Below are 72,089 nucleotides of genomic sequence, written 5' to 3' on the forward strand. Positions count from 1 at the left end.
CTTCTCTTGGCCCAAGAAGGGTTTATTCATAGTGGGACTATGATCTATTGTTCATTAAAGGAATCAGTGGTACTTAAGAAGTTAGATGTAACTACAGAGGCAAAACGATAAATTGGCCCAGTTGTACTCACGAGCGATTTGTGAAGGGTCATCGTATTTTGATTGGTTATATCCAATGGACATAGAAATACATATGTAGTGCGAAGAGTGCAGTTTTCGGTCTTTAGTAGAGTGTCCGGCAGTTAACGGATGGTGGATATCGTGATTAAAGGGTTTAGTCAGTTATTCACGTACCCTTTGAGCTTCAAGCTATAGGTCCATAAGGTCCCCTTGGTAGTTCAATGAATTCAAGTTGAGAATCAAATTTTGGGTAAGTTTGAAATGTTCAAATTAACAAGAGGGAATTTAATTATATATGATATAATTGATATGATGTATTTGATATATTATTATTTGATTGGAGAAATTAATATAAATATAATTTATATTAAATGCCATAAAATAGAAAAAGAACTATGGTTTATATGTTGCATATGATGCAATATTAAAACTATAGGTTATAAATATAATATGATAAGTTATTTATTGTATTTATTTATATTTATTAATTATATAATAATTAATATTTCTTTTTCTAAATAACTACCTTAATGGGTGGTTTTAGACGGTTTTATGGTTAACTGTGAGATAAAAGAAATATGATTTCAAAATTCTCAAGACAACGAAACAAGTAATCAGATTACTAATCAGAGACTAAACGATAGAGGATCGAGTTCACTATACGTTAGTACTCATTTCTACACGATCGAGTGTCGAGTCTATGAGATAGATTTCCTTCTTCTACACGATAGTGTTGCCTAATACTCGATCGTCTACTTCCTCCTTTCCTCTATCCAAAATCATACAGAGCCCACAACTCCTGGATTCTCACACTGATAATACCAAGGTAATCTGGTGGTGGTGTCAAGTTCTATTCAAGAATCGAGTTTTACTCACTGGGTGATCGAGGAATTTCCAGTTGCTCATTGCTTCGTGCTGTTCGACGCATTGGTGTTTGATTGAGGAAAATACGTGAAGAAAGAGTTCTTCAAAGATATTTTCACTCGAGCCTTTGTATTTATTTTAAGAAGCATGTTGTAATTTATCTTTAATGTATAATCGTTTCTGTGTGACTGTGAATGTATGTGTTCTTTCACAATGGAGTTTGGAACGATCCGCTTCCACTCACTGGTCCTCTATATTTAGAGTTCCTTCATTTTTTTTTATTATAAGAATTTGATACAAAGATTATTGACAAAAAGGGAACTGAGAATAAGATGGTTGACCACTTATCCTGTCTAGAAAATTCAGAAGTTGATCGCATGCAGCCTGACATCAACGCATGCTTTCCTGACGAAGTCGTGTTGAAAATTGATGACTTATGCCATGGTATGCTGACATTGTAAATTTTTTTAGCACGTAAACAATTCCCTGAGGATTACAACATGCAATAAAAGAAGAAACTGATGCACGAATGTAAGTTCTACTATTGAGATGAACCTCATCTATACAAATGTGGTCTTGATCATATCTTCAGGCAATGCGTCCCTGAAACCGCATACCAATACATACTTTCTCAATGCCATGTGTCACATTTTGGTGGTCATTTTGGTGGAGATAGAACAGCAGCAAAAGTCCTTCAATGTGGGTATGACTGGCCCACCGTGTTTAGAGATGTTAAAGATTTTGTAGTACGATGTGACAGCTGCCAACAAACAGGTAATATTTCAAGGAGAAATGAGATACCTCTAACAACGATTTTAGAAGTTGAATTATTTGATGTTTTGGCATAGATTTCATGGGCCCATTTCCTCCATCATGCGGCCATAACTACATCCTAGTAGTTGTTGACTATGTATAAATGGGTTGAGGTTAATTTTTGTGCTAAGAACTAAGTATTGGCATGACCAATGCATCTGTAAGAAAACTTTATTTGTTGGTCAAAAAGTTCTCCTGTTTAACTCACGATTGCATTTATTTCCAGGTAAATTACAATCACATTGGTATGGCCCATTCAAAATCAAAGAAATCTTTCCACATGGCACTGTGGAGTTAACCAATGACGATGGAACTAATGTATATAAAGTAAATAAGCAACACATTAAACCCTATTATGGAGGCGAGGTTGATCGTAATAAAGTCTCCATTGATCTTGGAATGCTCGAGCGAAGAACATGTCGGTGGTCCCTGTGGTGAAATGATGACATCTTAACAGGGATGCATCCTAACTTTTTGTCTTTATTGCTTTCTTATTTTTCCCCTCTTTTTGGATATTGCTTGAAGTTTTGTGGTGATTATTGATTTCAATATAAATTGTATGGAATTTGGATTCTCAAAAAATCAAAAGAGTGTTGGATTGTGTTGAGTTGTATGTCCTAAAACTCGTAGTTTATAAATAGTAAATATATATGAAGTTTATTCAGACAAATGTTGTTAAATGAAAATGAATTTATTGTCTAATAACTCTAAATCCAATAAACTACGAACCCTTGGCTATTGTAATGAATACTTGGACTTTATGTGGAGACATAAACTGGATCCAATTCGAGTAAAATAGCCTAAACAGTCTATAGTACTTGGATTAGGTTGGGTACTTATTTCTGGAGATACTATTTAATATGACCCATTTTATGATTGTTACAAATGTTATAAAGTGTCATAAATGACGTGATCAATTCGTTTATGTAGAGACATGTGAGCGAGAGTGTTCTACATGATGAGATTATATAAGACTGACCACAAAATGATCACTGTTAAATATTAACACCGTTTACCATTAACACTGAATAATTTTACGTCTTGATGACCTAGATAATTTGATCTAAATCCTAAGCTATCTATAAACTCCTGTTTATTCAGGATTGTCCTTTGATCTGCATAAGTGAGGGTAAGCTGAGCAGTGTTGCTCAATATGCCTCCCATTTCAGGGATAAGACCAAGTAGATAGTCGGGGATATAGAATTTGCAAGATGGAATTCACTCCTACCCATTTTAAAGATAGTAGAAAGGTTGTTCCCTTAAGGGCCGATCCCAGGTCTTGAACAAGGGGCCCCATCCTCTCGCTGGCCTGAGAGGGAATGGATTTAGTGATTAAGATCCTAAATCAATTGTTCATTAGAGGGATAGTGGTACTTAAGGAGAAAAGATGTAACTCAGGGGTAAAATGGTAATTGACCTAGCTGAGGTTACGAATAACCTGTGAATGATCAACTTATCAATGACAGTTATATCAAATGGACACAAAATATATCTACAGTGAGGGGAGTACAACTACAGGCTATAGTAGACAATCCTATTAGTTAACGAATGTTGATTAACTAGGTTAAAGAGTTTGATCGGCTTGTCTCAGATCGTTGGAACTCATTATCTGTAGGTCCATTAGGTTTCCTTGCTAGCTCACTACGGACAAAATTGAAGAATTAGGTGAAGTGAGAATTTGAAATGTTCGAATTCGGCCTTTAGGAAAAATTGTATTTTATAGAATATATAATTTAGAATTAAATAATTAATTATTTTTGGAGAGTATATTTTATGTTAAATAAAATATTAGCATGAAATTATTTTAAAATTTGATTAATGTGATTAATCAAAATTAGTGTTAAAGTCAATCATTAAAAATTTCTTAATTAAATAATTTCTAAAATATGAAAAATATATTTCATATTTTATAAAAAAAATGATTTATTATAATTTTTTAACAAAAAATTAGTTAGTGAAAAAAATCCAATTGTTGGATTTTTTCACTAAGTGGATTATGAAGTGGCTCATGCTAAGCTTGACACATATTTTTTGATGCTAATGGAGTTTGAGGTGGAGACCATGCAAGAAGAATTTTTGCATGTGTTTTGGTTTATAAATAGTTTTGTTTTTCCAAATAATAAAGGCTAATGCTTCCTTGAATTATTAAGCCACAAAATCTCTTTCTCTCCAAATTAATTAGTGAAATTTTTTATCTTTCACTAAAAAATTCGGTCCTACAACCATGTTCTTCAACCGAAGAATAGCGAGGATTTTCTATTGGTAGTTTCGATTGCTTACGGAGAGGAAGATTCTTGTGGAAACTACAAAGGTTGTATTTCTAACCCTTTTGCATGCTTAATCATATATATATAACTAGAGCGTTTTTGATCAATTGCTTCTGCTGTGCATGTTGTTTTCATTCCATCAATTGGTATCATAGCATGCTTACAACGTTCTATTGCATTTGGTGGGTGTCTTTCATATGATGAATGCTTTGTGGGCTAAAGTGGATACTTTACAGATTTGGCATTAGTTTTCTCTTTATTTTGTTTTGGAAATTGTAATTACTCACATGTATATGAGCTTTAATGTATTGCAAAGGGTTTGTAATTCTTATGGCGTCATTAGAGTCCAATTAGGCCTTCGATTGTTCAAAAGAAGTGGTAGAACTCAAGCTGACCGAGAGAATTGGTGAAAAAAAAGTCTCATAGACTCGGAAACAACCTTCCAGACCCGAGAACCCAACCCTCAGCACATTCGACCCGGTTCTTTAAGCTCCCATGTGTGCCCTTCGTTCGACCTATCCATGTTCAACTCGATTCGGTGAGTCCCGTGCGTACGCCTGCTTACCGCGTCTGACTCGTCAAGGGCACTCGACCCGCTTCACGACCCGAGTCCCAACCCGTGCATCTGATTGCTCCAGCCCGGTGACTTGACTCGCATGCATTGACCGATTTGGTTTGATTTGGTTAAGCCGGTTTGACCGATTGAACCTGGTCTTTTGGAGTTTTGAAGGTGGTTCAAGTGTTTTTTGGTCGGTTCAAGTTGGTTCAAAAGGTTTGAGGCCGGTTCGAGGGAGTTGCTTGCTTAATTATGTAATAATCTAGTTATTTGTTTGTTTTAATGCCAAAATCGGTCCACTTTAGTGTTGTTTAAGTATTATGCATTTGATGTATGATATTATTTTTAATATGTGTGCATAAAGTATGCCATATAGTTTTAAAAGATCCCACCATAGGATAAGCATGTGGCATGCATTTATTATATGTTATAAGTGTTATAATTTATATAGTATGCATGCTTAGATTTTCGTAATTTAATATAAGTGTTATATTAAAGCATGAATTTTTTTAAGGAAGCATGTTATAGATGAATGTTGTAACGACCAAAATTCAGGAGGGTACATGAATGACCGGTATCACATCCGAATGAGAGGGATCCTGAGGAGATGAAAGTATGGTTAAGAAAAGCTTAAAAAAATTGAAAGTTACTACTTATACCAACAAGGTGCACCTTCTTTTTCGGTGGCTCAATCATAGGAACTCCAAAGTTAAGTGTGGGCTTGTGGCGTTACAAATGTTCTAGGGGTTTATAATTGTTATAAAATAACCTAGATGTCCTACAGCTTCTTCCATTAGGTCACACCGTGAGATTTTTATGTTACGTCTGCTGTCGTTTTTAGGCGGCACTAGCTAGTCTTAACGTAGGATTCAAAACACTGTGAACTCCAAAAATGGATAGAGTTACTTAGGTCCGTTTTCAAACAATTGTTTCTCTTTCAAGGGCTTGTTTGGTTCCGATCTATGTAATAACTTGAGAAAGTTCAGTGATCTAATTTTTTCTAGAGACTCGAGACCAGTGTTCAACATTATGATATTTTTTCACACTAAGTCCTTTTTTGCTATAACTTGAGAAAGTTCATACTTCAAATATGCAATAGTAGATATAAGTATGTGATTGTCAGCCATCAAGGATTCAATTATTTCTTTCTGCATATCAAGGACTTTCTGATCATCTTGTCATTTGATAAAAAGTGCTTGATAAAAAGGAACCGTAGACCCATGATTGGTAGTATCATGAACATTTTCTGCATACACATCATATTAGAAATCTAACATGTCGCGCTGTCAGATGAGATGTTACTAACAAGTGTTTTGACATCTTCCTCTCAGTCACTACTGTTTGCAGATTCATCATAAGGAAGAGTTAAAACACAGTTTTTCCCTTGCTTCTTCAAAAAAATTAGGACATTATGCTTGAAAGTGTCCATAGCCGTCATTCTGCTTGAAAGTGTCCATACATCACACTCTATGCATTTGAAGTGAAGGGAATCGAATTCCCACGGAAGCATGAGATCTCTTTACAATTTTGAAAAACGATTTTGTGAGAAATAAAACATCAGTGAACTCATGGAAATGTTCAAAAGGATAAACACACAAAAATGATCTAAGCATACTTCTAATGAAGAAGGGAAGAAATGAACTCACCCTTGTGGATTATTTTCCTTCTTTACGTTTTCCCTTCCAAATGTCACGAACAATCTCGAGCTTCTCAATGAACATGAACACCACCTCTAAGGCTAACTTGTTATTCTCTTGAATGAAAAATGATTGGAAGTGTGGGCTCTAAAATCTTTTGATGGAGGAGTTTTAGAAATAAATTTTCTTTAAAGAAGAGAGATTAGAGAGAAAGGGTGGAGGCTAGGTTATTTTTCACCAAAACAAAACCCTTTACCATAAAACGTTTATAATGGTATATTTCCAAGCTTTTCCACTTTACTCCTTTTAGCTAATTAATTAATTAACTATTACTTAGCTAATTAATTAATTAACCACATACAAATTAAATAACTATATATTAAATCAAATTTAATATAAAGTTAATTAATTAATTAACATACAAATATCACATATTTATAAGCATATATCTCTTTCTGAATCCAGTTCATATAGATATAATATTTTAATCTCATTCAAATACATCTCTCTTATAATATAGTTTGGATTATAGATCATATCTATCAGAAGTCACTATAGTTTATATTAATCATATTAATACAAAATTCTTTTAATTAATTTAAACAATCCAAATCATTTCTTTTTACTATCCTTAGAGAGCTAACAAGTGAACCTTATGGATCTACAGATTAAAAGCTCTAATGATATGAGATTAATTTAATTAAAGTCTTTTAATTAAATCAATCAATATTCATTAACTATCGATTGCTTCAGTAAAGATCGATAGCTACACTCTTCGCATTGTAGATGTATTTATATGTCCATGGATATAACTAATTAATAGTGAGTCGACCCTTCACAAATTGCTCATAACTACAACTAGGTCATTTTACCCTTGTAGTTATATCTAACTCTTTAAGTACCACTAGTTTCTCTAATGAACAATCAATTTATAGTCTAACTATAAACTAACACCTCTCGGGCTAGTGAGAGATTGAGGCCTCATTATTCAAGACCCAAAATCAGCTGTTAAGGAAAAAAATTTATCTACTTTCTCAATGCTCGAGAAGAAGTGAATTTCTTCTTGTGTAGGTGTGTTTCTAGCTCTCTAATTGGACAAATCCCCAAAATGGTAAGCTTGTTGAGTCGACTAACATGGCCACTCTCAACCATACAAATCAAAAAATTGCCCTCATAGATAGGAGTTTACAACTCACTTAGGAATAAGGTCAAGTCACCTATGGTCATCCTAGTAAAATATTAGTTTCTTTAAGTAACGGTGTTATAAAGAGACACCAATCATTTTGGGGTTCGGTCTTGTATAAACTCTTTATACAGAATACCTCCACTCACATGTCTCCACATGAATAATGTGGCTCATATTGTCTGTAACATTTACATTTACAACTCATATAACAATTACAAAGTGGGTCGTATCCGCAATGTTACCAGGATAAGACACCCAACCTTATCCATTTACTACAGACCTTTTAGGTAATAACTTGAACATGAACATCTTGTATGTCTACCACATACTGTTCAAGTGACATCACATAACCTTGGATCTTAGTTTATTGGATTGAATTAATGCAGTCTAAATGTCAAATGAAATACCTCTTATTTTATTAAATAAATAATTTATTCTTTCAAATACAAACTACAAGATATACGAGATTTAAGACACTAAATCCAACATTAATGACTTTTCTTTTTGAAAATTTAAGGCCCTTGACTTGTCAACGTCCTTCCTACTGCTGTGAATTCCGACTTGCTCAAGAGGAAGAAAATCATCAAATTTATAATTTTTAGAATTAAAATTGCCAGACTTCTTTTCAAATCGTTTAAGAATACGATTAACTTATTTTGAAAGCAATGAAATAGATTCAACAAGGGAATCCTCAGACTCTTTGTCAGGACTATTATGCTCATCATGAACTGAAGATTGTAAAGCAATTCTCTTATTCTTCTTCTCGGGCTTTCCATACATGGACATCTCAAAAGTTAGCAAAGAGCCAAATAGTTCATCTACTTTCAAGGATGTTATGTCTTGAGCCTCCTCGATGGTAGTGGCTTTCATATCAAACTTCTTAGGTAGAGACCTAAGCACTTCTTGACAAATCTTTCTTCTGAAATTTTCTCTCCTAAAGCAAATGACTCATTAACAATATCTAGTAATTGAACATTGAATTCATCAATTGATTCATCATCTTTTGAGATTCTCAAACTTTGAAGTCAATAGCTACAACCTTGACATTTTAACTTTTGAGGTTCCTTCATGACCACTGTAATTCAGTTTTCAAGATTTCCTTCCCATCGTCAGTTTTGATGGTTGAATGAGACCATCCAGTAACCACGACCTTCCAAGTTTTGCTATCAATCGACTTCATAAAGGTAGTCATTCGAGCTTTCTAGTATAAATAGTTTGTATCATCCTATAGAAGGATGAGTGGTGGAGCCACCTTCCTTGATTTCATTCATGATCGAAACACTTGAGATAAATGTGACCCACTCTGATACCAATTGAAAAAGCGTTAGGTTGACTCGTCATTCACATTACGAATGTTAAACAAAAAACACAGACAACAACTATAACAACAAGATATCAACAAGTAAGAAGATAAAGACATACAGAAGTTGGTGACCCTATTAAGTAAAATCTACCTACACCTGGGGGAAAGTGTGCCCAGAAAAGATAATCCAATAATATTAATAAGTTAATCAGTTTAAAACATAGTACTTATTTGTAATACACAACTATTACAGTGACTCACGTAGAGCTCAACTCACTGATCACCTAGGCTTCTCCTAGATGTGAGATTCACTATAAAATACACTTAGGCTCCCCTATGTTTGACAATAGTAGTGTTGAACACTTCGACTTCCGATAGTGTGCGAGACTCTTCTCAATGTTGTTATATTTCCTTCAAATCAGCGAACTCCCTTCACTGATGAATCTTAGGATCCACTTAATATGGAGAATTCTTCTCCATAACAATGACTTAGGCTCTCCCTAGGATCATGAGAATCCTTTCTCGACAATGATGGCTTAGGCTCCCTCTAAGATCATGATTATCTTCAACATATTGCACTCAATATTGCACATCAGAATATAGTGAGCAAAGAGCAAAAACACAATATTGCATAGTTTGGCCACATAAAATATCTTGCTCAAATTATAAAAGCGGCAACCCTAAATGATCAACAAACTTCACCTCTAATAATTGAATCCAAGAAAGGAAACAAATCCCCATTTGAAAAAGATAAGGCACGTCTCAATAAAGGAAAATATTGAAACAAAATAAATCAGCCGGAATCTTTTCGATAAAGAAAAAATATTTCACAGGAAACAAAATCTGTTGTCTGAAACAGATGTTAAGACTTTATTTGAGACAATTGTAGAAATCAATGACTTAGAAAAATCTAAAGCCAACCAAACAAATCTTCAACTACGACTATAAAATAATTCTCTTCCACTCGTTCTCTACACCAATTTGAGTGCCATCATCTTTTTCATGACTTTTTATGGGTATGTACATGTACATATACATATACATGTGTAAATGTAGATTGTAGATCATTATACCATGAAATCATGTAGTTGAAATCAAACTGAGCATAGCTCAATTGGCATCCGAGTTAGCTAGAAATCACAAAGTTTGTGGTTCAAACCCTCCTAAACCCATTTATACTAAAAAAAAGTGACAAATATCAATTTATACGAAAGCATGCGGTTGGAAGTAATCTATTTTATGATAATCATATAATATTATGTCCTATTTTGTGTTGAACTATCACTTTTTTTAACTTTAGATCATTTAATTGTTTTAAATGGTAAAACTGCCAAAATGACATTGATAGACCCTGAACTTACATTTCATACTCGATATATTATTATTATTATTATTATTATTATTATTATTATTTTGAATTCTTTCATAGTCAATCTTACTATGATTATTTTTTTTATCTTAAATTAAAACAACCTATAAAATTCATAATCTCAATTTTCAATGGAGTTTTCATTTTATTTAAATTTAAGATGATTACAGATTGGTTCTCTTTTTCTAATACCAAATGCAAATAATACTATCATTATCATCTTCTTTTTTTTTTTTTTTTTTTGGGAGATACTTTGATTTCAATTGGTGTTATATAATTTCTTCTAGAAAAATGGTATTATATAATTTATCTATATTAAACAAATAATTTTTATTGACAATAAAGTTTAATATTTTTAAATATGTTTTATTCAAATAAATTTCATCACTAAAAGCATTATAATAATTTTTTTTCTTATGTTGGTACTAAATAATTAAGAACCTTTCTTTTCTAATAAAAAACTAAAAGGTGAATTATTTCTATCATCGTTATCATAGCCAATACTTTTATCAAATATTGCTTCTTTTTTTTTATCATATATTAAATCTGAAATCTTAAGACCAAATCAAAACCAAATTAGAAATTCAAGTGTTGAAAATATAGTATAAAAAATAAATAAAAGTAATTTTGTCAAAGTGAACTTGACTCGATAGTACACATGCACTGACGGGTCGAAAATTCAATTCTCCTGTCGCGGTATTCAAAATAATAATAAAAAAATAATAGAATTAATATGATGCAAAAAAAATGTCAACTAGTACAATATAAATACATAAAGTAAGATTGGGAGAACGGAGGGAGGCTATGATTTGTCGTAGTTGTGGAGGCAGCCTCTTAACGCTAATAAAGGAAAGGAAAGGAAATGTGCAATCTAAAAGCACAATCAGCATCTTCATTATTTTAAGCCCTTTACACCCAAGGGCTTAGTCTCACAGGCAAGATTCCAAATCTATCACATAATAATATATATATATATATAGATAAAAACGGAATTTTCAGAAGCTGAAGCAACTTCATTTGCATGAAAGAAAACATATATATCAGTTAATCCATACAAGTTAGAGGAAGAGCCAAGACATACACGTACGCAAACACCCTACACCCCACAGGGCCCTGCAACCAAACATGGCTTTTGAACTTTCATTCCTCCCAATCCCATCTTTTCTTTTCTGCCCTATTTGATTCTGAAAAAAGTATTTTTGGAGGCCATTTTAGTAATTTACCTCTTTTAAAGCTTTTGATCTGATCCAACGGCATATGGTTTTGCATCTTTATGCAAACATTGCTTTTGCTTTTTCTTTTTCTTTAATATATATATGTAATATGGTTTTATTTGTGTTGCTCTCTTTTTCTAAAGTTAAAGATGAATCCCATGTATACAATACCCCAGGCCAGGCAGAGAGAACAAAAGAGATGGCCTTGGGTTTGGATGCTGCTGCTAATGCGCAACATTGCGGCTCCTATAAAATTCAATTCCTCGAAACATACTAGAATATAGAGATTGTGAGCAATTTGAAGTCCCATGGGTGCAGCAGCTTGGCATATGAAGTTGTTCACACTTAAACTTGTGCTGGTCCTCCTTCCTTGTGTGCTCTCCCACTCAGTGTCCCTCAAGGCACAAGCTTCTGTTCTGGTTTCCATCAAACAGAATTTCGATGAAGCCAGTGCCATTTCGACACTCCTGGACTGGAACGTTTCAAATTACTCAAGCCTCTGCCGTTGGACTGGAATTCAATGCGATGGCATTGGCATGAAGAGAACAGTAGTGTCGCTGGATATTTCCAATTCCAACATCTCCGGGAGCTTCCCCCCTCTAATTCACAAGCTAATCAACCTTCGCTTTCTCAACATTTCCAATAATCAGTTCAGGGGACAACTCGACTGGGAGTATTCTCAGTTGAAACTGTTGCAGGTATTTGATGCTTATAACAACAATTTCAATGGCTCCCTCCCCACACGCCTCCCTCAACTTCCCAGTCTAAAGCACTTAAATCTTGGCGGGAATTACTTCACCGGTCGAATCCCACCAAGCTATGGTGATATGGGGGAGCTCACTTATCTTTCCCTTGCCGGCAATGACTTGGGCGGTCCCATTCCCCCTCAGCTCGGTAATCTTACCAATCTCCACCACCTTTATTTGGGATACTTCAACCAGTTTGAGGGTGGGATACCGTCTCAACTCGGACAACTAGTCAATTTGAATCATCTCGACCTTGCGAGTTGTGGTTTACAAGGTCCAATCCCACACGGGTTGGGGAATCTCAACAACTTGGACACTCTGTTCTTGCAGACAAATCAGCTGACCGGTTCAGTTCCTCCCCAGTTGGGCAACTTGAGCGCCTTGATTTCCCTTGACCTCTCCAACAACCAGTTAACAGGAGAGATCCCCCTTGAATTTGCAAACCTCCGCCAGCTTTCGCTCCTCAACTTGTTTATGAACAAGTTCCACGGGGAGATCCCTGATGTTGTAGCCCATCTTCCGGGGTTGGAGGTTTTGAAGCTGTGGCAAAATAACTTCACAGGAGCCATTCCGTCAAAGCTGGGTGAGAATGGGAGACTCACGGAGGTGGACTTGTCGAGCAACAAGCTCACTGGGCTGGTCCCGGAGCGTCTGTGCTTGGGAGGAAGGCTGAAGATCTTAATTTTACTCAACAATTTTCTGTTTGGGGGTGTGCCAGGTGATCTAGGGCGATGCCAGACGCTAGTAAGAGTTCGGATGGGTCAGAATTATTTGACGGGAACAATCCCAGAGGGGCTGCTTTACTCGCCACAACTCTCCCTCATGGAATTGCAGAACAACTACCTGAGCGGACCCCTTCCACAAGACATGCGCCAACTCCCTTCCAAACTCGGCCGCCTGAACCTCTCCAACAATCGCTTTTGTGGATCCCTTCCCATTTCCATCGGCAACTTCACAAACCTCCAGATTCTGCTTTTGAGTGGAAACCGTTTCTCTGGGAACATTCCTCCTGAAATTGGCAAACTGCGAAATCTTCTCAAGCTAGACATGAGCAGAAACAACTTATCCGGTTCAATCCCTCCTGAGTTGAGTAGTTGTGTGTCCCTCACTTACCTGGATTTGAGCCTCAATCACCTAACTTCCCCAATCCCAGTTCAAATCTCACAAATTCGCATCTTAAATTATCTAAACTTGTCTTGGAACCATCTTACCCACAGCCTTCCCAAGGAAATTGGGTCCATAAAGAGCTTGACCTGTGCCGACTTCTCCTACAATAACTTGTCCGGTCCCATACCCGAAACTGGGCAGTTTCTACTCTTCAATTCCACATCCTTCGTGGGCAACCCTCAACTGTGTGGATTCTCGTTGAATCCCTGCAACGACTCGGCATCCAAGTCTCAAACCCCAACAAGCGCCAATTCGAACAAAGGTGCTGGGAAATATAAGCTTGTGTTCGCGTTGGGGCTATTGATGTGTTCAGTAATATTTGCAGCTCTGGCAATTGTTCAGACAAGGAAAGCGAAAAAGAAATCAAGTTCGTGGAAGCTAGCAGCATTCCAGAAGCTGGAATTTGGATGCAAGGACATCACAGAGTGCGTAAAAGAAAACAACATAATTGGAAAAGGAGGAGCTGGTATTGTGTACAAAGGAATCATGCCAAGCGGGGAACAAGTAGCCATAAAAAAGCTGTTGGCCATAACCAAGGGCTCCTCCCATGACAACGGCCTGTCCGCGGAGATACGGACGCTGGGCAAAATCCGGCATAGGAACATCGTGAGATTGCTTGCATTTTGCTCCAATAAGCAGACGAATCTGCTGGTATACGAGTACATGCCTAATGGAAGTTTAGGAGAAGTTCTCCACGGGAAGAGGGGGGGTTCTCTAAAATGGGGAACCAGGCTGAAGATAGCCATAGAAGCCGCCAAAGGGCTTTGCTATTTGCACCATGACTGCTCCCCGCTCATAATTCACAGGGACGTCAAGTCCAACAACATTTTGCTCGACTCAGATTTCGAGGCTCATGTAGCTGACTTCGGTTTGGCCAAGTTCTTGCAAGACAATGGAACATCGGAGTGCATGTCTGCAATAGCCGGCTCCTACGGCTATATTGCTCCAGGTATGTATCAGTATCAGTATCAGTATCAGTATGTGCGATGTATTGTGTATGTTTCATTGATGTTTGTTTGTTTCTGTAATAGAATTCTCACTCGTTCATCCATTTGTACTTGCCTATGACCTTACTTTACAAGTTACAAGTTCAAAGAATGCAATATGCTAAAATGCCGGTTTGAATCGGGAGTGGTTCGGTTGCTGCAATTATATCCCACTGAATTCTCTTTTAATTCCACTGTCGGTCCCCGAACCCACCAGAATTTCCCACTATAAAACAAACGAAGGAGAGAAAAGCCGATAGGAATTTGCCTTTTCCTTTTCCCGAGTAATTAAAGAGAAGAATGGTGAGGATTCCAATTCCAACAAGGGTAGAAGGAATCCACTAACGCAAAGGAAAATTGCCCTTTACCTTTTTCTTTCTTGTGCCCTACCATATATTAACTCGAGACATGAGCTTTCGCATGTCTTGAAATCGTAACCCTACTTCTCCATTTCCGACCCTCACCTATCACACGTCACCTTTTTCACTACAACTACAATACAAAAAATTACACTACATCCTTTCTTTTTACCTTCTATCTAATTATTACAAATTCTTCTTCGTGAAGTTACAAACTAACAGAATTTTTTGCGACAGAATATGCATACACATTAAAAGTGGACGAAAAAACTGATGTTTATAGTTTTGGAGTGGTGCTACTGGAGCTGATAACAGGGCGGAAGCCAGTGGGCAATTTCGGAGAAGATGGCTTGGACATTGTCCAGTGGGCTAGGATTCAAACCAATTCCACCAAAGAAGGTGTTGTTAAGATATTGGATCAAAGGTTAAGTAACATACCAATTAATGAAGCGAAGCATATTTTCTTTGTTGCTATGTTATGCGTTCAAGAACACAGCGTGGAGCGGCCAACAATGAGAGAAGTGGTTCAAATGCTTGCACAAGCCCAACAATCTAATACCTTTCACATGCATTGACCTTACCCACACAATAGCCAATGTTGGATTGAAGTTTTAATTCTATTCTACTTGAGGTGCCAACTTACTCATAGTTCATCGGTGAGGCAACAGATGAAAGAGCATCCATAATCTACTTTATTCTAAATAGGTATTGTCGTTGTATGATATTAAGTGGAGTTTTGTTCAAAGATGATGTATTGATGAAAGTTCTTCATTTTCTTCTTTTCTTTTTTATATTTCATTTTCAGTTATATGTTAAAATGATGGTGATTGTCGGAGTTGTTGACACAAAGCTTTCTTCCACTACCTAACAAGGCATGTTGTCTCAATGTATCAAACAACATCGTCATGACAATAATACAAAACACGTCCAAGAACTACCTAACAAGTAAAACACAAAGAAGAATTATGGACTTGAATACAACCAATCAATATGATTTAGACAAAAAAAAAAAAAAAAAAAAAAAAAAAGCTAACTACTAAAACTTAGCAATAAGTAAACTCTCATGGTCATAACTTTACAATTCAACCATACTTCAGGAACCTGTATAATAGGGTTCCATTAAAATCAGTCATTTTTAAAGGGAATTTGAAAATTGGTTTTTACTAAAATTGTGATATGGTTTGGTTTAAAATTTTAAAGAAAATCGAATTTTTCGGTTTCAGTTTGGTTTAGGATTTGAAAACCAAATATAAAATCAAATTCAACTGTTTATATATATATATATATACATATATGTTATATTATAAAAACCGAACCGTTTTTATATATATTATATAAATATTTAAAAAAACATATATTACATATCTACATTTATACTATATTAAAAAGTTAAGATAATTAAAAAATATTTTTGGAGAATTATTTTTCATTTTTAATTAATAATTAATTACGAAAATATCAATTTCTTCAAGACCATGTAACCCTTGTGTTTTGTATTAATTACAAGTATACTAATTTTATTTAACCATCGAATCTCTTTTCTTCTTAATAATTAATTATTTCTTTACTTTATGCTTTAAATTTAAATAAAAATTAGAGAAAAATACAACTTTAGTTGATGACATACTAATATCAAATAGTGGCAACTTACTTTTACGTTTTTTTTTAAGGCAAGTAAGTTACTTTTACCTATTTAATGATTAATGATGACATTTCTTTTTTTTTTTTTTTTTACTTTCATAATATTTTTAATGATTTTACATCTAATTAAAATTAATAACAGGACCTGAAAGAGAAATTGTCGAAAATGAAAAAATAGGAAAACTATTTACATCCTATAGCCAAAAAAAAATGGTCAACGGAAATAGCTTCAGTTTTTTAAAAAATTCTAAAACTACCCCTTCATATTTAAAGGAAAAATGATGAATAATGGTCAACGAAGTGTTATATTTAAGTTCTTGTTCTTCTTCAAATGATGAAGTTATAGGAGATATTTTTTTATGGTGATTTGAAGGAAAAAAATGTATGTAAAAGTAAAGAAGTATTTTCAAAGTGTTTTTACATAAATGCAGAGAAGAATAATTTTCAATTTAGGATTACAAGATCAAATTCAAAGTCTATTGAGTTCAAATGTTTGCAAGAAGGCTGCAAATGGTATGTTAGGACATCTCGGTGTAAGAATAGTGAATTGTGGATATTTAAGAAGTACATTTCTGAGCATGACCGTCCATTGAACACAACTCATAGTTGTTATTGGCAAGTTTCTTCGTCAGTAATTGGCAATTGCTTGATAGATAATTTTAAGTTTACGTATACAGATCAATCCATTCCTAGAGACATTATCCATAAGGCTCGTACAAAAGTTGAAGTTAATATAAGTTATCAAAAAGCTTGGAGGGTAAAAGAACACATAGTAAAGATATTAAAAGGAGATGCACTTGAATCATAAACCTTGATTCCATGATTTTTTAAATAGTTGAATGAAATGAATCTAGGTATGATCCATTTTCCTTAGTAATTTTTTATCTCTTTCCATTGTAGATAGAAAATGATAGACAACTATCACTGTTTATCAGTGATAGCTATCTATCACAGCCTATCTTAGATAGACAAGGATAGTTGTTATCATCGTCTATCTTAGATAGACAATGATAGACATCTATCATTATCTATCTATACAGTTTTGTTACTATTTACACTAATAGAAATGTTTTTATGTATTTTTACAAGTGCCTATATTACTTTAGAAATGAATGATAATGGTCGTTTCAAGTTTTGCCTTATGACTTTTAGTGCATCGAGGGATGGAAATATTATGACTTATCATATCTGTAGATGGCACATTTTTGTAGTGTAAGTTTAGTGGCATGCTATTAACAACCTCACCACTAGATGGTAACAATCAAATCTTTCCCCTTGCATTTGGTATCGTAGATTTTGAAAATGACGCATCATGGACATGATTTTTTAAAAACATACGATGTAGTTTAGGGGAACGAGAGAATTTAGTCATTGTTTCTGATAGGCATCTTAGCATTCCTAAAGGAGTTTTAAGAGTGTATGTTAATGTTAAGTATTGTGTGTACATATAACATCTCTTAAAAAACTTGAAACTTCATTTTAAGGATCTATTGCGTGATAATTATTTCTTGAGTGGTGCTAATGCCTATATTACTAATGACTTTGAGTACGACATGAGATGCATGGAGTCAATCTGGTCGAATATTAGAAATTATCTTAGTAGTGTTGGGTTTGAGAAGTGGTCTTGGGCATATTCACGAAGAAGAAGGTATGTAATGATGATATTGAACATTGCAAAAAGTATAAACTCAATTTTTAAGGATGCTAGAGAATTACCCGTGGCTAGTGAAGGAACTCTTATTCAAGAGTACCTAAGAGCGGAAGCGGATCTTTCCAATTCATTGTGACAGAATTACCACATATATATTCAAACATACTAATATGCATTCATAATGCTAAAGAGATCAAGAGATCATACCAGATGAAGATTTCTTCTTCACAGCAAGTCTAAAACCCAACCGTCTACATCGAACAATCACCACTCGAACAAAAGAAAACGGAGATGACACCACCACTCAGAGCCCTCAGTATTCTTGGATTGAGAATCCAAAGTGTTGGCTTTGTTTGGATTTGGTAGAGGGAAGGAGGAAGAAAGACCATACACAATGATCAAGCAAGTGGGAGATGAGGTCGTCTATCGCATAGAAAAGATACTTGATCATTTAGGTGAAGTATACGATCGTGTAGGAAACAGTACGCGATCGTCTAAACGATCGTGTAGGAAAGGGTAAGCGATTGTCTAAACGATCGTGTAGGAAAAGGGTGAGCGATTGTGTAGGAAAAACTAAGCGATCGCCTATACGATCGTTTAGTAAATATCGGGAGCTAAACGATTGCTTAGGAAAAGGTAAACAATCATTTAGCAAATAGCGTGCAAAGGTGTAATCGGTAAGCGATCGCCTAGCAATATCGTATATGTAAGCGATCGTGCAGGCACTATCGTATAGGCATTAATTTTCTAAGCGATGACACTCTCTTTAACAAAATGTCCGCGCCTCTCATGCTTAACACAGCGTCAGCTATTTACGCGTTTCAAAGTGATCTTTCAATACACTCGTCCGTTATTAGAACAGAAGAGACGTCGTCCCATTTATTTTATAACCGTCCAATGAATGTGATCTCATCATATTCATATCATATATTAATTATAATATTTTCCTCTACTAGATATAAATCATATTTATATCCAATTTTCTCCAAATTAATGTGTCTCATACATAAAGTTAATTATATCATATATAATTGAACTCTCTCTTGTCAATTTGAACATTTCAAACTGACCCAAAAATTGACTCTCAACTTGTATCCAAGCTACTAAGGGGACTTTATGGACCTATGGCTCGAAGCTCCAACGAGACGTGAATAGCTGACTAAACTCTTTAGCCACAATATCCACCATCTATTAACTGCCAGGCATTCCACTAACGATCGACAGTTGAACTCTTCTTGTCATAGATATATTTCTATGTCCATTGGATATAACCAATCATCAGTACGATGACTGTTCACAAATGCTCGTAATTACAGCAAGCCAATTTACCGTTTTGCCCCTATAATTACATCTTCCTCCTTAAGTACCATCGATCCCTCTAATGAACAATACAACATAGTCCTACTCTGTGTGAACACCTCTCGGGCCATGAGAAGGTGCATGACGCCACATCGTTCAAGCCCCGGGATCAGCCCTTAAGAGAGCAATCTATCTACTTACTCTTACTTTGGGGAAGGAGTAAACTCCATCTTGTGAAGCTGAGTTCCCAGCTTCGAATCAGACAAATCCTCAAAATGGTAGGTTTGAGTCGGCGCTCTAGCCACTCACACCCATGCAAATCAAAGGACCGCCTTTAATGGTAGGAGTTCCCAACTTACTCAGGATTGAGGCCATGTTACCTATGGTCATCCTAGTAAAGTGAAGTCTCAGTCATAAATGGAGTTATATGACAAGACATTAACACTTCAAAGTCAAGTCTTATACAAACTCTCTGTATAAGATTCCCCCGCTCGCATGTTCACTACACAGGTGATCAGGATCAGACCATCTGTGACAAGTCACAACATTTGTAATAATTCCACAAAGCGGGTCGCGTTCGTAGTGTTACCAAGATAAGGTTTCCCTCCTATATTCATATACTACAGACTATTTTGGTTGTCACTTAAGACATGGTCTACTTGTATGTCACTATATACATGCTTAAGTTACATAAAGGTAACCAGAGATATTAAGTTTATTGGTTTGTGGTAAAATTATCAACATCTAAATGTGCAAAGTCAAGAGGTGAAGTAAATATTATATATATTATACATCACAAGTATTTGTACAAAGTTGTTTACAAACTACAAGACACGAGACTTTAGGGCACAAACCTCAACAGCTAGCTTGTTTAGTTCAGTTAGAGATATAATGCAAAAGTGGTTTTATGATCGAAGTAAAGCTGCTTTTGCAATGAAAACTCTTTTGACTTCTTGGGCTGAGAACATATTACCACGAAAACATGAAAAATCAAGAAGTTTCTTGTTAAGAATTCTGTCTTTCTTTTTATTGTCTATCTATCACTGTCTATATCATATAGACAGTGATAATGCTCTATCTTTGCCTATTTTAGATAGACACGATAGAGTACTATCTTTGTCTATCTCAGATAGACACTAATATTGTTATATCTCTATTTATCTCAAATAGCAGAAAATGGTAGTTGGACGACCCCAACAACAACAGCAACAGCAGCAGCAGCAGGGTAGAGTATACACTATGACACACCAGGAAGCGGAAGAGGCTCCAGATGTCGTAACTGGTATGATAACTTTATGTAAACAATCCGCTTATGCATTATTTGATCCTGGTGCTACGCACTCATTCATATCTAGTATGTGTGCATTATATATAGATAGAGTGTCTGAGCGTATGAAGGAGGATTTGTTTATCTCTACGCCTGTAGGAGATACTCTAGTTGTATGTGAGTATTACAGGAATTGCGAAGTAATTCTTGGAAATCAGAGTTTATGGTTTAACTTGATTCCACTAGAATTACTAGAGTTTGATGTTATCTTAGGTATGGACTTCCTAAGTAAACACTATGCCACTATGGATTGTTTTAGGAGAGAATAGTGTTTAGAAAACAGGTGAAAAAGAAATAACTTTGGTAGGAAGTAAAAGAATACTTCCAGGAAGTTTAATATAAGCAGTGAAGGCTAGGAAGCTGTTGAGTAAGGGATGTGAAGTCTATTTAGCCTATGTAGCAGTTTCAAAGGATAAGAAACTGAGACCTGAGGATGTACCTGTGGTACAAGAATTCTTAGATGTGTTCCCTAAAAAGTTACCAGGCTTACCATCTGACAGGAAAATAGAGTTTACTATTGAGTTAGTTCCGGGCACAGCACCTATATCCCAGGCACCATATAGGATGGCACCAACAGAACAGAGGGAGTTAAAAGTTTAGTTACAGGAACTTGTAGATAAGGGGTACATTAGACCCAGTGTATCGCCTTAGGGAGCACCAGTCTTGTTTATTAAGAAGAAATATGGTACTCTTAGATTATGCATAGACTATAGACAATTGAATAAGGTGACCATTAAGAATAAGTACCCATTGCCTCGTATAGATGATCTCTTCGATCAGTTAAAGAAAGCCACGGTGTTCTCTAAAATAGATTTGAAATCAAGTTATCATCAGTTGAAGGTGAAAGACACAGATGTTCCAAAGACTGCATTCAGAACTAGATATGGACATTATAAGTTCCTAGTAATGTCGTTTGGATTGACAAATGCTCCTGCGGTATTTATAGACTTGATGAATAGGATATTTCATCATTATCTGGATCAGTTTGTGATAGTTTTCATAGACGATATACTAGTATGTTCTAGTGGCGCAGAGAAGTACAAAGAACATCTGAGGATGGTGTTGCAGATGCTAAAGGAAAAGAAGTTATATGCCAAATTTAGTAAGTGTGATTTTTGGTTAAACCAAGTCGTATTCCTTGGGCATATAATTTCAGCTGATAGAGTTAGCGTAGATTCCCAAAAGATAGAAGCAATAGTCAATTGGGAACAACCCTTGAATATAACAGAAGTACGCAGTTTTCTGGGCTTAGCGGGTTATTATAGGAGATTCGTGGAGGGCTTTTCTAAGATAGCTCTTCCATTGACAAACCTGACCAGAAAAGATGCGACGTTTGAGTGGTCTCCAGAATGCGAGCACAGTTTTCAAGTGTTGAAACAGAGGTTAATGTCAGCACCAGTATTAACTCTACCTACACCGGGTAAAGAGTGAGGTCTACTGTGATGCATCCCGACAAGGGTTAGGATGTGTGCTGATGCAGGAGGGAAAGGTAGTAGCTTATGCTTCTCGACAGTTAAAGAAGCATGAATGTAACTACCCTACACACGATTTAGAGTTAGCAGCAATTATGTTAGCTCTAAAATTATGGAGACATTACCTGTTTGGTGAGCGATGTCATATATTCACAGATCATAAGAGTCTGAAGTATATCTTTGATCAGAAGAAACTGAACTTGAGACAGAGAAGATAGATCGAGCTGATCAAAGATTATGACTGTACCATTGATTATTACCTAGGTAAAGCAAATGTGGTAGCTGATGCTCTAAGTCGAAAAACCAAATTAGCTAGAGCTAGTATCAATTCAGTGAAGGTTACATTGATTCATGAGTTGTATAATGCTAAGGCAGCATTATCAATTGGTCAAATAGGAAGTTTACTAGCTTTATTTCAAGTACGTCCTACTCTCGTAGAAGATATTCTACATGAACAATTAAAGGATTCCGATCTTCAAAAGTTAGCTGAAGAAATAGGTAAAGGATTGAGGACGGACTACCAATTAAGAGCCGACAAAGTGCTATTGAAAGAGGGTAGGGTATGCATACCTAATAACTTAGCACTCAAACAAGCCATTCTAGAAGAAGCACATAATTCGGCCTATGCTATGCATCCGGGCAGTACGAAGATGTACAGAACATTAAAGAGATCGTACTGGTGGCCTGGTATGAAAAGAGAAATAGCGGAGTATGTTGACAGGTGTTTAATATGTCAACAAGTTAAACCGAACAGACAGAGGCCAGCAGGATTACTTAATCCACTCCCAGTACCAGAATGAAAATGGGAGCATATTACGATGGATTTCCTGTTTGGATTACCTAGGACATCAGTGAGCTATGATGGTATATGGGTAATTGTGGATAGATTGACAAAAATAGCTAAGTTTTTACCTATTAAAGTTACTTTTACCCTAGACCAATTAGCTAAGTTGTATATTAAGCGAGTTGTGAGTCAGTTTGGAGCTCCAATTTCAATAGTATCAGATCGAGACTCCATATTTACATCGAAGTTTTGGCCTAGTTTGCAGAAAGCTATGGGAACCAAGTTATATTTTAGTACCGCTTTTCATCCACAGACGGATGGTCAGTCTAAGCGGACAATCCAGACATTAGAGGACATGCTGAGAGCATGTGTATTGCAATTCAAAGGCAGTTAAGATATGCATCTGTCGTTAATCGAATTTGCGTATAACAACAGTTACCATTCGAGTATCGGAATGGCACCATATGAAGCACTATACGGAAGGCCATGTAGAACTCCGATATGTTGGGATGAAGTCGGTGAAAGAAAATTACGAGATCCAAAACTTGTGCAACAGACATCAGACAGTGTTAAGATTATAAGAGATAATCTTAAGACGGCTCGAGATAGGCAAAAGAGTTATACCGATAAGTGGAGAAGAGAGTTGGAATTTGAAATTGGTGACAAAGTATTTCTTAAGTTATCTCCGTGGAAAGGAATACTCAGGTTCGGTAGGAAAGGGAAATTAAGCCCAAGATATATTGGACCTTACGAGATAATAGAAAGAGTTGGCTCAATGGCATATAGATTAGATTTACCTCCAGAGTTATCTCGTATCCATGAATGTGTTTCATGTAGCAATGCTTAGAAAGTATGTGCTAGATCCTACCTATGTGTTGCCTGAGCAACCAGTACAGTTGAAAGAAAATATGTCTTACGAAGAGAAACCAGTGGAGATTCTTGACAGAAAGGAACAGGTCTTAAGGAATAAGACAATTCCATTGGTAAAGGTACTATGGCGAAACCATAGCACGGAAGAAGCAACGTGGGAAGTCGAAGAGCAAATTAGAAACAAGTATCTGCAGTTGTTTAATTGACAGACTTGTAGCAAAATTTCGAGGACGAAATTTTCATAAGGGAGAGGTAAATGTGAACCCCGAATCCTAATTTCTCTACTTGAGTATGTGCCCTACTGAGACTAGTGTGGTTAGTAGGTTAATGTGGAAACTAGTGTGGAATGGTAGGGAAAAAGGGTGGAAAATTAGAAGAAAAGAGGAAATTTGGAAGCTTGACTTTTGGGGAAAAACTTGGAAAATTTGGCTAAGTATAAAATTTTGTGTGGGATGCATTGGAAGGGACCAATGCGGCTGAAGGAAGTGGAGTGATGCGTTGGAAGGGACCAACGCAGCTGAAGGAAGTGAAGTGATGCGTTGGAAGGGTGGCATGCGTCAAGTGCCTCAGCCCAAAGCACCCCTGCCCATGCGTCAAGCGGCCATGCCAAGCTCCCCTGCCCATGCGTCGAGCGGCCATGCCAAGCGCCCAGCCTATGCGTCGAAGCGCCCTGCCGAGTGGCCATGCATCAAGCACCCAGCCATGCGTCGAGCATCCTGTCAAGCATCAATGCGTCGAGCGACCTGCCAAGCGCCCATACGATCAAGCAAGCCCATGCGCTAGTGGCCAGCGCCTATGCCACACGCCCATGCGTCGGTGACCAGCGCCTATGCCAAGTACCATGCGCCTATGTCGAGCGAGCCTTGCGATGATACCTAGTGAGCCATGCGTCGAGGATGAATGGTCATCCTATGCGTTGATGATGGCTGGCTCTTGTGATGGTTAGGACTTGTGGTGACTAAATGAGTTGGCTTGCTATGTGTTAATTATAGACTATGCGTTGAACATCCAAGAGTTTGTAGACGCATATGGAAGATGAGCTCACATAGAGGACGTCATCAAACATGTGTCTTCTTGGGAGGAAACCTTAGGCCTTAAGGAATTGAGGTGATTGCATAAAAATACATGCAAATTGAGCCCCCTTGCGTTGGCTAAGTAGGAGAAGGACACTTAGATTGCGTTGATCAAAAAGTTGTGTTGGTAGTGTGAGGGAGAAACACTTGGACATGCAGTCAAGTAAGCGGTGTCGAATTTGGAGAGTGTTTGGACGCCTATAAATAGGGCCAAGGATTTATTTTTCCAGATCATAATTCAAAAAGACATTAAAAAGAGTGGAAAGCTGAGTAAATATTGCGTTGAGAGCAAAATCCATGCATTGATCATAGAACTTTAAAGAGGACGCAGTGGATAGTGAAGTCTGGAAAACAACATCAAATTGGGATGAGGAGTTCTCCCAATTTACTCGTGCATTTAGAGTGATTTTAAAGCCACCTAAAAGCTCTGAAAGTCTAGTTTTTAGGGTAGGGCTTTCGGAGAAAAAGCTTGAAGGGATCAGGCTGGAAATTGAGAAGAAAACAGAAGGGTCAGGCTGTCGGTTAAGCTTGGACCAGTCTTGAAGATTTTGAGATTCCAGCCAAACCACAAGGAGTTCTAAGCTCAAATTTTAGGGTAAGCTTTCTAAGATATTTTAGAATATGTTTGTATAGGGAAGTATCTCAAAACAAGGTTTAGAACTATGAGTAATCTGAGTGTTAAATTGAATCTGGATTCTAGGGGTGAAAAAGGGAGCCCGAGGTAAACAAGGAACTTCTAGGGTGAAAAGTTCCTAAGCGATCAAGGTGAGTGACTAAAACATTTGAATAAATATTTACAATGTTTTAAAGAAAGCATGTTTTAGAGAAGATTATTCTCATGCCAACTAGTTTTAAAAAGTAATTTCCAAGCAAACCATGAGTTATGTTTTAAACGCATGCATGTGTGGGAAGTTTATTGAAAAGTTATTTATATGTGTTAAATATACCCAGCATGCATTAATATCTTTAAAGCCATGTTTTTATATGTGTTATATTGTACATGCTTTAAAGAAGAAGTCATTTATGACTAGTTTTACTTAAAACGCTATACCGAAGGACGTTTGAAAAGGTATCCACCCAACTAGATACCGAAGGACATTTGAGAAGGTATCTAACCAACTTGATACTGAAGGACGTTTGAGAAGGTATCAAACCAACTGGATACTGAAGGACATTTGAGAAGGTATCCTAGCAGCTCGATACTGAAGGACATTTGAGAAGGTATCTAAGCAGAAGTACCTAAGGTATGACAGTACTTAGTATGACCATGTGCACGTAGGTGTTAGAATCAGAGATTGAGCAAAAGGGTTCTCTCTTGACTAGCAGTTGGTGTTGGGATTATTTTTACCCACAGCAGGGTTATTCTCAACTGAGAAACAGTTTTAGTGTTTTATGATTAAAACAGCTTTATATGTTTTATACTTGGAAAATGTTTATACTGCAATACAAGGTACTGTAGGAAGCTTATATTTCAGTTAAACTCTTTATTGAGATTTTTGCATGAGAATCAGTTATCTTTCTTAAGTCACTCAATGAGCTAGCAAGCTTGCCCCATTTTCAAATGTTTTCCTTTCCCCCAAGTAGCAGTCAAATTCTCAGAAGATAGCTTTGCATCTGCTCTGCCATTAAAGGACAAAGATATTGTAACCCGTTGGTTTAGGTGGTTACTGTAAACATTGTACACATATTACCGTTGATCATATAGGGACTAGGGTATTGGGCTTTGAGACTTGTGAATCTAGTGTTGTAATGACTCTAAATATGTTATGATTCTGAATTAATAAATTTTTGGCCTAAAGACATTCCGCTATATATGAGTTATATCTTGATATTAGAGTTATTCCACAAGAGTTATTAGCAGTAAGTGTCAACAAAAGGGTTGATAACTGCTGCAGTCACGCCCTTTCCTAGGCTAAGAGGATGGTCTAGGGCGGGGTGTGACACCTATTTATAAGTTTGTCGCAGCATCGCGACACTAGGAAAAGCGTTGCAATGCTGCGGTGACATCATGCAGAGCATTGAGGAATCGTCATGACACTAGCTTGATGCTCAGTTGCACGTGCGTAGAGTGGGGAAGTCCGTCAAAGTCCGTAGCATCGCGACGCTCTGGGAGAGTGTTGCAACGCTACCCATTCTGCCTTATAGCATTGAGCTGAGACGTTGGGCTGGCATTACGATGGTGGCGTTGTCAATATTCGGAGCGTTGCGACGTTGTCCTGCACTCGAGTCTACTGCCTTCAAGCGTCAAGCAAGCATTGGACTTAGGCTATTGGTGAGCGTTGTGATGCTGAAACAGGGCATATTGGTCTTTTGTCAACTCAGCTTAGTTAGGTGTACTCGACTCCCGATTTTCCGTCCTTTTTGCTTGATTCTTCATCTTTGCAACGTACTTGCTCCATGGGATCAATTCTCCTACAAATAAGACAAATAAAAACAAGAATTACCCGAAAATAATAAAGTTAAGGTCACAAACCAAGTCCTAAGTGATAAACCAAAAATTAGGATTTCCAAAATAAGGCCAAAATTCCCAATCATCCAATTTACATCATCCATTAAGGCCAAATATTTACAGTTTCAAGATCCAATTACTCACCCAAATTGTCTCGAAATTGATCTCAAATTTGGTGAACAACACCTCAAAATCCTTCAATTCTTGAATCAAACCCTATACCAAAAATCAAAATTAATTTCATCATTTAGGACATAATTCCAATTATAACTTAACCTGAATGTCTCCAAATAACTTACCCAACACGTGGTTTGATCCCAAAACCACTTCGAAGCTTCAAAATCAACCCAATCCAACAACTATGTCACTAAAATCAATCTTTAACTTTAATGGACATTTTTTTTAGACCTTTTAATCCAACATCCAAAAATCACAATTAAAATAAATGTTAATCCGACACTTAGTGGATATCCAAAAAAGACTCCAAACCTTACAAAAAAAAAAAAAAAAAAAAAAAAAAAGACACCTAACAATTTTAATCTTATTGAAAAGCACTAAATCTAATTTCAACATCAAAACAATATGGGTGAGCCAAAACTTAAACCAAAATTTGATAGGTATTCAAGATCTTCCAAGAAAACCCATAAAACACCAAATAACTTACCCAAGACATCAATTTCGGTGACAATGGTGCCAGTGACAATGGCAACCATAAACAAGCGGCGAGTGTTGCTGTCGGACGTCATAAATTGTTTAGGCTAGCGGCTGTTAGTGAGGGTCTTGCATAAGGAGGGTTTGTGAGAGTGAGAAAGAAAGGGAATTTTCAATTTTAAAGATTTTATTCAGCAACGATTACGAACAAACCAGAGCTTCAAACAATAATCTAACCGTTCAAAATAAAACTATATATGTCCTGAATAGACTGACCAAATTTGAGCACAATCCAACAGTTCAAACTCTAGCAATCGACAATTTCGTGGAAACTATCGCTGAAAAATCGAATTGTTTTCTCCCCGATTTTCTGCCTCTTTTCTCTCTCCTTTAATATCGAAAAATCTCAATTCTTTCATTTTTTTTCTTTTCAACTTTAAAAATATAATAAAATATTTATCACAATATCTCCAAAATCTCTAAAGTTTCTATTAAATTAATAAATCAATTAACTTCTCAAATTACCTTAATTTTAGGCTTCAAAAATCAAAATTAAATGGCATAAAATCCATCAATTTAATATAAATAAATCCTTTCAAATATTTAAATCAATTCAAAACTACATAAAATTAATTATCTCCTTAATTGTTTTAAGTTGGCTCCAAAATCCAAAATCAAAGGGAGACAAAATTCAATATTTTCAAGATAATTAGTTCGAATATCTAATCAATTAAATTCAATTTAACCAATAAAAGTTTTTTAGTTATTTCAATTTAATCCCAATTTTTAAAAATGAAAGAAAAATTAAAACTCAATAATTTTAGATAACTAACTTAAATTTTTCTGAATTTTGGGATGTTACAATAGTGATCAAATAGTTTGAAGATTTCTTAAGTTCGAAAAGAACTAATTTTAAAACAAATCATTTAGATATCCTCATTTTTTTTTAATATAGATACTCTCATTTTCATCAATTTGTCCAATTCTTACACTGATTTTCTCACAACAAAATATATATCAAAACTTTAAGTTAAGCATAAAATCTCACAAAATTTTTAAATCAAAATCTTCCCTTAAAACTTATCAAAACCATAAATAGTCAAATACAAAAAGGACGTATTTGGTTATTAACATACACTCGACTACTAACGTACAACATGGTTTAATGCATATAAGTCCTATGGTCTTTTGATGCTTCAACTATTCTCTTTCTTTTTATTATAATCATTATACCTTAACTGAATGGGGCAATTTTTCTCATGAGTTAAAATAAGGTTAAACAATTAACGAGAAGAGAGTAAGAAAAAAAATATAATAGAGAAGTGTTAGGCTATAGATTAAAGTTGGGATGGGAGTAGAAACAGAATAGGGAGGTGATATGGTGTAAATAAACAGTAAGAGCGTGTTTAATTTTTTTAAGGTAAGGGTACTAATTTCGATTTTGAATGTCATGTACTTTTGCAACGAGATATTAATGGTTTTTATTTATATGTCATCAGTGAAGGTATTTTTTAACCTTTTTTTAAGTTTAAGGATATTTTTTAAACTATTTAAAATTTAAGAGTATTTATAAAAAAAAGTAACAGTTTCCATCCAAAACTAGCAGTTAGGATATTTTTTAAAGTTTAAGGATATTTTTGAAATTTTAAAAGTTTAAAGATATTTTTGACACAAAATGCAAAGTTCAAGAGCATTTTTTATAATTTAACAACTAAATTTCAAAGCTTTGTTATGTTACTAAAAACCATTTTTTATTTTTATAAAAATAATTAAATCATTGTCATTTCTATATTATTGTCGAGAAAATTAACAAACAAAAAAGGAATTTATGAGTATAATAGGCGTAGCTAATATAAATTTCATTTTAAAATGAACATATTAAATTTTTCGTTCAGAATTATCGTAAAAATTTATTCATGATACACTAAAGGTTATACAATTAAAAAAAAGGACTAAAAACAAGAGAAAAAAATTAGGAGTATCCAAACTCAGTCATAAATTACCTACACCCCAAACACAAATTTTAGAAATATGACTTCCAAACTCTACACCCTAATCTATATATTTGTTATTCCCAGTCTCTTAAATAAGTCCCATATTTAATTTTCAAATTTTTAAAAGTTTCAGGGTATTTTTGAAGTTTTTGAAAATTCAACAATATTTTGACACAAAATACAAATTTCAATGGCATATTTTATAATTTAGCCAATCAATAAATACACTCAAATACATTTAAGAAATATAAACATGGTTTATGAAACAACATTCCAATGTCTGAAAAAACCTGAAATTACCTCAGTTGTTGCCAAAGACTCTAGTCGTGGTCTATGCTCTTACTTTTCTTAATGATTTTGGTGAACAAATTCACATCCTTAACCTTCTTGGCCTCCTTGTAGCTGATTCAGTATGCATCGTTGTCGTTCATCGTGGTCGTAACGATTCAAATAATGGACAGATCTAAATGATCTTACTTCGATGACGGACGTGAAGAAACTAAACCCTCGCATATCTAACCTTCTAATGATACAAGTGATTTGACCAATTGGAATCTAAAATATACGATAAGAGGGTAATATAGTATTGTAACTATAGTAGGCTTTTCTCATTAGGGAAGATGGAGTTCTTATACTCTTTCAATCAAATTCGATCCTTTATAATTGTTGAGAATTCTACTGTTCGCACGAGATTTTAAGAGAAATTTATTTGTAGAACTTAACTTTGTATTTGTATTAATTTTGTGGAAAATGAGTACAATCTCTAATACATCGTATTTTGATGCTTTCAAAATAAATTATAATATTTAAGTTGGTTGATCGATGATCGTCCTTGGGCTTGTTGATCTCCGAGTTGAACTTGATGTTAATTTGATACGATGTGGGTACATATGTATAGAAGCGGAGCGCTTGTATCTTGGAATGCAGAATTGCTAACCCTTGAAGAAAAAAAGAAAAAAAAAAAAAAAAAACTATTCTATTTATAGAGCTCTCTGATGGGTCTCATGGGCTTGGGTCTGATCTTTGAACCCAATTAATTGGATTTAAGTCTAACCTTTGGGCCCTACTAATTGGACTTTGGCATGACTTTTGTGCCAAATTAATTGGATTTGGGCTCATTTTGGCACCCAAATTAAGCTCATATTTGGGCGTAACCGGACCAACATCCAAATTGTAATATCAAATTGGATGAAATTAATTTTACTCAACCCAAAGTTCATGATAGGAACACGTGATGTCATCAGAATTCGTCTTCAATTCCAATTTAGGACCTACGTTGACTCTTAAATTGTCCCAAATTTGTTGATTTTGGCACTTCATCATAAATAATATGGCGATATGTGATTTGTACGAAATTTCTCCTTCAACAACTACATTAAAAAAATCAAATGGTCTCACATTTCTAGCTGCAGGCGTGAATTTCCCATTTCCATATGCACTTCTAGGTTAATTGGAAAGATAAGGCAGTTTAAAATGGTAGGAAGTAAAGAATAGTTTGGGGGGAAAAAAAATTAGAGAAATGGGGTTAATTTGTTGTCAGTTTTATGGTGTGTCTTTTTGGGAGACGCAGAGACCCTTTTTTCTTTTTCTTTTTCTTTTTTTTCTTTTTTTCTATTTATTTTGCTTGTAAACTTCCGGTGCCCTTCTTAGCTGTTCCTTTCCTTTCCTTTTTTCCTTTTTAATTTGATTTCTTCCCTTTAAACTAACTATTTTTTTAGTATTGAAATTGTATAATTCTTTTTTCTTGAAAAAATACATTTTTATCTATATATTTTGGGTCTAATTTTTATTGGTTTCTAGTTTTTAAAATTTTATATGTTTAGACATTCAATTTTGAACCCTAAGTTTTATAATATTACAATTTTATCTTTGATATTTGAATTTTGCTTCAATTTAGTTTCAAGTTTCGAGATTTACACTTTTAACCTCATTTTTTCCACTAAATACTCACTTTCAATTTTTTGGCATAAATATCAATTAATTAATTTAAAATAATTGTATATGAGGTAAAATTTTAAATTAATTTCAATGGTGATGAAAAATATAACTTAAATTAATTATATTTATTTTGAATGAATTAATAGGCATTAATACTAAAGGTGGAAATTGAGTGAAAATTGAAGTTAAAAGTATAAATTTTGATATTTCGATAGGCTTGAAATTTTGGTAGGATGAATTTAAATTTTCTCCCTATCATTTTCATTTAAGTAAATATCTTTAACATTTTTTATATAGGATGACCTGAGAGCAATATTATAGTTTCTATCGGAATTATCAAGATTAGGAATTAGATGCTCCAATGTCGTCTTTTTGACATATACATTTTATAATAAACAATTTAAAATTTTGTTTGTATGCAAATATTTCATGTCATTTAATTTTTAATTAATTACCAATAATTGATATCATTTTATAATTATTTTTCCATTACTTTTGTAAATTTCCACTCACATTAACATTTACACAAATATTTACAATATTAATCTAAATTTGGTCTAACTTTATAAAAATAATGGTCTCTTGGTTTTAGGATTTACACTTTTAATTTTATTCTTTTCATTTGAAATAAATATAATATAATTATTTTTTTAGTTATATTTTTCATCACCATTGAAATTAATTTTAAATTTTCACTTTATATATAATTATTTTAAATTAATTATTAACATTCATGTTAAAAAATAGTATTTGTAAAAAAATAGAGGTTAGAAGTGTAAATCCCAAAACTCATAAACTAAATTGGAACAAAATTCTAATCTCGGGATAAAATATTTGAAACATTATGAAATCTAGAAATCAAAATTGAATGACAAAATATAAAATTTCAAAATCTAATAACTAAATAGAAATTAAACCTAAAACATATGGATAAAAATGTTTTTTTTTCAAAAAAATAATACAATTTCAACACTAAAAAAATAGTTAGTTTAAAGGGAAGAAATTAAATTTAAAATTTTAAAAATTAATAATAAAAAAAATGAAAAAAAAAAAAGAAGGATAACGGACGTTACCAACAAAATAAAATTATTTTTTTATTAAAAAAAAAAAAAAAAAAAGGTGCCTGAGACGACAAAAAAATTACCCCATTTTTTCTAATTTTTTTCCAAACTAGCCCTTTTTCCAATCTTTTTAAAAACTGACTTATCTTTCCAATTAACCCGCACTTCTGATTTGACAGTTACAGCTGGGTTTGTACTTTTCATGTGTAACTGTAATTTCCAATCATGCATGCCATGTTAACACTCACGTATAATCTGTCTAATCTACACCCTAAATAGAGAATTTAAAAGATGTGACGAAGACAGTTGAAATTACTCGTAATAACCGACGCAGAGACAGCAGACATAAGTGTCAAATGTGGGACACACCCAGACGGACGACTCCATAATATGCTACGTATGCATCACTTTCATACAACACATACCAGTCATGTGGTTTTGCTGGTACACCAGCCAGCCAGCCACATCAGCCACAATTCTCTTGGAATCATTATTGATATTACCTACGCACCTCCAGTATTCATCCTTATTAATAAAGGCAACAACATTCTCTCCTGCAAATGCCTACTCCCCCTCTGTCCACAAAATTTCAAAACACTATTCAACCACGCATACCAAAAAATATTTTTCTTCCTTTTAAATCATTCACAGAGCAAACATGATCATATCTCTTAATACCGTCCCTTTGCACCCGTTCTCTCCAAATGCTCCCAAATATGACACTGTTTTTGTCATCCAAAAGCAATCTGTTGAAGAATAAAATAAAAGTATTGATGACAACGTGTGTTTATGCCCATCCCCTGGAAGCGAAAAACTAATAACGTTAACATAACATTCAAAAATTAAAGCATTACGGCCATTCCAATGCACACTCAAATTTTACAACAGCACCTCGCTCATACATTCCAAACTTGGGTTAGTTATAATGATACATGACAACGTAACGGTATCCATCGAGCACTTCACTAAACCTATATCGAATCAAGTCTAAAATATTTAAAACTAACCTCCGGCATTAGCCAGAAAAAACACGAAATAATTTACCTCCACAGCCCCCAGTCTTAAACCCCTGTCAGTAATGACTTTGGACGTCAATTCAGATCTTCATGACGTCATCATCAATCCAGAACTTTCACATGAACGCTGAATTGGACACATTCGATTGACAAAGATCAAGAAACTTGGAGACTCAGTTTTAAGACCGGATGTCTTCAATCAACGACATAATTAGGAGCCACAGCTAAAATCCTGTTATTTCTAATTCTTACTAATTGCGGTTCGCCTTCAACGTCGCCATCTACCGGCCTCCCATCATCTACCACTATCAAATGGCCTTCCTGTACTATCAAATGCTGAACAACAGGTATGTGAGCTATTGGCACAAAGCATGTCAATAATGTTGTTAAGCATAACACAGATATATGTTTACCTGGATAATAGCTCTAACTAATTTAATCTCTTTATTTGCCTCCTCCATGGAGCTATAGCTATTTCTCTCGTTCTGTTGATCCACATACCATTCAATTAAGTCTCTCTGTCTCATTCCCGCCAGCCCAGGTCCTGAAGCACATGAAAGTTTAACACTGATTATAACAGTAAACCATAATGAATATTCCTGGACAGCACATTGTTGGCCAATTCTTCAAATCTTTATTTTCAATTAAAAAGACCAAATCATCAGGCTAAGCAACAGATATCCAGGGTATGTTAAATTTGACTAATATCCAAACGAATTACCAATTTTGCATATTAGAGATATCCAAAAGTTCCCCATTAACATACTGAAATGAAAGGGCACCAGGTACCTTCTTGCATAACATATTCTTCATGCTGTCTGAGGCGCATGACAAGGGCTTGGGTAACCCTCTGAAAATATTCATCACTCACCATAAGTTTCTCCTTCCTAGGTTGACTACTTCCAGAACCTGGACCCATTATTTCTACACCGTCATAATCCAATCCACACAATGAGGTTTATCTATACAAAGCTGCAGAGATTACAGTGACTATGATCATCAAAACTCACCACCATTTCCAGTAGCTGGCTCTGTTGCACCGTGCCTAGGTTCAGCATCAACCTCATTGGGCCCATCAACATTATTATCACCATCTCCACCTCCATTAGTTTCTTCTTGAAATTCAGATAGGTCGATCTCACTAGATTCCACGCTGCAAAAGACAGTTTTTTCTTAAAGGTTATTATTGTTTTTTACATAACATGGATTACAATACGAAAAACCATATGAAGTTGGAGAAAAATGTTCATTGACAAGAAATCTTTGAAGTTTTTCTGGCTACTTGCCTGATTATTGACGTTTTCAGTAAAGTCACTGCTAAACGCACATGGCGCGGTTGAACCTGTAAAAGCCATTCTTAATAACAGTTCCAAAACTGTTGACTAATCTAAACAAATTTTCCAAAAAGGACTCACCAGAGTCTCCAAATAACTACGAGCAATTGCTTCAGACAACCTTATTAATGCCTCAAGCTGCCTGACTGTCATGCGATAAGCAACCCTACTTCCAGGAGTTGTATCTCCTCTGCGAAGAGCAACATAAGAGTCCACCAATACCTTCCTGGCTTCTAAACTTAACTGCATTATTTAAACTCCATCAAAGGAGGTTCAATGGATAAAGAATAGGCACCAAGAAAAATGGAAAAAATGTGCATATAGAAGAGACCTTCGGTTTTAGAGTTTTTGAATATGCAATGTAACGCTTCAACTCTGCAGTAGTAAATGCAGGAGAAAGAGCATCTTCACGTTTCTGATGTACTCTCACAATGTGGTGTGCGATATGGTAATCTGTTTGATCATCTGGGTCATCTATCATCACGTACACGAGGTCAAACCTTGAGAGAATAGCAGGAGGCAGAGCAACATTATACTGTAACAATAACAAAAACACATTGATGAGATAGGCAAATAAAGACTTTATATCAAAACAATAATCTATTGTAAAAGTTCCACACAAATAATTTTAGTTTTCATCTGGAATCTCAGCTCCAAGTTGACAATTTCATACCAACAGAAATCATAAGTATGAACAATAGTTTTTATCTAGAATTGTACTTCCTTCCATGAAATTTCTATGATAGATGGCAGACATTCTCACCTTGAGTGGTTTAGACTTGTCATAGCGCCCTCCTGTAGGATTAGCAGCAGCAAGGATTGATGTCCTAGCATTTAGTGTTGCCTGTATTCCAGCTTTTGTTATGCTTATGGTCTGCTGCTCCATAGCTTCATGAATTGCAACCTTCAATGGCATTTGCAAGTCAGATTAACCAAGAAATGCATGAGATGCACTGATGCAGAGTTAAAGCATTAACAAAATATACAAGTTACCTGATCCCTGATGTCCATTTTGTCAAATTCATCAATACAGCAAATGCCATTGTCAGCAAGCATCAAGGCACCAGCCTGCAATAAAATTAGAAAGCATCAAGGGAACTACACAAATTTATTCACTTCAATCAAACAGTTATATGTGCATTAGTTGGCAGTTTGTGCTAAGAGTCCCATAAGCACTGTATATGGTTGCATCCAACACAATGAGACAGATTGTTGTAAAAAAATAAGTTTTTTTTTAAACTATGAGATGGGATGTGATGAATTTTTAACTTGACATTAGGAAGGATTCCCTCTCCTGTTTGTAGCCAGCCTAATAATAGGGACCACCATCTAACCAAAAATTATAAAATACTAAGATACCTATGTGAATGATGAATATCAAATAAAATGCTACCTCAATACAAAACTCTCCAGTTTCAGGTTCTTTGGCTACAGTTGCAGTCAATCCAGCAGCAGAAGAGGACTTTCCAGATGTGTAAACTGATCTTGGCACAATACCTGATGTATACCTGTAGAAAGCAGTCATGAACTAAGGTTGGTCTAATAAACTTCTTGAATGGAAAAAGACATGCAATATAATGTGCGGAGAACTAGCCTATTGAGTTGTAAAATGTTGACTTCAGAGAAATGGAGAAAAATAAAAATGCCAGAAACTGAAGAAGGATTGGTATAGTGACAAATGGGCAAGTAAAGAACTAAGATGCCTATGAGGCCATGGATTTATACTCGTACAAGCTTTCTCAATAACAAATGTTATGGATCGACAGTATTATGTGTAATGTTTTAAAAACAATAAAGCATAACAATTTATAGAGAACTCAGAGTTGAAAAAAGAGTAAAGTTTGTTCTTTGATGCACACACCACATAATGTAATTAAAAAAATCTAAAAATACATGCATGCATATTATATATGGGTTTTCAAGAGATCTTTCCATTTAAAGGGAAATAAAAGCTTAAATACTGTAAGTATGCGTGCAATGTGCCCTTGTGGTGGGCGAGGTACCTATGGCCCATTTCGTGCTTCCCATTTTGAAGCAATGTCAATGTGTGGGATAAGTAGACATCCACAGCCATAAATCAATAAAATCCTGAACTATTGGCTGTAAAAGCTCCACTTTATGGATATACACTTGGTCCAAATATCAAAAAACCAAACACAAATTTCTGAAGCACCATTTATTTCGTAAAAAGCATACCTGATGCCACATTCAAACTCTACAGAGTTGTTGAGAAGTTTAAAGTTTAAACTACGAACCAGAACGGAATAAGGAAAAATACAAAAACTTACTTGAGAAATTGAGATTTTGCACAACTTGGATCTCCTACTATACAGACGTTGATGTCGCCTCGAAGGTTAATGCCTTCATGAGTTAACTTGTGGACGCCACCTAACAGCATCAGCAGGATTGCTCGCTTGATATCTTGATGGCCAAAGACCGCTGGGGCAATGCTATCAACGAGTCTGTTGAAAAAATCAGGTGTATTCCTCATTCTTTGAACGTCATCGAGCTCTCCAGTCTGAAGATTTTGTTATTTAAATCAAAGCTTAGAAATTCTTGGCCAGCATATGCCGGAGAACTGTACAAAATTGAAGCTTTTATTTTATGGCAGACCTATTACAAAGTAATAGTGAAACAAAATACAACAATGAATTTTAGTTCTCTCTACTTCTATTTTTATTTTTATCTTTTTATTGAAGTCCTCTTTACCTTTATTTAAAAGATTTGTAACTATAGCTTGTGCGCCATACAAGCCATCACTGACCATAAAGTTGAAGAAGTGGTCACTTGTGTCCTAATAGTTTTATATAATTTTAAATTTTCAAGTAAAATGCCTAATGTAGACAAGCAGGAAAAATTAAAACTAGTTAATGGAAAACTGACGGTAAACTGTTGGTTGTCTTCATCCGCATCCTTTTTCCTATTTCTGATATCAAAATTCCTTCTGCCATCTAAAACCTGAATAAAGCAATGATAATAGTTTTAAAAATAATAATAATAATAAAAAAAAAAGCTCCTAATCCAAGTTAATAATTGATAATTAGAAAGGATCAAGGACTCGCCTGAACTGAATTAGCAATAAAGGCTAGGCGATAAGACAGGTCCCTCACTCCTAGTGCACGTAGCCCCCTCATTCCTTCATGTCCAACCGCTGAGTTTCTTCGCTCTGAAGCTTCTCGACGACATTCTGCTCTTTCTCCCGGAGAGGCTAGTGCTAAAATATCTGGTATGACAACTACTGTACCCGTGAAAATGACCCTAAATGGATGAATGACAGAAAAGGCTTAGTTAAAACCACTGTATGGAGTTACATTGTCACACTCTTGTAAGCAGCAATAGGGATCGACTAAAGAGAATGCCAGGAAAGTTGAGAGTTGTCACGCTCAAGAGCCACAAGAATGTCAACTTTACATAGATCGGATTTTTGTTAATCAGTGGAACTTAACCCTCTAAGCAACTCGGAACCACTAAATGACAATGAATATAAGACAAGGTAGCTATTCTTACGTGTCTCCAGCCCTAGCTCGTTCGACCATTTCATGGCGGAGAATAACATCCAAAGATCGTGGAAGAGAGCCAGCTGGTATCTCCTTTGAAGTCTCTTGCATTCGCACCCTCTGCCAATCAGCGAACTTACTCTCTTGCCGAAGTAATGCCCACTTTGTTCTATTCGAACATGTTGGGTTCATGCATATTGTTGGCTATAATTTTTTTTTAAAAAAAAAATGGTCAATATGTGTCTACCAGTGTTTACCCAAGTACTACGTGACAATACTTGAAAGATAATATGAAGTACAAACTATGACGTCTGCGTGGAAATGATATAAATATATTAACTTGCAAGAACAGACCTCGGTGTACTTAAATTGTTGTTCGACATTCTTTATGACATTTCCACATTCTAAGCACTTGAAAGTCCCCTGTAGAAGCTCTGGACGGACCTCGCTTGTCCGCGTCACCACTCCCGTCACAGATACTAATTTCCCAATTTCTGCAGTAGTCAATTCTCTCAACCTATAGTTGGGAATACGGTGCCAACGGGCACCAATCAATGACCGTTTTGACAAGTTTTCCATGATGCTCATCAAGTTCAGAGATGTATTGCTTAGTTAACGTTAGGAGAGCTATACCGGAACATTAACAGATTTTCGTTTTCTTTTTTGAAAAAAATAGACTAAGACGAGGGTTCAGGTGGTACCTTTTAGAAACAGGAATGTTGAAGAAAGCGACATTTATGTCCTTGAAGGGGTTATCGTCAGCAATGAAAGAAGGATTCTGCTCCATTACGAATCGCTTACAAGCATTCTTCAGATATGGTTCAAACCTGTCAATTCAAGGAAGAAGGCAATCGTACAACGAGATGATGACGGAGATCGTCTGAGAGATAAGAGGATTTGGGGGATGCAATAGGTAGAAAATTGAAATTGAAAAGCAAAGCAATACCTCAGATATTCGTCGGCGATTGCAATGTGAAGAAGATTATTGGAGCCCATGAGGTGAGCGAAATCAATGAACATGGAGTTAGATTCGCCAGCCACCATAGCCTCTATCTCTGCCTCGTAGTAAGGGTCTCCAGAGTTCCCAGTGAGGCGAAAACTAAAAAGAAATGAAATAGTTGGTGCGGGACGGGGGATCGAAAAGTGGAAGTGCAGTAGAAAGATTCAACTAACCTTTTGAGGAAGTCGAAGAAAAGGTTCTCGACAAGAACGGCCTTCTCATCAACGAAATAACTACCGGCTCCATGGCTCTCCATAACTGGTTGTGTGTTGCAGGAGAATTGAGATAGTCAAACTTGGGTTTAGGTATTGTGAGCAGAGAATGAGGGTGAGGGTTTGCCGAGTTGCTTGGCGCCGAAATGTCTCAGTTTCCCGCCGAAACAGGGACAAAGGCGGTAATTGGCAGGTTCTCTATGGGCTGGCCGGGCCGGGCCGGGCCATACTGTTGCGCAGCCCATTGGCTATTCAAGCTTCAAATCTCAACTTCCATTTTGCCCCTACTTTCTTTTAGAATTTCTATTTTATCCTTTTTCTTTAATTTTATTTTTCGTATAAATGAAGTTTCAACCAACTGACAACTCTTTATGAATGACAAGTTTCATAAAATTAATTTGTTTCATATATTTTTCGTTAAAACTCATTGGATCCGAGAATAATGTTTGAGATTTTTTAAAGGTTAGTAGTCATTTAACTTAGTTTCATAATTTCATTGCAATTTTAGTTTTTTCATATTCATTCTAAGGTATTTTGATTGTCGAAGGTAGCTGCAATTCTTATGAGAAGTGGTCAAATTTTATAGAAGTAAATGATGGGGAATGAAGTTTGCTTAAAAAGTGATTTTGGATTTGTATGGTTTAATGAAGTTTATTTAAAAGTGATTTTAGATTTGTGTGGTCTTTTTCTTTTTCTTTTTCTTCTTCTTCTTCCTTTTTTTTTTTTTTTTTGGCATAAGTAAATGGTGAACAAGTCGCTTCAAAATTTTGTTCTAAATATTAGGTTAGGTTGGGGTTTTTATTTGATTAATTTTTATTTATGGAAAATGTAGATTTTTAATAATATTGTTTGATTTTTAGATTAAATGTTGATATTTTTACGTAAATATTTGATATATCTTTAAGTGGTTTTGCCATACAGTCTCTCACTTTTTCCTTTTATACCTTGACTTTTCTTTTCTATTCATTCACCATAATAATTTATAGTTTTCTATTTCTATTTTATATCTTGGTTGTGGATGTATGTACTAATTCCCAAAGTTCTCGCTCTAATTCCACGAAAGGTACCATCGGTTTTTCTTTTCATTTATTATAGAAGATATGTAAACCTCCTCGAAATAATTGTAACTAATGATCCTATATATTTTTTTTTTCTAATTTTCTCTTTTTCTCTTTGTTCATCTTCTTTTATAATTTTTGGTATATTATTGATCATGAGTAGACTGGAGATAGTGGGCTAACGTTGATGTATGAATAGACGGTGATAAGGCTTGATGTATGAGTAGACTGTGAAATAGTTGAAGTTTGATAACGATGTTAAAGTTTAATGTTGAGTCATGGCCTTGGTTGCATGCTTATGTTTGAGATTATACTGATTGTTTGTATGCTTATGTTCATCTGAGATTTTAGTGGCTGTTAGTGTTTCTATTGGGCTATGCACATCGCATGTGTGAGCCTTCGGGCCCACACCCTATGCTTATGTACGATGTCCTTTTGGGATCACCACTTGTGTTTTATGCCTGTGACCTTCGTGTCACTACTTATGAAAGCGTGCCTTCGGGTTTGCCCCTTATGCCTATGCCTATGCCTATGTCTATGATGCCCTTGTGCATTTTAGTCCAATGGATAGACTAACTGTTTATACTCACCCTTTTCTTTCCCTATTTTTTAGGTAAGAGTAATGCATGACAAGAGAGATCCGTTACTTGGCCATTAGGACGATTCATTGCTTCCGCATATAGTATCATGTTTTGAAATATGGTTTAGGAGTTAGGCGTCTTACACTTTTATGCAAAATATATCAATTTTATTATTTGACTATTTAATTTCATTTATTTGTTTTTAGTAGGGTTTAGGGGTATCCCAAATAGTAAATTATTTTATTTTATTTTGATTTAGTTTATTTATTATTATTTAATTATGTTTTCATATCTTTGCTCGTTTGAGCATTATTAAATAAATTTTTGGGTCTTGTATTTGATGGTTTAAAAGAAATTGTACGATTAAGTCTATGCATGCACGAAGTAGCGTTCTAGAATATAGTAGGAAACTAGGGTCGTTACAGTTGGTATTAGAGCCTAAGTTTTAGGTTATGTAGACTGACTTACATCGTGAGTCTAATATGTTCCTTATGGCCACAAATGGATCTTTTGCCATCGCCAGGTATATTGTTTTAAAACCTTTAGGCAAATATATATATATATATACATGAAATCCTACTTGTGTGCTGTCGTTTGATGGTTTACCCTGCTAGTGTATATTAAAGTGCTACATGTAGTCACCAGGTATGACACCACGAACTAGAGGCAGGAAGGTAGTTGGGGAGCGGGACCCCAACCTGTAAGAACCCGAGGTGAAAAGCCAAGAGGTGCGAGACCCCCCACCTCGTGATCCCTCTAGGTCAACCTGGCAGAGGGTTAGACCAAGAAGCGGCCTTCGAGCTTCGACTGTGCCCCCACCAGGACTGTCGTCCTCAAAAATTCCAGTAGAATATACGGCTATGGTTGCAGCTATTGAGATTGGGAATGTCGTCACACAGGCCGTGGTAGGACAGCTAAGGGGCATGGTGGCCGAGCAGATCGCCTAGCACGTATAGTCACAGCAGGCGCCATCCTTGTCAGTCCCGTTACCACCAGTTCAGAATCAGGATAGAGCCACGAGTCCGACCATGGAAGGCCCTTCGTTGGAAGCTGGATACCTGCGAGATTTCAAGAAGTATGATCCCTCGACGTTTAACGGATCCCTAAAAGACCCCATAAATGCAGAATTGTAGTTGTCCACTATTGAGGGGGTCTTCCAGTACATGAGGTGTCTAGAGGAGCAGAAGCTGCAGTGTGCCGCTTTCATTTTCATCGACAATGCCAAGCGTTGGTGGCGCTTGGCTGAGAGAATGATAGAAGCCGGTGGAGGCCAAGCCACGTGGGATCAGTTCAAGGAGCGATTTTATGAGAAGTACTTCTCTGCTTATGTGAGGTACAACAAGCATGCTGAGTTCATGAATTTGAAGCAGGAAACCATGATAGTAGAAGAGTATGAAGAGGAGTTTGATAATTTGTCTTGTTTTGCCCCTGACCTGGTGTCTACGGAAGCAAAGAGTGCAAGGACTCCGAAAACGGGGTGCGAGGCATTGTGAAAGCCCTAGAGCCTCCCATCTATGCCGCAGCCTTCCGAGCGACAACACGTGTGGGTTGTTCTTCAGGGATAGAGTTCCTGAAGTCCCTGACGGAGGAACCGGCCCCTGGCCAGAAGATGAAGGTTGAGTAGAAGGCTCCAGAACCTCCGCAAAAGGTCCAGAGTACAAGCAAGTCAGTAGGGCATGACCAACGACGGGCTATAACTTCAAGAGGAGTTTAGAGAGAAAGGCCGAAATGCAAGTCATGTGGGAAGCGTTGTTGGGGATGTTGTCTGATTGGCACAGGAACGTGCTTTAGATGTAAGCAGATAGGGCATATGGCAGACCAATGCCCTAGTAGTGGTTCCGAAAGTTTCGGAAGGGAGGGTAGTTCAAACCGACAGCAGTAGCAGGGTCAGGTCTATGCCACCAGTCGTCGGGAAGCTGAGCACTCGGGAACAGTGGTGACAGGTACGCTCCCAATCTTGGGACACTATGCCTTGACGTTGTTTAACTCTGGCTCATCCCACTCTTTCATTTCTTCGTTGTTCGTAAAGCATGCCTTGTTAGTTTTGGAGTCTTTAGGTTATGTTTTGTCAGTGTCTACAGTCAGGAGAAATTATGATAGCAAGTGAAAAGATAAAAGCATGTCAGTTAGAAACAGCAAACCGCACCCTTGATGTGATTCTGATAGTATTGGACATGCGTGATTTCGATGTAATTCTGGGCATGGATTGGTTGGCTGCCAACCATGATAGTATAGACTATTCTCGTAAGGAGGGGAAGTTTAACCCCCTAGAGAAGCCAACTTTAAGTTCGAAGGGGTCGGAACAGTAGTTTTGCCCAAGGTGATTTCAGTGGTTAAGGCCAAGAGATTGATTAACCAAGGTGTCTGGAGTATCTTGGCTAACATAATTAACACAAGGGAAACCGAGGTTGCACTAACCTCTGAACCAGTTATGAGGGATTATTCCGATGTGTTTTCGGAAGAACTCCCGGGATTGCTCCACCAAGGGAGATTGATTTTACGATTGAATTGGAGCCAGACACTATTCCTATATCCAAAGCTCTGTACAGAATGGCTCCGGCAGAATTGAAAGAATTGAAGGTTCAATTGCAGGAACTGCTTGTGAATTTGTTTTTTATTTCAATATTTTGAGGAAAAAGATTAGATTACAAATTTAAAGGATAGGTCGTTACGTTTATGCATATACTACAGGGAGTTGAATAAGGTGACCATTAAGAATAAGTACCCGTTTCCTAGAATCGATGACCTGTTTGACCAACTACAAGGTGGTACCGTGTTTTCCAAGATTGAACTACGTTCAGGTTACCATCAGCTGAGGATCAGGGATAGTGATATTCTGAAGTTGCATTCCGATCCAGATACGGGCATTACGAGTTCATTGTAATGTCTTTTGGTCTAACCAATGCTCCAATGGTATTCATGGATTTGATGAACCGGGTATTGAAGGACTTCCTAGACGCCTTTGTAATCGTTTTTATTAATGACATTTTGGTATACTTCAAGACAGAGGCGGAACATGAGAAACATCTTAGAAAGGTCCTAGGAACACTGAAGGAAAACAAACTGTACGCAAAGTTTTCTAAGTGTGAGTTCTGGCTACGGAAGATGTCTTTCCTTGGGCACGTGGTGTCGAAGGATGGGGTTTCAGTGGATCCAGCTAAGATTGAGGTTGTTACCAATTAGCCCTGCCCTACAACGGTTAGTGAGGTGTGTAGTTTCCTGGGGTTGGCTAGATACTATTGTAGGTTTGTAGAAAATTTCTCCAGCATGGCCATGCCGTTGACCCAGCTAACAAGGAAGGGAGCTTCGTTTGTTTGGAGCAAAGCTTGTGAGGATAGTTTTCAGGACCTCAAGTAGAGGTTGGTTTCAGCCCTGGTTCTCACCGTACCAGACGGCTCTGGGAACTTCGTGATCTACAGTGATGCTTCTAAGAAGGGTTTGGGTTGTGTGCTTATGTAATATGGTAGGGTGGTCGCCTATGCCTTCCGACAGTTGAAGAACCATGAGCGCAACTATCTTACCCACGACTTGAAATTGGCAGCGGTAGTGTTTACCCTAAAGATCTGGAGACACTACTTGTATGGGGAAAAGATTCAAGTGTTCACCGACCACAATAGTCTTAAATACTTCTTCACCCAGAAAGAGTTAAACACGAGGCAGCGCAGGTGGCTCGATTTATTAAAGGATTATGACTGTAAGATCCTCTACCACCCAGGTAAGGCGAATGTGGTAGTCGATGCCCTCAGTCAAAAGATCACTAAGAGGTTCAGTTGTGTAAAGATCTAGAACGAGCAAAGATTGCAGTGGCAGTGGGGGAAGTCACTTCACAGCTAGCCCAGTTAACAGTGCAACCAACCTTGAGGCAATAGATTATTGATGCACAGCAGGATGATCCCGACCTGGTTCAAAAGTGTTGTCAGGTATGGTCAGGTCAGGCAAGTGAATTTTCTTTGTCAGTGGACGAGGGTCTTTTGTATCAGGGACGGTTGTGCGTCCCAACAGATGATGGCTTGAAAGATGAACTGTTGGTAGAAGCTCATAACTCTTCATTCTCGATGCACCCAGGTAGTACCAAAATGTACCAAGATGTGAAACGGTATTACTGGTGGCCCGATATGAAAAGGGAGATAGTTGAATATGTCAATAGATGTTTAGTCTGCCAGTAGGTGAAGGCCCCGAGGTAGAAGATAGCAAGCTTGCTACAACCATTGGATGTGCCATAATGGAAATGGGAGAGTGTGGCAATGGATTTTATTATGGGGTTGCCTAGGATAGCGAAGGGTTTTTCGGTGATTTGGGTTGTGATAAAAGACTCACCAAGGTGGCACATTTTATTCCAGGAAAGCTCACGTATGTGGTGAGTAAGTGGGCTTAGTTATAAATGAAGGAGATAGTAAGGTTGCATGGTGTGCCAGTGTCAATTGTGTCCGACAGGGACCCTCGTTTCACCTCCAGTTTTTGGAAGAGCCTTCAGGCAGTTTTAAGGTCGCGGTTGAACTTCAGTATAACGTTTCACCCCCAAACTGATGGGCAAACAAAACGTTTAAGTCAGACATTAGAGGACATGTTGCGCGCTTGTGCGTTGGAATTCTCAGGGGGTTGGGACTCCCACTTACATTTGGCAGAGTTTACTTATAATAATAGCTATCAGGCTAACATTGGCATGTCACCTTTGAGGCTCTTTATAGCAAAGGTTGCAGATCTCTTATTTACTGGGGTGAGATTGGGGAGAGGAAACTGGTGGGGACTGAGTTAGTGGAGTTGACGAATGAAGCCATGCAGAAGATCAGGGCTAGAATGCCAGCGGCGTAAAGTAGACAGAAAAGTTATGCGGATGTTAGGCATAAAGATCTGGAGTTTGAAGCAGGTGACAAGGTGTTCTGGAAAGTGGAGCCGATGAAGGGTGTCCTGAGATTCGGGAAGAAGGGTAAGCTAAGTTCGCGTTTTGTAGGGCCATTCGAGATCTTGGAGCGGGTCGGCTCTGTGGCTTACCGATTGCGCTTACCACCGTCTCTCTCCACGGTCCATAATGTATTTCATGTCTCCATGCTGAGGAAGTATTTAATAGACCCGTCTCATGTGGTGGACTTTGAGCCCTTACAAATGAATGAAAACTTGAGTTACGAGGAGAAGCCCACGCAAATTGTGGCCAGGGAGGTGAAAGTTTTGCGCAGCAAGGAGATGCCACTGGTGCAGGTTATGTGGCAGAATCATCAGTTTGAGGAAGCAACTTGGGAGCGAGAGGACGAGATGAGGGCACTACATCCATAGCTCTTCTAGGATTAGAACTTTCGAGGACGAAAGTTTATTAAAGGGGGGAAGAGTGTGATGCCCCAAAGTTTAAAAAAAAAGAAGAAGAAATAAATGGTTAATTTGGGAAAAGGAAGATGGATGTAGGGTTATAAAAATTGGGGGTCATTGGGATGCGTGCAAAAGGAAAAAAAAAAGAAATTATTTTTTCTTCTTCATCTTCCTTCTTCATTCCGTGAAAAACCCCCTTCACTTTCAATCACCGCTGCTCGCCGTCAACCAAGCCTGTTCGCCGATCGTCGTTTTCGTCATCGACCACGCGAGTTCGCCGATCGTTCTTCTTCTCCGTGCCGCCGCTCGACCTGACGCAGATGAAGCCATTGAAGCAGGAGTTTGCGAGGCCCTCGTTTTCGCCGTCGATCGAGTCCTAAGCCACCGAACGTTGAAGTCGCGAGCCTGTTCGTCGACCCGACGTAGAGGAAGCCGTCGAATGCTAAAGTCGCGAGCCGCGCCGTCTTCTCCGTCTGCCTACCACTGGTTCGGGTCGTTGTGGATCGCGGTGGTTCCAACTGTTCCGTCTGTTCGGGGTAAGTGTCGGTTCCCTTTTGGCAGCCCACTATCTTTTGAGATTCTTGGGCCTAACCTAACCTTCACCATGGAAATTGTGATTGGTTTCAGGAACGTGTGGCGATGAAGGAAGTTCTCGAGCGGAGTAATATCTCGTTTTGGGACAGTTCGTTATCCTGAGGTAAGTGGTTTACTGTTGGTTGCCCTAAGATTTTGAGATGCCTGCTGAGAGATTTTTATGTCATATGTGAAACTGTGATGAAATATGTTATGGGAATTTATACTGAATTTGATGTGCTGAATTTGAAGTATTGATGAAGTTGGACGTAAGGGTTAAGGGGATACTGTGATAAGGTGCATGAGTAGACTGGGGATAATGGGCTAGTGTTGATGTATGAATAGATGGTGATAAGACTTGATGTATGAGTAGATTGTGAAACAGTTGAAGTTTGGATAACGGTGTTAAAGTTTGATGTTGAGTCATGGCCTTGGTTGCATGCTTATGTCTGAGATTGTATTAACTGTTGTATGCTTATGTTCATATGAGATTTTAGTGGCTGTTAGTATTTCTATTGGGCTATGCACATCGCATGTGTGAGCCTTCGGGCCCACACCCTATGCTTATTTTTGGTGATGGATCACCACTTATGTTTTATGCCTGTGACCTTCATGTCACTACTTATGAAAGCGTGCCTTCGGGTTCGCCCCTTATGTCTATGCCTATGCCTATGTCTATGATGCCCTTGTGCAGTAGTGGGCTGCTTACTGAGTATATTTTTATACTCACCTTTACTTTCCCTATTTTTCAGGTAAGAGTAATGACAGACTGGTGCATGACAACAGAGATTCGTGACCTGGCCATTAGGACGATTCACTGCTTCCGCATATAGTATCATGTTTTGAAATCTGGTTTGGGAGTTAGGCGCCTTACACTTTTATGCAAAATATATCAATTTTATTATTTGACTATTTAATTTCCTTTATTTGTTTCTAGTAGGGTTTAGGGGTACCCTGAATAGTAAATTATTTTATTTTATTTTGCTTTAGTTTATTTATTATTATTAATTATGTTTTCATATCTTTGCTCGTTTGAGCATTATTAAATAAAATTTTGGGTCTTGTATTTGATGGTTTAAAAGTAATTGTACGATTAAGCCTATGCATGCATGAAGTATCGTCCTAGAATGTAGTAGGAAACTAGGACTATTCATTTTTTGCATTTTCAAAACTATTATGTATGTAAATGAACCTTTTAAATTCTCTTTAAATTAACAAAACAAATTAACTTTATAATTTTATTAATTTTTAGGTACATTGTGTTTCTTGAAAATTATAGTTGGAATAAAAAAAAATTGTTATCGTCCTATATAAAGTCATTTACAATGAAAAATACTTCAAGGAGAGGATTTATGAAAAGGTTTAAAATAGCAAACAAGCTTTTTTAAAAAATAAGACAAAAAAGAAGATTCATTTTAAAAAAATAATAATAAAAGTATGGTTTTTTAGACACTAAATATTTACATAAATGTCAAAATTATAAATTCGTAAATGGAAAAAATAGTCTGAAGTTTTACTTTATAAAAAAAGTTACGAAAATCTATATAATATTTATTTGTTTCATGTTAATACTTACTATTTTTTACGTAATTAAAATTAAAACAAGATTTCACGTGTTCTTGATTAGTTCTAATAAAATTTAAGGTAGGGAAAACCCACAATTTTGGAAGAGAAAAGAAAAACCTTGTTTGTGGGAAATGAAAACATGGGAATATCTTATTCTCACACAAAGTGTCAAAAACTTTGAAACAAACATGATTTTGACATATTTGTATCAGTTTCCATGCAGAAAATCCTCAAACCAAACAACCCTTTAGGCCATGTTTGATAACCATTTTGTTCTTTATTTTTTGTTTTTGAAAATTAAGTCTTTAATCATCTCTCCCACTTCTAAATTTCTTGGTTTGATTATCTACTTTTTACCCATATTTTCAAAAACGAAGTCAATTTTAAAAAAACTAAAATAACTAGTTTTTACAAACTATTTCTTTGTTTTTTGGAATTTGGCTAAGAATGCAACTTATGTAATTAAGAAAGATGCAAACCATTGTAAGAAAGTAGGAGAAAGTAGGCTTAATTTCAAAAACAAAAACAAATAATGAAATAATTACCAAACAAGCCTTTAGTGACTTAACGGAAGATTGACTAAAACGATGCTTGATTTTAGTCATCAATTTTAGTAACTTAATGAAAAACTGAATATGATGGACACTGACTGATTAGATGTCAATGATGCTTTAAAATAAAACCACAATATGATGTAATATATATATATATATATAGATAGATAGATAGATAGATAGTAGTAGTATTGTCTTTATTTGTAATGACCCGACCCCCTAGGACTTAAGTTAAGCCGTTACTAAATGCATACATGCATGGAACTTAAAACGACACTCTTTTATGGTGAAATAAATGCTAAATAAACAAGGTAAGTTCAAAATACTTTCATTAAATTCAAATATTAAAAACAACAATAGGGTACCCATAAATCATAAATAAGTCTTAGTAAGTTTCAAACATCAAAACTGAAAGTTAAGAAAAAAAAACATGAAAAGAAATATACATCTCATAAGTGGAAGCATAAAACTAGTCCCAGTGGCTCGATCACGAATTCCGCTTGTCCATCGTCGGTGTATCTCTACCTCTACCTGAAATAACAACTTGAGAAAGAATGAGTATAAATACTCAGTAAGTAACCCCACTACTGGGGTCAGGTTAGACATCTATGTCCTCTAGACGCCTACCTCTAGTGGAATATATAAACTGTTATAGTCCTCATGAGACACATATATACATGAAAAAGAAACTGATTTCTATCTTACTGTAGCTAAATATGCCCACTACCTTTGGTGAATCCCGAATGAAACACAATAACTGGTGAATCCCGCAGGAAACACAAACTGGTGAATCCCGAAGGAAACACAATAACTGGTGAATCCCGAAGGAAACCCAAACTGGTGAATCCTTAAGAAGACACGATATCTGGTGAATCCCAAAGGAAAACACAAATTGGTGAATCCCGAAGGAAACACAATAACTGGTGAATCTCAAAGTAAACACAAACTGGTGAATCCTGAAGTAAACACAATAACTGGTGAATCCCGAAGGAAACACGAACTGGTGAATCTCAAAGGAAACACAAATTGGTGAATCCCGAAGGAGACACAAACCTAGTGGGCATTCTAACTAATCAGTAAAATCACTAGCATAGGCTCGACACCATAATTATCACAATAACTCTATGACATACATATATGCTTCAACACCATGGCTCTACAACAAACACACATGCCTCAATATCCACATATCACATACAACCTCATGGAATCAAATATCATCCCATGCTAACATTCAAGTATCCATGTGCACAAATACATTTTTCATATCCTCAAGCAAAAATTTACAGTGGCTATACTAAACTATTAGTTCATCATTCTGTCATTCTACCGTAACATATACTAAACTATCAGTTCATCATGTTGTCATTCTACAATAACATTCATCCATCATGCTAGCATACATCCAGTGACTGGCCGATAGGCAGTTCTAGTAGTAAGATTACTTATCTCGAGTCGATACTCCACAGATAAAAATTAGATCACCAAACTATAATGGCAATCCAAAATAGTGGCCCTAACAACAAAACAACTCTTAAATTTCAATTGAAGCGACAATTGTAAGACTTCAGGTCCAAATCCAAACTATCAAGAACTTACTCAAAGAATGTAAATCACTTCCACCTTCCACGACGGTGCCTCATTTGACTTCCAAACTCCTTGATGACTTAAGCTTGAAATAAAATCCAACAAAGATGAGTCATGACACTGAAACACAATATTAATGGCCAAGAGAATGAAACGAACCGACATAACCTTAACCCAATAGATTTGACGAAGACTAAGACGGACCCGAAATGGCAGGGCAACAACAAATGGCAGCGAAGTGGCCGGGGTGGCTGACGCAGGGCTGGAGTGACGCTGTAGCTTGAAACGATGCTCACGGCGCCGGGTGGCTACTAGCGGTGCGGTCGAATCCCCAGATACAACACGGGCGACCTTGGGGAGACGTGGCGACACACGAGAACGAGCGGCACGCTACTTCAGATGGGCGCGCGGCTGGGTCTGAGACGTCGATTGGGAAGCGACGCGACTTGACCGGTTGGCGAGATCCGACGCGAACGAAGGGGCGAGGGTTGCCGAGAGAGAGAGATGCGAGAGGTGGAGGGAGTTTGGCATGCGGCGGGGTTCATGGCTGGCGGCGGGAGTTGAGCGGTTGATAGAGCACGTGAACAACAAGGGTAAAATGGGGGGTATGCATGAGGAAAGAGAGGGGAAGAGAGGGGAGAAAAAGAAATAGAAATAGAAAATAAAATAAAATAAAATATATTTTATTTTATTTTATTTTTTTCTTAATCCACATAAATGCTTTAAACTCTCTTCCTTTAAAAAAGAATTAACTCCTACCATTCAATTCCAACATAAATAATTTTCAACGTCAAATAATTAAATTCCCACAATTATACTTAAGTCCAAAATTCCAAAAATGTCCTCAATTAACAAAAATTACTGAAATGACATTAATAAAAAAAATCGAAGTGTTACATTCTTTCCTCCTTAAAGAACTTTCATCCTCAAAAGTTGATTCTTGAAAAAGCTCTGGGTATTGGGCCTTCATCTCATCCTCTCGCTCCCAAGTAGACTCTTTAAACTGGTGATTCTGCCACAAGATCTTCACAAATGCAATTTCCCGGCGGCGCAATGTCTTTACTTCTCTGGCGAGGATCTTTACATGTTTCTCCTCATAGCTCAAGTTGTCATTCAACTACAAGGGCTTGAAGTCAGCTACATGGGACGGGTCTGTCACATACTTCCTCAGCAACGAAACATGAAAGACATTATGAACTGAAAATAGTTTTAGGGGCAATGCCAGACGGTAAGCTACGGGACCAACTCGCTCCAGGACCTCGAAAGGTCCAATAAATCTCGGGCTCAACTTCCCCTTCCTGCCAAACCTCATAATACCTTTCATGGGTGCCACCTTTAAGAACACTTTCACACCAATCTCAAATTCCAGGTCCTTACGTCTTACATCGGCATAGCTCTTCTGTCTGTTCTGAGCCGTTTGCATACGAGCCCTGATCTTCTGTATTGCCTCAGTCGTGGTCTGCACCAATTCAGGTCCTAACAATTTCCTCTCTCCTATCTCATCCCAACACATAGGGGACCTGCAACTCTTCCCATATAAGGCCTCAAAGGGTGACATTCCAATAGTGGACTGGTAGCTGTTATTATAAGCAAACTCCATTAAATGCAACTGAACATCCCAGCTTCCTGAAAACTCTATGGCACAGGCACGCAACGTGTCTTCCAATATCTGATTCAATCGCTCTGTCTGCCCATCAGTCTGTGGGTGGAAGGCTATACTGAAATCTTACCGGGTCCCCAAAGTTGCCTGAAGACTTTTCCAGAAATTAGATGTGAAACGAGGATCTCTATCCGATACGATGGACACAGGCACTCCGTGCAACCTCACCACCTCCTTCATGTATAACTGTGCCAACTTATTCACTGAAAAAGTGGACTTCCCAGGTATGAAATGTGCTAACTTTGTAAATCTATCTACTGCGACCTATATCACAGTGAAACCTTTGACTGTCCGTGGCAACCCCACGATGAAGTCCATAGACACATGCTCCCACTTTGATTTCGGTACACTCAATGGCTGTAACAAGCCTACTGGTTTCTGCCTCGGGGCTTTCACCTGCTGGCTGATAACGGGCAGAAATGCACGTTATTACAATGCTAAGTTCTTAAATAATGCTGGCGTGCATTGATAAAATATGTTAGATTGCGTCCAAAAAGCAATAAGTTTTTAACATTGCGGTCACATGCGTTCATCGCATAGAAGCAGTTAATTTTTGTATTTTTATGCAGAATATGCATTGATGCAAGGCGAAAAGTGCGATCACAAGAAATCAACGGTCGAGCTCAACATTACCGCAAGGCTTTGCGGTGATTTGTGTTCGCAAACATCTGCTCAAGAAGGATTGTCGCATAGAGCCGGTGCAACTTGGTGGGTGCATCTGGGTGAAAGGCATAATTAGTCACGATGGGACAAAAAGCTGATGACGGTCGGATCCAAATTAAGTTGACAAGCCGCTAATGATAACAAGTACACTCAGCTTTTCGGTGACAAATATTCGGCGCATCAGTCAGAGAATTAAAGCCATCCCATCTGTGCAATCAAGAGAGAAGCCGCCTTTCACCCCGATGCTCTATAAATACCGAAGGCATCCTTCAGAAAAGAAGTTCACCAGTCTAGTAGTTCATAGCTTTAGCCATGTTCATAGTTTTCTTTTATTTTTAAGGCGAAGCAAAGGAAGAGTAGAAACGTCGGAAGATCACTCAGGGCAACTCGAGAGAGAACCCAGAGGCGTAGAAAGCAGAGAGCGGGCCGACTCTCGCAAGAGTGAGACTATCTTTTGAACACGAGTAGAAAAGACAGTGTAAAAGCCTGGGAAGCAAGAGATTGCTACCATGTTCTTTATTCTCTTCTTGCATTGTTATTTTTTACTTCAACTTTATATTTATACAATGGAAGTTCTTATTCTACATCTGTTCACTCTCTTAGCACGCATGAGTAGCTAAACTTATCGAATGGGTTGAGAAGAACTAAGCTAACATGACCTGGGATCTTCATCGAATGCGATCATCTTGTTTTATGTTGTTCCCAACACCCCTTTAGAGCTACTCGAGAGAGAGTCTAAAGAAAGAACCTAAGACTTGAGAACTAGATTAGAATCTAGAATCGAGAGAGCAAGATTAGATCTGCATAAACAAGAGATAGGGCGAAGGTCCCCCTTACTCCCTATTCTCTCTTAAAGCTTTATAAAGCTCTAAGAGAAAGGGTTGGTACTTAGAGATAAGCTCTATTTGCCAACCTGCATCGCATGCACCCTAGAGATAGGTATGATATTATGTGGTTGCCTTATTTGTGTGTGTGTCATTTTGTCATCACATAAATAAGAATGGAGGTTTATGTGTAGGTCCTATAGACTTATCACATATATCGCATGCGTTCTAGCCTTAGAAGTCGTAGCATATGCATCGAGAGATGGTTGACTATTGTATGTGTTGCATGGTCGCATAACATGAACGCATCATAGGAAATGTTAGCCGAATCCCTTCTCAACCTGTTCGCCGCATACTCATCGCATCTTCCATTTTATCAACTCTTTTAGAAACTCTGCCACATTTGTTATTTTTATTACCGTAAACAACAAACAAAAAACTATTTGAGTTACCAGTTAACGCAAAGTTTCTTGAAAATTACCACCGCCAACTGTTGTCCTAAGTCCCTGAGTTCGACCCTGGACTTACCAGGAAACTCAGTGGGGTTTACACTTGGATTCCACTGAGAAAACTTAAGTGCTCAACACATTTTCATCATCGCATTTCATCCATAATTCCACCTCATAAAATAACGCATCACTGGCATACCAAGCATTTACTGAAGAACTCTGCAATCTCTCTTTTCATATCATTCCACCAGTAGTAACGTTTCAAATCCCGATACATCTTGGTGCTGTCGGGGTGAATCGAAAATAAGGAACTATGGGCCTCTAACAACAACTCATCTTTGATATCACTAACTGCTAGCACGCACAAACGTCTCTGATAAAGGAGGCCACCTTCTGCTGATACTGAGAATTCGCCATCATGGCCTGACTCCACCCTACGAACTCTCTCCTCCAGCTAAGGTTCGCCTCACTGTGCATCAATAATCTTCTGCCTTAGACTCGGTCGCACTGACAACTGTGCTAACTGTGTCATGACCTTTCCCATTGCCACTGCAATCTTTGCCCTCTCTAGCTCCCTGCACAAATGAGTCTGTCTGGTAATGAGGGCTGCTGAATGAGCCACATTTCTGCTTAGAGCATCTGCCACTTCATTTTCCTTTCTTAGGTGGTACAAAATTTCATAGTCATAATCCTTCACCAGCTCCAACCATCTTCTTTGCCTCATGTTCAACTCTTTCTGAGTGAAAAAGTACTTTAAACTCTCATGGTCGGTGAAGATCTGTATCTTCTCTTCATATAAGTAATGCCTTCAGATCTTGAGAGCAAAAACCACTGCTGTTAATTCCAAGTCGTGAGTGGGATAATTCTGTTCATGCTTCTTTAATTAACGTGAAGCGTAAGCAACTACTCTGCTCTGCTGCATCAATACGCATCTCAACCCCTTATTGGATGTATCACATTAAATGACAAAACCACCTAATCCATCTGGTACTATAAGGACTGGGGCTGAAACCAACATCTTCTTGAGGTCTTGGAAACTGTTTTCACAAGCTTCATTCCAAACAAAAGCCGCTCCCTTTCGGGTCAACTGGGTCAATGTGTCACACCCCGCCCCCGAGCCCGCGCTTCTGGGCCCGAGGTGAGGTGTTATATTAACTGTTAATACTCTGGCTAATCTACTAGTTTCTTTCATTATGTTTGCACTGGGAAATATTACATGCTTTTATTAGAAACTAGTTTACAAATTGAAATTTCAAAACACATGAAATCCCTATCCCGGTAACCAATCTCATCTCAAGTATTTCTAAACTTGTGACAGACCTTAACCAACACCGCAACCTGGATTCGCCAGCTACCTGCAAGGTAAACATAGAGACAAACCATGAGCTTTTACAAAGCTTAGCGAGTGGTAACACAAATTTAAAACTTCCACAACCACAAACATGAGGTTCACAAGCAAACCTCCAACAAAACATGAAGCTTTCACGAATCCACCTACACACACGGTAGATGTTTAACATACAATATCATAACAATAATACCAGCCTATGTGCACATAGCTCCTCCTATCATGGGCTCAGAAACTAGGCCAGACGGCCCTCTTACCATCCCATTTCAAGGATTCTCTATCCCACAGGCTCAGGCACTAGACTCCTCGGTCCCCTGACCATCCTGTAAGGATTTACTCTAGGCTTAGGTTCTAGGTCCTTAGACCTCCTGACCATCCCAATCATCATACATATCCTACAGCATATTAATTTACAATAGGCTCAAAATAACAAGGGAAGAAAAACCACTCATAGTGAGTTTGTGGAGAACTTTCCTCGCAATTCACCTGGTTTCCTTGGTTCTACCATTGGATCCTATTCTAGTTTTAAGCTTAGATGACTAACGTTTTCGGGCTTATCTCAAGACATTTCCTTCTTAAAAAATGTGTGAAAATGTCTTAACTACAATATCTTAAAGTTTCGTCTCTAAATTCCTTGGGAAAGCTCCGAGTATCAAATTTACTCCTCCTGGCCCGACTGTCTTCTTTCTGGTGAACACCTCTCGATTTTCCTTAATTTTGAAAGCCTTAGAGTTATCATTTCGTTGAGGCAGCCACACACAAAAACTACATTAATTTAGAAACTTTTGATCTAAGAATCACCTGATTTGCACGAGTAGTTTGGAAGAACTGGTTGTTTGAAGTTGGCCTTTCGCGTCTGTCCAGACAATTTTGCCTCCTCCGCGTCCTTGCTGGTATCTCCGACCCACACCTTGTTTTCTCTCCTTTTATTTTTCATCTCTTTGTGCTATTTAAGAAATAACTTGATGTGCAGGTCGAAGTGAGGCGTCCTCCCCTTTTATAGGCGTCCAAAAGCCCTCCAATGTCGACACCTCCCCCTCCAAGTGTTACCCTTAGCGATTGCCAACCTCCAGCCCTTTCCACCTCTTGTTTGAGGTGTCTTCACCTCACCCTATCAACGCAAGGTTTGATCAATGCAATGTTGGGTGTCCTTCTCCTACATTGCTAATGCATGGGACCAAATTTTGCATGTCTTCTCAACAAGCCACATGTTAGGATGACGTCTTCCATATGAGCTCAGCCTTCTTATGCGTTCATTCCCTTCAATATGCATTCACTAGGGTGATTATCAATGCATACAACTAGCCTCGGATATCAACGCATAGTGTACTCAAGAACGCATAGTAGGTCTTCAACGCATAGCAACTCTTGGTTTCCCTTGATTTTCAACACAACACCATCGCAACCCAATTTATTCAGTCCTCGCAACCCTTAACCATCGCAAGAGCCAACACCATGCGTCCAACCTAGCCCATCGCATGGCCTATGTCCAATGCATCCATCGTGCAAGCCATCACCAACCTCCAATGCATCGCAAGGTCGCACGGCTCCAACGCGTAGAACGGTTTCTTAGCATCAACGCATGGCTCGCTCGGCATCAACGCATGGGTCGCATGGCACGATGCTTGGCATTGCTCGCATGGGCGCTTCGCCGCATCGACGTACGCTCGCTCGACCGCATCGGTGCATAGGCACCGGCATTGACGCATACGCGCTTGGTCGCATGGACGCTCAGCAGTGCTCGATAACGCTCGACACATGGGCGCTCGTTACCGCTCGACGCATGGCTGGGCACTTGGCCGAGGCGCTCGACGCATGGGCGCTTGGCAAAGCGCTGTGCATCGACGCATGCATTGCCTTGCCCCGCGTCCTGGCTTACCCCATGTACCCTCGCATGCTCTTGTGCCATCCCAATGCCTCCCCCTCGACTGCCATCCTTCAACCGCATGCCACCCTTTAATGTATCCATTGTCTAATGCATTGGTCTAACCTCCAAGGCATGCGTTACTCCCACTACAACTTCTCCCTTTGCCCAAGAAATCTCTCCAAGATCTTATGGCCAACGCATAAAAATGCCTAAACACTTAGTCAATTTTGCAGTAGGGTTTCACTTAACCACATTTTCACCACTTATGGTTTATTTCCAAAGTACTCCATTTTTTTCCATCACCTAGGGTCCTTCCTACTCTTACCCTAGGATTTAATTCTTTAATTAATTCATCTTTATTTTATGCTATAAAGGAAAATGGGCTCTGGGTTTCACACGATGGGGCGGCTATGCGAGAGAAGTCCTTTACAAATCATCTATAATAGCCTGCTAACCCCAGGAAACTGCGCACTTCACTGACTGTGGTTGGACGAGCCCAACTCATAACTGCCTCAATCTTTGCAGGATCCACAGAGACACCTTCCTTCGATACTACATGCCCTAGAAAGGACACCTGCCTCAACCAAAATTCACACTTAGAAAACTTAGCGTACAGCTGATTGGCCCTCAACGTCTCCAAAACTTTCCGCAAATGCTCCTCATGTTCGGCCTCTATCTTGGAATATACCAAGATGTCATCAATAAAAACAATCACCAAGGTGTTGGGAATTCCTTGAAACCTTTATTCATCAAATCCATGAACACTGCTGGTGCATTCCTTAAACCGAATGACATCACTATGAACTCATAATGCTGATACCTCGAACGAAAAGATGTCTTGGGTATGTCACTGTCTTTTATTCTCAGCCGATGGTATCCTAACCGGACATCAATCTTTGAGAATACCGTAGCTCCCTACAACTGGTCGAACAAATCATCAATCCTGGGGAGGGGATACTTGTTATTGACGATCGCCTTGTTCAGTTCTCTGTAATCAATGCACAAACGTAACGATCCATTCTTCTTTTTCACAAACAAAACAGGTGCACCCCATGGTGACACACTAGGGTGTATGAAACCCTTGTCCAACAAATCTTGGAATTGGACCTTCAGTTCCTTCAACTCTATCGGGGCCATCCTGTATGAAGCCTTCGAAATAGGGGCTGTGCCTGGCTCCAACTCAATAGCAAAATCTATCTCCCACTACGGGGGCAGTCCGGGAAGATCCCCTAGAAAAATGTCTAGAAAATCCTTCACTACTGGCTCTGAAGTCAAGGTGACTTCAGTCTCTCTAATGTCCACCACACTGGCCATAAAGCCCTAGGCTCCTTGGTCAAACAGTCTATTGGCCTTCAATACTGAAATCACTTTGGGTAGGACTACGGTCCCAACCCCTTTAAACTTAAAACTAGCTCTTGTAGGAGGGTTAAAGATGACCTCCTTATAGGAGCAATCTATGTTGACATGATTAGCAACTAACCAATCCATGCCCAATATCACATCAAAATCACGCATATCTAAAATTATCAAGGTTACATCTAATGCGTGATTTGCTACCTCTACCTGACATGCTTTTATCTTTTTTGTAGCTAACATGATCTCTCTTGATGGAGTGGAAATGGACAATGCAAATGGCAATGGTTCTGAGTCTAACATGGCATGCCTCACAAATACAGAAGATATAAACGAATGCGAAGAGCCATAGTCAAACAAAACTAAAGCATGGTGCCCTAAAATGGGAAACGTACCTGTCACCACTGTGCCTGACTTTTCGGTCTCATGCCGAGTGGTAGAAAACACCATACCCTGCTATTGCTGATGACTCGGGCCTCCTTGAAATGAGCTTATGGGTTGGCCCCTGTGTTCAGGCGCGTTCCTCCTCGAGCATCTATCTGACATATGCCCCTTCTAGCCACATCAAAAACAGATTCCAGAGCCGGCTAGGCAACGTCCCCAGTATCGCCTACTACAAGTAGTACATATCGGCTTATCCTCCCTGCCAGTCACAACTTGGGAACCCTGCTGTCCCCACTGATGTGGAGCACTCACTGTGTTCTGGTTCCTCTATTGATGCTTAGGAGCCCTGTGTTCAGCCTCCCTTTTCTGACCTGTGGAGGTCCCAATCCTAAGCGACCTCCTGTATACCTCTCCCACCTGGGAGTCAGCATCAATCCTCATAGCGGCCCGCAGTGCCGCAACATACGTCTTGAGGTCCAAGGCATGTACCATACCTCGCAGTCCGTTCCTCATACGCTGGATGAATCTCTCTGTCCTTGCTGCCTCGGTGGCTACTAGTTCAGGAGCAAAGCGGGACAACTTATCAAAATCCTACTCATACTCCTCCACCGACATAACTCCCTGCCTCAAGTTCAAGAATTCTGCCTACTGTATCGGGTGTTGGCCGAAAAGTACTTCTCATAAAAGCGCTCCTTGAACTGCTCCCAGGTTGCAAGTTCACCACCAGTATCAATCATTTTCTCTACTGAGCGCCACCGGATTTCTGCGTTACCAGTTAACATGAAAACTGCGCATTGAAGCTTGTGCTCCTCTGGGCACTTCATGAAACAAAAAATCGTCTCGATAGATGACAACAACATTTCTGCCTTAATGGGGTCCCCCAACGACCCATTAAAGGAGCGGGAGTCAAACTTCCTGAAATCCATCAGATGCTTAGCCTCAAGAGATAGGCCCTGCATGTCTCTGTTCTACAGTCAGGTCTGCTGTAACTGCTCGGGTGGCACTGGTTCCTCCTGAGCCTGGGTCTAGGCAGTTTGTCCTGCCATCGTGCTACGGATCAGCTCCTGCAGTTTTCCCATTAGGGAGGATGCAACAGCTTCACTAATCCTGGCTTCCATTGCCTTCTCATCAACTTGGGTCATAGGCGGGTTTGGAGCTGTCGGAACAGTCTGGCTACTCTCAACTCCCTCTTCTTGCACTTCTTCTCTAACGGTCTTTCTTGTTATAGGTTTAGGTGTCATCTCCTGTCATGAACTCATAAATTAACTATCCATCTCTGGGTCTTTCTCAGAAATCATGCTATTAAAACACTACATCACTAATCTCATATATGCATTGAAAGTTTCATTAGTATGACATACCTGGCGATGACGAGGGATCCGTTACTGGGCCACAGGAACTATCTAGACTTACGTAGTAAGTCGGTCTACAGAACTCAAAACATGGGCTCTGATACCAATTGTAACGACCCAACCTCCTAGGACTTAAGGTAGGCCGTTACTAAATACATACATGCATGGAACTTAAAATGACACTTTTTTATGGTGAAATAAATGCTAAATAAATAAGATAAGTTCAAAAGACTTTCATTAAATTCAAATATTAAAAACAACAATAGGGTACCCATAAATCATAAATAAATCTGAAAACGATTCTTAATAGTAAGTTTCAAACATCAAAACTGAAAGTTAAGAAAAAAAACATGAAAAGAAATCTAAATCTCATGAGCGGAAGCATAAAACTAGTCCTAAGGGCTCGATCACGAATTTCGCTTGTCCATCGTCGGTGCATCTCTAACTTTACCTGAAAGAACAACATGAGAAAGAATGAGTATAAATACTCAGTAACCCCACTACTGGGGTCAAGTTAGGCATCTATGTCCTCTAGACACCTACCTCTAGTGGAACATATAAATTGTTCTAGTCCTCATGAGACACATGCATACATGAAAAAGAAACTGATTTCTATCCTACTGTAGCTAAATATGCCCACTACCTCTGGTGAATCCTGAAGGGAACACAAACTGATGAATCTCGAAAGAGATACGATATCTGGTGAATCCCGAAGGAAACACAAACTGGTGAATCTCGAAGGAAACACAATAACTGGTGAATCCCGAAGGAAACACAAACTGGTGAATCCAAAAGGAAACACAAACTGGTGAACCCCGAAGGAGACACAAACCTAGTGGGCATTCTAACTAATCAGTAAAATTACTAGCATAGGCTTGACACCATAATTATCACAATAACTTTATGACATACGTATATGCTTCAACATCATGGCTCTACAACCAACACACATGCCTTAATATCCACAGATCACATACAACCTCATGGAATCAAATATCATTCCATATTAGCATTCAATTATCCATGTGTACAAATACATTTTTCATATCTTCAAGCAAAAATGTACAGTGGTTATACTAAACTATTAGTTCATCATGTTGTCATTCTACCGTAACATATACTAAATTATCAGTTCATCATGCCGTAACATATACTAAATTATCAGTTCATCATGTTGTCATTCTACCATAACATTCATCCATCATGCTAGCATACATCCAGTGACTGGCTTGTGGGCAGTTCCAGTAGTAAGATTACTTACCTCGAGTCGATACTCCACAAATAAAAATTAGACCACCAAACTATAACGACAATTCAAAGTTGCGGCCCTAACAACAAAACAACTCTCAAATTTCAATTGAAGCCACAATTGTAAGACTTCAGGTCCAAATCCAAACTATCAAGAACTTACTCAAAGAATGTAAATCACTTCTGCCTTCCACGACGGTGCCTCCTTTGACTTCCAGACTCCTTGACGACTTAAGTTTGAAACAAAATCCAGCAAAGGCGAGTCATAACACTAAAACACAATATTAATGGCCAAGAGAATGAAATGAACCAACACAACCTTACCCCAACAGATCTGACGAAGACCAAGACGGACCCGACGCGGTAGAGTGACGATAGCCGACAGCGAAGCGACTGGGGTGGCGGACGCGGGGCTAGTGTGGCGCTGCAGCTTGAAGTGATGCTCGCGTCATCGGGCGGCTACTAGCGGTGCGGTTGAATCCCCAGATCCGACACGGATGACCTAAGGGAGACGCAGCGACGCACAAGAACGAGCAGCACAGTACTTCAGATGGGCGCGTGGCTGGGTCTGAGACGTCGATCGGGAGACGGCGCGACTTGACCGGTTGGCAAGATCTGGCGCGAGCGAAGGGGCGAATGTTGCCGAGAGGGAAAGATATGCGAGAGGTGAAGGGTGTTTGGCATGCGGCGGGGTTCGTGGGTGGCGGCGGGAGCTGAGCGGCTGCTAGGGCACGTGAACAGTAAGGGTAAAATCGGGGGTCTACGTTTGGAAGAAGAGGGGGGGGGGGGAGGGGGAGAAAAAGAAAAAGAAATAGAAAAGAAAAGGAATAAAATAAATTATATTATATTATATTTTATTCTTTTCTTGATCCACATAAATTCTTTAAGCTCCATTCCTTTAAAAAAGAATTAACTCCTGCCATTCAATTCCAACCTAAATAATTTCCAACGTCAAATAATTAAATTCTCGCAATTACACTTAAGGTCCAAAATTCCAAAAATGTCCTCAATTAATAAAAATTATTGAAATTACATTAATAATAATAAAAAAAATCGGAGTGTTACATTATTTATATATAATAGTTTATTATTTTACCAAAAAACGATTAAATATGTAATATCTATTTTAATACATTTAATCTTACTAAAAAATGAAAAAAAACTATACGATATAACAAGATAATAATTATTTAAAAAAATAGTGATATTATTTTTTCTTAGAAAAAAACAGGAAATGAATTTATAAAAAATAAATGATAAATGAAATCACAATAATGGTCATCTGCTCATTCCAATTTTCATGAAGACTTTTCACTAAAAGACAAAAACACTACCTTATTTTTCTAAATAATTTTAAATCCATCCCTTTTCACCATTTTTTTTTTCCAAAACCACCCCAATTTTCTAATTCTCCCAAGTAAGGAAATTTTTGGTGAATATTCAACACATGAAGTTGGATTTAATTGTGTGGATTAAATTATTTGTTGGAAACTTTCAAATTGGAATGAAATTTCAAGTTAAGATGATGTTTCATGTACAAATTTACTAGCTGTGAAAGTTAAATTTCTAGTTTCTTCAATTTTCATGAGTTATATTTGATTTTGATCAAGAAACTCAAATGAGTTAAATTTGACACATGTTTCAATTTTGTATTTATTTTATTTCATTTTGTTTTTCAGAGAGTTACTAAGTTGCTTGCCTTTAAATAGCAACTCTGTTCTTCAATTGTAGCATCTCATTCTAAATCGAAGAGTTCTCTCAGTTATTTATTTCTATTCATTTTGAGTTGAGTTGAGAACAAGTATCTAAAAGTTTTGTCAAATTGGAGTAGTTGGAGGTTGTAGATTTATCAAAATTAGTCGTGGTATGTTGCCAATACGATCGTTGTAGTCTTTTTGTAGCTCGTATAGAGCAAATAATTATCTTTAGGATAGCGCTTATCAAAAACATGCCCCAGCTACCTATCAATATTGCCACAATATCTTGAAGTGTTTTTTTTTTCTAAAGAAAAAAAAAATCAATTCTAAGCCTTGTTGTAATATTTAAGTTACTATTGTATACTATGAGTATACTATATTTAGTTAAGGTGTAATCAACTTACTAGTTCAGTTTATAAATATCATTTTCCCAACAAACCTTTGAGGATTTTCTAGATTTTATCCTCACGCATCATCCATCTCATTCAATCACCATTCATTTGTTTATTGGTGCATTTGATATCGATATCATCATCTGTATATAAATTGTTATATATCAATATCGATACCGGTATCTATAAAGACCCGACTTTCTAAGACAGCTAATAGAGTCATTACTTCATGCATGCATAAACTTGTACATAAATATTTACATTTAAAAAACATAAAGTTTGATTGTTTTATTTAATAAAGAAATTGACAAATTTTCAACTCAAAATTTCATAACGTTTGATTCGGGGTACCCCTAAAACATAAATTCGAAAATAAGAAAAATTAATCGAAAAAGAAAATCTCGAACATCTTAACTCTATCAAAGTAAAGTTCATGAAAATAAAATAGTAAAACATGAAAATGACATGTGAACTCAAATGCAGAAGAGTTTTTCTAGTCTCATTGGCATTATCACGGATTCCTCTTGTCAGTCGCCCGTGTATCCTTGCCCTTACCCATGAAAGAGTACGTGAATACTCGTAGCGAAAAGATCCGAGCAATTTTAATTTTACAGAACGTCTAATTCAACAGAGGATGGAAACCAAGATTCTCAAATCTAATTAAGCATGCAATCATAGTTGGAGAGGAAAAAAGAGATTAATATCTTACCCTCGAAGACAAAACTTTTCACGAATTCTCTCCCGGTCTACTGTATGAACAACTCATACTCGTCCCACGAACTCACGAACACAACAATAAAGACAACAATTCAAAGTCAAACCGGACATCATCACAAAATGAATCCTCGTTATTCTCAAGGTTGAGAATCACTGAAAGAAGTGGACTTTAGTAATTGTTTTTTTGGAAGGGATGAAGATTTTATTTTTTAGAGCAATTGTTCACCAAGAGAATTCTTCTGAGAAGTTCTTCTGTGTGTTTACAGGAAAATATAGAGGATCTATATTAAAACCTTTGTCTTAACCCACGTTCAACGAGAGAAAGAGGGGAAGGGATGGTTACCCAATAATTCCCCTCCCAAAACTGAATTTTAATTAAAATTAAACACATAACTTATAGTTTATATTATATTACAAATAATATAACCTATAGTTTATTGTTCTCTCATTTAATCGATAGTTATAATATGACTCTCATTCATATAATTTATAGTTGAATCATATTCAAATATTTATTTATCTCAAATAAAACTTTATATTATAATGCATCACATACACTATATTAACTATATCTCATATAATTAATTATATATTGTAATGTATCACATACACTATAGTAACTATATCTTATATAACTAATTCCCTTTGTTAATTTGAACTATTCAAATTAATCCAAAAATAACCTGATTCTCACTAATCCTTATTGAACAAATAAGGAGACTTCATATACCTATAGGTTAAGCTACAATGGTACTTAATTAATTAATTGAACTCTTTAATTAAATTAATCAACTTCCATTAACTATCGGTCACTCCGCTAAAGACCAACAACTGCACTCTTTATACTACACACGTATTTTTGTGTATATTGGATATAACCAATTAACGACGCATTGACCTTTCACAAATTGCTCATAAGTACAACTAGGTTAAAATTACCGTTTTGCCCCTGTAGTTACATCTAACTCTCTAAGTACCACTGATCCTTCTAATGAACAACTAGTTATAGTCCAACTATATCTAAACCCCTCATAGGCCAGGAGAGGGTGTGACGCTATATTGTTCAAACCCCGAAATAAGCAATTAAGGGAGCAATTTATCAACTTGCTCTAATAATAGGGAAGGAAGTGAATTCCTTCTTGTGTAGCTGCATTCCCAATTCCCCAATTAGATGAATCCCCAAAATGGTAAGCCTACTGAGTCAGCGAAACTGATCACTCTCACGCATGTAGATCAAATGACCATCTTCATAGGCAAGGGTTCACGACTCACTCATTATTTAAGTCAACTCATCTATGGACATCCTGATTAAACGTAAGTCTATTATAGTAATAGTGTTACATAGATAGACTATTCATTTTGTGATCCGATTTTATTCAAACTCTTTGTATAGCACTTTACAACAATTATAACAACTAAAAAGTGGGTCATATTCCTAGTATCACAAGGGTAAGGTACCCAACCTTATTCATCTACTATAGACCGTTGAGGTTATCACTTAAACATGATCTACCTGTATGTCTCCACATACATGTTTAAGTTATAGAAGACAACCTTGGATCTTAGTTTATTGGTTTTTATGGGTTAATGCAACTAAATGTCAAATAAAATAACTTTTATTTTATTAGATAAATAAAATGTTTGTACACTACAATTCAAACTACAAGATCATGAGATTTAGTGCATCAACTCCAACAATCTCCCATTTGTCCTAAAGCTAGTGGGGTGTACATAACAAAGGTACAAACAAGTACAACAATACAAAAGAACAAGAGACTACGAAATACAATAGGCGTCCAGTAAAATCTCCCACTTGCCCCAGATCAGATGCAGCCTGTCTCGTAGACTTAGACTCTCCAAATGACTCTCAAACACCTTAGCCACGAGGGCCTTTGTAAATAGATCAACAACATTGTGCTCCAAAGCAATCTTCGTGATGATCACGTCCCCTTGATGCACAATCTCCTGAATCAGGTGACGCTTACGCTCAAAAGCCACAACATCACTGCTATCACAATAAAGGGTAATAGACTTTGACATGTCTGGAACAACTTCCATACCAGTCAAGAATTTCCTGAGCCACACAACCTTCTTGGCAGCTTCATAAGTCGCTACATATTATTCCTCGATGGTGGAGTTAGCAATGCATCTTTGCTTGGTGCTTCTCTAAACTACATCCCTTCCATTAATAGTGAACATTTATCCTGAAGTGAATTTCCTAGAATCCCTATCAGTATGAAAGTCAGAGTCAGTGTATCCTATAAGGATCAAATCCTTAGACCCATATACAAACATGTAGTCCCTCGTTCTTTTAAGATACTTGAGGATATTTTTAACGAATGATCATTGATCTAATCCTAGATTAAACTGATATCTACTGACTATCGCCACTTTATAGACAATGTCAGGTTTAGTACATAACATTCCATACATCAGGCTGCCAACAACCGATGCATAGGGGATCCGTTTCATCTTTTCAACTTATTGAGGCGTCTTAGGACACTATTCCTTTGACAAGGAAACTTCATGTCTAAACAGTAGCAAGCCTCTCTTGGAGTTTTATGGGTTAATTCCACTAAATGTCAAATAAAATACCTCAAATTTTATTAAATAAATAAACTATTTATATATTAAAATTACAAACTACAGGATCCACGGGATTTAGGGCATCAACCTCAACAATCTCCCACTTGTCCTAAAGCTAGTGGGGTGTACATCATAAAAGTCATACTTGTTGGGATTTATGCCTTAAATCTTGTAGGGTCCGGTTATTTGTAATCATACTGTATAAACATTTTATTTATTTAATAAAATACGAGATGTTTTATTTGATATTTAGTAGCATTAAACTCCCAAACCAATAAACCAACATCCAAAGTTATCATCTGTTGCTTGAACATGTATGTAGAGACATACAAATGGATCATGTTTGATAACCTAAATGGTCTGTAGTAGATGGATAAGGTTAGATACCTTATCCTGATGACATTGCGAATACGACCTACTTTGTAGATGTTACAATTATTGTTGTTACATAATCGACAATTAAAGAATACAACAAACGTAAAAAAATAAAACATAAAAAAATCAACACACAGATATACATAGCTCACTAACGGCGTGTTAGTTACATCCATATGGCAGAGGGAAAACATTGTCGTTAGAGAGAACATTTTCTTAATACACCAAAAAATGGTGCCTCTAGGGTTAAAGAGTTTATATAGTGCATTACTATAAATCCTAGAGTCATAATCGTAAATAACTACAAATAAATAAATGTGGTAAATACAAATTCTGAATAAGTTTCGGGGGGACCCCCGTACTTGGTTGTTCGAAGCTCTAACAAACAAATTCAAGACATTCTAACAGTTGTAAAGTGTTATAAATGATGTGATTCTGATCATTCATGTAGAAACATGTGAGCAGAGGTGTTCTATACAAGGGAGTTTGTATAAGACCGAACCACAAAAGGACTAGTCTCATTATATGACGCTGCTCATAATTGAGACTTACATTTCACCAGGATGACCATAGGTGACCTAAATCTTGAGTGAGTTGTGAACTCCTGCCTATGAAGGTAGTCCTTTTATTTACATGGGTGAGAGTGGTGATGCGTGCCGCGCAACGCAAGCGTATATAGCGAAGTAATAAAATCCCAATTAATAGGGTATCATCCTCAGGGACTGGCTCGAGCTATTTATCCTAAGCTTAACTATTGTAGTTCTTTGTCAATTTTATCCAAATTTTATCCAAACAACCGAAAGATGATTTTTATCAATGATTAAAAATACAAATAACGATTAAACATAGGAGACACATCAGAGAGAACAAATCTAGGGTGTTGTTTCTTTAAGGGTGTACAGTGAATTATGACATGCAATTGATTGAAAATGATAGATTGAGGCTAGAAGTTCCGAAATCAGGAAATCCTTTCTCAAGCTCAATCCATTCTAACCCTAGCTTATCAACCTGAATTTCTTCCATTACTTAAACTAGCATTGCATTAAGACCCTTCAATTGCACCCATTATTATTCTAAAAATCATTCTCATGCAATTTCGAATAACAATCTAAATCATAAAGTCTAGCAAATTAAACTCTCTCTTGAGTAATCTAATTAGCCTAAGTTCGTTCAATCAATGGCCAATTAATCAAAAGCATTAAGCACAAATAATTTAGAAATCTATGCAATAATCAATCAATCATAAAATCAACAATTCATTGTAACAACCCAAAATTCTAACAACACCCTAAAAAATAGAGTTTAGCCACACATGATTTCAAGGGTATCAATCACAAAACAATAGTTCATCATGGCAACAAAAATACTACAGACATAAAAAGACGATCTCCCCTCAATGGAATCGAATCCCAATCACGATCTTCTTGACTCTCGCCACGAATTTCAAATTGATCTTAAGCAAAACTCACATTCTCGATTGATCTTCTAGTCACCCAAAAATGCTCTCGGATCAACTCTCAAACAAATTCTTAAGTCTTCCGCCAAAAGTTCACCTCTGCTCTGTTTTTCCTCTGTATATTCATGTCTTCGTGCATAATTTCGCGTCCCCCCTGACCTAACGGTACTATGTAATATTTATAGAGCCCTCGCAGTATTGTAATGTTGGCACCATTGCAAACTGCGCATGATGTTCGTAGCATTGCAGCGCTGGAAGATAGCGTCGCGATGCTGCCTTGTTTTGAGCTATCGGGTCTGCAACATCAGGGAGGCAGCATTGCAATGTTAGTCCAACGTTGGCTCCCCCGAATTGTCTTCCAAATTCAGCCTATTTTCTGCACTTTTGGTCCTCGGTTCCTAATTCTATAGTCAATCTGAAATTACTTAAATCTTAGACTTTTCCCCTGGGTTTTTTTCCCATTTCTGTACAAATTGCTCTTGATGCTTAGTTTCCTGAAATTACTCAATAAACCACATTAAACCAAACAAAACTAGCAATAATAGTTCTAAATTTGAAGGTAATAAAAGCACTTTTCATATGCTTTCACTAGATTGCCGACTCAATATGTCAACCATTTTGGGAATTCGTCTGACTAGGGAGTTGGGAACACAGCTACACAAGACAAAATTCACCCCTTCCCTGATAATGGGGTAAGTAGATAAATTGCTTCCTTAAAGGTTGATTCCAGGACTTAAACAATGTGGTGCCACACCCTCTTCCAGCCTGAAGGGTTTATCATAGTTCGATTATGACTTATTGTTCAATAGAGGAATCAGTGGTACTTAAGGAGCTAGATGTAACTATAGGGGCAAAACAATAATTTTGGCCTAGCTATACTTATGAGAAATTTGTGAAGAGTCATCGCACTTTGACTGGTTATATCCTATGGACACAAAAATATATCGGTATTGGAATAGTGCAACTATTGGTCTTTAGTGGAATGCCCGACAGTTAGTGGATGTTGAATAATTTAATTAAAAGAGTTTGATTAATTATTCAAGTACCATTGGAGCTTCAATCTATAGGTTCAAAAGGTCCTATTTGTAGCTCAATAGGGATTTAATGAGAACCAATTTTGGATTAATTTGAATTTTTTAAATTAAATGAGGGAATTAAATATATGTGATATAATTAATCTAATTTAATTATATATGATATAATTAATATACTGTATTTAATACATTATAATATAAAGTTTATTTAAGAGGAAATAAATATTTGAATATGATTCAAATATTAATATGTGAATTGGATTCTGATGCGTAGAATTATGATGCGATGGTGTGAGTATGCGATGATATGAGTTATGTGATGGTCATACAAGTTTTCCTAACAAGGCCCAAGTATAAGCCTTCTTAGGTTCCTGGTAAGTCCAGGGTCGAACACAGGGACTGCTAAGTAGATATGCAACAAACTCTTTGATTCTATTGCGGGGTAAAAAAACGAAGTAGATGGTCTTTTGGTTTAGAATTTCCTATGCGACAGAGTTGAGTGGTGACGGAAAATTAGCTATCAATTACTTGACAACTAAAGTTCCAAGGACGCGATATGCGATGCATATTCTAAATATATGCGTCGATTATCATGCGTCGGTGGTCATGCATTAGAGTGAACTATGCGTTAACAAATGTATGCGATGACCATGTGTTCCTGTCACAAATTTTCTTGCGCTCACACCAAGTATAACGCGAACGCAAGTTTCTCGAGTGATCCGAGGTCGAACTCAGGGACTTATAGCTAGATGTATGCGGTAATGTGTATGCGACGGTTGAATAAAAGAATGATGGTTGTTAAGCTAACACTACTCCTACTTCTAACTAACAGACAACACAATGAGAATATGAATGAGAGGTAGAGACACAACAACTATTGACAAAAAGTAAATGGATGGAAAAGTAGAGAAAATGTGGAGATGTCTTCATTGCAACCCTAAGCTTGACCGCAAGGGCAACCTCAGCCAACGCAAGCTATGCAATCATGCTACACACACTCGAGCCTAATTCTAGGATGCATGCGATGTATATGCGATAGTGCTGAGAAGCCTATGCCTAAACCTCCATAACCTGCTCACGTGCTCTCGCCGCATGAGCGCGATAGCCGCATATCACCACCATATCATACTTCCTGGACGCATGCAATATTCTCTTCGTAGGGTGCATACGCTGTGTGATATTAAACGGAGCTTATTCCTAAGTTCCCCATTCTTGCTTATGTGTTTCAATCCGCTCTCTCGAGTCTTAGATTTGGGTTTTAGACTACTCTCTCAAGTATGCCTAAATGATTAGTGATGCGCTCATAAGATAAGGTAACCACATAAACTTAGCTGACGTAAGATTATTCCTATCTCTAGTGACAATAGCTTACATTGCTTAATGCGACCAACCACTTATCCTCCCCGACAGTTAGTTGTTGCTGACTTTACTCATAGACAAGCGTTGCATCTGCCTATAGACAGACGTAGCTACAACTTCACACTAAGAAAATAAGGTTTACTCACACACTCACGCAACACACACCTCTCAGTGGTTTGCTACATGCTTCATATCTCTAATCCACATGACTAAGTATGCGATACTCTAGCAATCTCACTAAGTGATGCA

The 72,089-nt window shown here is 37.4% G+C and overlaps 3 protein-coding genes and 2 long non-coding RNA genes across 6 annotated transcripts; 3 read left to right on the top strand and 2 right to left on the bottom strand.

Moving 5' to 3' along the window:
* The first annotated feature begins 10,997 nt into the window (after positions 1-10,997).
* On the top strand, positions 10,998-15,367 carry BAM3 (Leucine-rich receptor-like protein kinase family protein). The gene is made up of 2 exons (XM_039021566.2): positions 10,998-14,191; positions 14,825-15,367. The coding sequence occupies exons 1-2, from the start codon at positions 11,638-11,640 to the stop codon at positions 15,160-15,162; spliced, it is 2,892 nt and encodes a 963-aa protein (XP_038877494.1). The 5' UTR covers positions 10,998-11,637; the 3' UTR covers positions 15,163-15,367.
* A 7,848-nt stretch (positions 15,368-23,215) lies between these two features.
* LOC150036932 (uncharacterized) lies at positions 23,216-23,837 on the top strand. The gene is made up of 2 exons (XM_090311672.1): positions 23,216-23,420; positions 23,599-23,837. The coding sequence occupies exons 1-2, from the start codon at positions 23,216-23,218 to the stop codon at positions 23,835-23,837; spliced, it is 444 nt and encodes a 147-aa protein (XP_090167798.1).
* Positions 23,838-33,669: 9,832 nt separating this feature from the next.
* MCM6 (minichromosome maintenance (MCM2/3/5) family protein) lies at positions 33,670-40,570 on the bottom strand. Of its 2 annotated transcripts, none has more exons than XM_039021597.2 (18): positions 39,818-40,570; positions 39,591-39,743; positions 39,346-39,471; positions 38,999-39,161; positions 38,655-38,848; positions 38,210-38,405; positions 38,031-38,105; positions 37,436-37,665; positions 36,541-36,655; positions 36,141-36,215; positions 35,911-36,051; positions 35,479-35,682; positions 35,229-35,390; positions 35,100-35,155; positions 34,824-34,966; positions 34,603-34,722; positions 34,227-34,357; positions 33,670-34,149 (listed from the first exon to the last, which is right to left on the bottom strand). In XM_039021597.2, exons 1-18 carry the CDS (start codon positions 39,898-39,900, stop codon positions 34,009-34,011), a joined length of 2,508 nt encoding a protein of 835 aa, XP_038877525.1. In that variant the 5' UTR covers positions 39,901-40,570; the 3' UTR covers positions 33,670-34,008. The 2 variants fall into 2 exon arrangements, with proteins under 2 accessions (XP_038877525.1, XP_090168388.1); XM_090312262.1 differs by having other exon boundaries at positions 34,603-34,737.
* A 6,295-nt stretch (positions 40,571-46,865) lies between these two features.
* Positions 46,866-48,450, top strand: LOC120069778 (uncharacterized). Its single transcript, XR_005479692.2, has 3 exons — positions 46,866-47,332; positions 47,424-47,493; positions 48,122-48,450. It is a non-coding gene; the product is annotated as an uncharacterized LOC120069778 (long non-coding RNA).
* Positions 48,451-58,227: 9,777 nt separating this feature from the next.
* LOC120069764 (uncharacterized) lies at positions 58,228-63,075 on the bottom strand. The gene is made up of 5 exons (XR_005479673.2): positions 62,549-63,075; positions 62,388-62,454; positions 62,238-62,304; positions 60,986-61,427; positions 58,228-60,868 (listed from the first exon to the last, which is right to left on the bottom strand). It is a non-coding gene; the product is annotated as an uncharacterized LOC120069764 (long non-coding RNA).
* Positions 63,076-72,089: the final 9,014 nt, after the last annotated feature.

The sequence above is a fragment of the Benincasa hispida genome, chromosome 3 (genome assembly GCF_027475165.1).
Source record: "Benincasa hispida cultivar pf3 chromosome 3, pf3_genome.v1.1, whole genome shotgun sequence".
Taxonomy (NCBI): domain Eukaryota; kingdom Viridiplantae; phylum Streptophyta; class Magnoliopsida; order Cucurbitales; family Cucurbitaceae; genus Benincasa; species Benincasa hispida.

Coding starts and splice junctions, on each gene's coding strand:
- BAM3 (XM_039021566.2), top strand. CDS start 11,638: ATGGGTGCAGCAGCTTGGCATATGAAGTTGTTCACACTTAAACTTGTG. Junction 14,192..14,824: donor CTACGGCTATATTGCTCCAG/GTATGTATCAGT, acceptor TTTTTGCGACAG/AATATGCATACACATTAAAA.
- LOC150036932 (XM_090311672.1), top strand. CDS start 23,216: ATGGCACCATATGAAGCACTATACGGAAGGCCATGTAGAACTCCGATA. Junction 23,421..23,598: donor AGAGTTGGAATTTGAAATTG/GTGACAAAGTAT, acceptor TGTTTCATGTAG/CAATGCTTAGAAAGTATGTG.
- MCM6 (XM_090312262.1), bottom strand. CDS start 39,900: ATGGAGAGCCATGGAGCCGGTAGTTATTTCGTTGATGAGAAGGCCGTT. Junction 39,744..39,817: donor TTCTTCGACTTCCTCAAAAG/GTTAGTTGAATC, acceptor ATTTCTTTTTAG/TTTTCGCCTCACTGGGAACT. Junction 35,391..35,478: donor CAAAAACTCTAAAACCGAAG/GTCTCTTCTATA, acceptor TAAATAATGCAG/TTAAGTTTAGAAGCCAGGAA.